The sequence below is a fragment of the Lontra canadensis genome, unplaced genomic scaffold (genome assembly GCF_010015895.1).
Source record: "Lontra canadensis isolate GAN:19392208 unplaced genomic scaffold, GSC_riverotter_1.0 scaffold76, whole genome shotgun sequence".
In the NCBI taxonomy this organism is placed as follows: Eukaryota; Metazoa; Chordata; class Mammalia; order Carnivora; family Mustelidae; genus Lontra; species Lontra canadensis.
Window position 1 is genome coordinate 306,654 of NW_022631070.1, and position 70,757 is coordinate 377,410.

The 70,757-nt window shown below is 49.0% G+C and overlaps 1 protein-coding gene across 2 annotated transcripts; it reads left to right on the top strand.

Annotated features, from left to right (window-relative positions):
• Positions 1-10,061: 10,061 nt before the first annotated feature.
• JCAD (junctional cadherin 5 associated) lies at positions 10,062-48,911 on the top strand. 2 transcript variants are annotated; one of them, XM_032881601.1, is made up of 4 exons: positions 10,062-10,162; positions 21,852-22,190; positions 37,569-41,344; positions 46,378-48,911. In XM_032881601.1, exons 2-4 carry the CDS (start codon positions 21,910-21,912, stop codon positions 46,410-46,412), a joined length of 4,092 nt encoding a protein of 1,363 aa, XP_032737492.1. In that variant the 5' UTR covers positions 10,062-10,162; positions 21,852-21,909; the 3' UTR covers positions 46,413-48,911. The 2 variants fall into 2 exon arrangements, with proteins under 2 accessions (XP_032737492.1, XP_032737493.1); XM_032881602.1 differs by lacking the exon at positions 10,062-10,162 and adding an exon at positions 21,186-21,260.
• The last annotated feature ends 21,846 nt before the right edge of the window (positions 48,912-70,757 follow it).

Genomic DNA, 70,757 nt, shown 5'->3' on the forward strand with positions numbered 1-70,757 from the left:
TCAATGATTATGTGACAGTTACCCAGGGTCATGGGTCCTGACAGGATTGTTAAATCAATGAAGCCATTCTGGGGAACTGGGAGAAAGCTGTGTGAGATGACACCAGACTAACAGGTCTAATGAGAAGAGCATATTGTTCCTCGGGAATCCTACTAAAAATATTGAAAGCAACATGTCACAGAATCTCTTATATGGGCTTTTTCCTGGGAGCGGAGGGGAACTGTGCTTGCATTAGAGCCTTCATTTTCAAAGCACATTTCTTTCCTTCAGAGGTTAGGACAACCCCAACCCATTCCATTCTGGATTCCAAGACCTTTTTCCCCATGAAAGAATAAGATGCTTCTTAAGAGTCTATAAAGATTTCCTGTTTGTGTAACCAGAATTCAAATAAAATAATTAAAGCTTCTAAAAGCTAGTCTGAGGTGAGAAATGCAAAGGAAGGGGTCTGCCTTCTAAGAATAAGCAGGTTTTGTTTCATGTAGGAGAAGCATCCTTTGTTGGGATGTGATGGGTACGGGGAGGGGAAGGGTGGGCAAGCCATGGGTGATGTACGCTCCGTGACACTCCGTGTCCTTCCTCTCCCACAACCCGGCTCAGAGCCTTTTAGGATTCCTCCTCCAGAGGGGGATCCCTGGCAGCTGGGGGTAAGCACACAGCTGCAGATCTTGCCTTTCTCCGAAAACCATTGCTGAGTTGTATGCATCAACGCTACCCCTGCCATGACCCAGTGATACATGAGGTGAGATGCTGCCCGCCTGGGAATGTTTGGAAGCCAGGCTCAGATAGCCAGGCTGACTCTTCTGGATGTTTAAGCCAGAGAATTTGGCTCAAGATACATTAGAGTACTTAATCTTGAAATCACTGAAACTTTCAGTAGGTTTATAATCTGGTTGCGTTCCTTTCGCCTTGACCAGCTGCCTACTTGGCGTCCTTCCATTACATTTGGAAGGAAGGGGTGAAAGGTAGTGCAGTAATGGGCTAGCCACAGGTACAGTAGGTGTTAATATCTAGAAGAAGAGTCATGTAAATTTATCCTGCTCATATATGCTTCAAAGTATATGCTTGGCTTGGTATCAGATGGCTATTTTGTCCACAGTATTTTTGTCAAGATTTCTAACACATTTATTCATCCTCTCGTCACTGGGCCAAAACTGGTCTTCTAAATCCTAAAAGCTAGTTCTTTTACTGCCCTCCACGCATACACACACAGAGCCATATGCTCCGATTAAGCTCTGAGAATTCACATTTCACATTAAATAAGAGTCCTTTTATTTATTTTTATTTTTTTATGGAGCCCAATATGGGGCTTGAACTCACAACCCTGTAATCAAGACCTGAGCTGAGATCAAGAGTTGAACACTCAACCAACTGAGCCACCCAGGCGCCCCAACGAGAGTCCTCTTATTAAAATGTTCTCCTGGAATCTTGTGATACCTGGGCTCCCTGGAAAAATGAAGCTATTTCTAAATATCCTGCTTCACATAGTATCTGGACTAAACTCTTTATTTCAGTACCTTTAAGGAGTTCTAACACTTTGTTTTAACCTGAGAATGCACATGCTCTCTGCAATACAGTACCCTTGTCTGGAAGGAAGGAAGGAGGGAAGGAAATGCCAATCTTGCTTTCCATCTAAAAGGCTAAGTGGAACAGTCTTTCTTAAAATTTGTTAATCATCTAGTATCTCTGTAACATTTTTTCCTATAAAAAGCAAATGAATATAGAAATAGTTTCCTCCCTTGGTTCTCAACAAATGAAGGCACTGTGCTCATAAGTTATATTTAGTTGCTCAAAACTGAAGATACTAATAGCTCGTGTTTGCAGAGGGCTATGACGTGCCAGGTGCCCTGCATTTCCCTCATTCATTCTCACATGAACCCGATGAACAGGGCAGCGAAAGAACAGCCTACATTTATGGAATGCTGACTCCGTGCTCAAGACGTCCACAAAATATCTCATTTAATCCTCAAAACCGGATTGTGGTTTGTCATCGTATAAACTGAGGCTCAGAGAACTCAAGACGCCCAATTCTTAAACAGCACCACGAGCTCTGAGCCAAATCTGCCTGACCCAGGAGCCTAAGTATTTCTTCCTTCAGGTTATGTCACCTCCTGACAAGCAGAGGAACTGGGAGGCACGTTACTGTCAAAGCACTGAGCTACCCCAGCGGGGCAGCTGGTTGCTTGGTGGCTGGTTGCCTGGCGGTTAACGAGACCTGCGGAGCCAGAGGAGAGGGGGGACAAGGACAACCTGCCGGTAGGGGCAAGTTAATATTAGGATAGGTCACGAGCTGCCCCTCTCAACCTTCGGGGCTTATTAGAATCCGAGAACTTGCTTAAAAGGCAGGTTCCCGGGCCCCACCCCTAGGTTCCTGGCCAATGACAGCGCACCACTCATCCTTGTGCAAACGGCCCGCAGCTCTGTGGGTTCATACTGCAATAGATTCAGACGGTGACGTTTCTCGTCTTCATGGTTTCTGTTGTGAACGGCAGCTGTCCTCAGCTCTCCTGACCCGAAGGAACTCCCAATCTAGTGGGATGAAGGAGGCCTTTGGGCACATAGCCATGCAGCAGGAAGGCAGGCGCTTATTTTGAGATATTAGTAGACTAATAAGTGGGAATGTTCAATAAATAGACTTACCTGAGCAGTGAGAGTTATGTGGGAACTAAAGATGGTTCATGGCATCTGCCTTTATGAAGGAGGGGAGAGGATTTGGTCTTCCTCAAGCGTTGGTGTCTGTGGGGGTCCTTCTTGCTATCTTTATATTGGCATTTCAAATACACCTCAGAGAAAATCTTTTAGCTTTTAAAGATTTTATTTATTTATTTATTTATTTATAGAGCATGAGTGGGGGGAAGGGCAGAGGGAGAGGGAGAGAGAGAGTCTCAAGCAGACTCTGTGCAGAGCCTGACCCTCGGCTAGATCTGATCTCAGGACCCTGAGATCTTAACCTGAGCCGAAATCAAGAGTCAGTTGCTTAACTGACTGAGCCACCCAGGTTCCCCTGCCTTTTTAACTTTTAAATATATTCCTTTAAACATAGTTATTAAGACCTTAAAATTTTACATCAAATGGCTGAAAATCAGATTTGCCATCCTGCAAATGGTCCCCACATTCCTAACTTTGGTCTCCATGTTCCTAACTCTGTCAGGATTTCCCTTCCCCATGTGCTGGTGCCCTATTCACACTACTGTTTATTAGGAAATCTGGGAAAAGTTAATAATAATAATAATAATGGAACGATTTGTTATGAGGTAGCAGCAAAGAATTTATAACTATGAAACACTTTAAAAAAATTTGAGAATGTGCGTGTGTGTGCACATACACAGACATTCATGTGTGTGTATGTGTGTGCACGTGAGCACCAGCAGGGAGGAGGGGCAGAAGAAGAGAGAGAAGCTGGCTCCCTGCAGAGCAGGGAGCCCCATGCAGGCGGGACTCAATCCCAGGACCCCAGGATCATGACCTGAGTCAAAAGCAGATGCTTAACCAACTGAGCCACCCAGGCTCCCCTAGGAAATATTCTTCTACATTTTAAATTAATCCTTCAACATATAAAATCCACTATTACCTAATATAAAGGTTTACCTACTGATAAACAGGTGGCCCTTGACCACGAATAAGGCAGGTTCTCTGGAAAGGATATTAGATGTGTTCATGAGTATCATCTGTTCCAAGAATGTATAATATCATAGCGCCAGTGTATGCCGTAGAGAGAGGGGGAAGCAGAGTGGGTTTCGTACTCCTTCTGTGACTAGTTAGTCATGGTAACCTTCAGGTATTTGGTGGTTTGAGCAAAAGGTCTGATGCACATTCCCGGCATCCAGAACTATAGGGAAGACGGTAAAAATGTTTAGACAAAGAATGAATACATTCACTAGTTTGACAAAACCTGAAAGTTCGTGCAGTTCCAGCTGACTCTGCCAGAACTGTGCTCCATATAGCCTCGGACGGCGGAAAATCACTCTAGGTTCCCAGGCAGGACCGAGGCTCTAGTGATGGCACTTGCTGGAATGCGGAGTCTTGCTGGGTCTTATCGGCAAAGCCTGGGGACGAATGAACCAAGTTATCAGGGGAGGGTCGGTGACAAAAGAAACATTGCAGCTGCTATCGAACTTACTCACCAACTTTTAGCTGAATGAGACACTGGGTTCAGACTTTTATTGTTACTTTTTAACCATTGCTGATGAAAAGCTGACTTTCACTAATGATTTGTTTTCTTTTCTCTGAATTATGTTTCGTGTCCATTGGTTGCCTTCCTGCAAACTACTAATTACTCCCTTTGTCCTCTCTTTTTTGCATGTTTCATACAGATTGCTTTTAGAAAATTTAATTTCTGGTGGATTAAACCAAAGAGACAACTAGCATGCTTTCTGGTTGGTATATCACCCAGGTACTTAAGAGGTCAATAAACAGAGTTTGAGGACAGTAAACTTTTTTAAGGCAGAACGCGGAAAAAACAAAAGTAACACTCAAAACACAGATTCACAACAAGCACATAAATAATTCAAGGAAACTAGTCATTTTCTTAGAAGTGCTGGCCAGTTTTCCTTTGGTAAACTCTGACCCTCAGCTGAATGTTTTGGCCCCATTCGCATGGTGAGGATTTATTGCTCGGGACTTGTACGGTGTGAGTTTCCTGATCATTTTCCGCTTCAGAGATAGTCACCAATTCAGTTCAATGGACAGCTGTTTCATCCAGCTGCCAAGGATATGGGGCTAGGTTGCGGCAAACAGAGGGACTGATTTGTACCTGGGTCTTGATTTAACAAAGGTGATTGAGTGACAGTGTGGAGAGGTCGGTGCCACTGAAAGCCGAGTGTAAAGTAACTCACAGTTCCCCTAGAAACACGAGGCATGGCATGCCATGCAGGGGCCACAGGCGGGGTGGGGGCCACCAGTGTCCACCAGGAGATAGAAAGGAGCACGGGGAAGGCACAGACCACGGCCTTTATTGGGGTCTCTGTGTAAAAGGCAAGGCAGGGTTAGGGGAAAAGCTGAGGATCGGCTGGTCTGAAGAATTCTAGTAGGCTTTGGGGTAGTAGGGGCGGTCCCAAGCCAGGGCACATACTGGCTTGGAGTGTGACAGTTTGGTACCAAGGTGGTCTAGAGAATGGGCTCTGCATCACAGGGGGGCTGGAAACAGCTGTGGCTGGTAGGTGGGCCCTGCACTGTAATTCACGGATGCCAAACAGACAAATGCAGAACAGAGGAAAACACGTTTGGGAAGGGGGTGACCGAGCCTTTCCCCTGGGAACTCAGAATCTAGGAGCTGAGATGCAGGATAGGCCATGATCTATCCTCGCAGCTTAAGCAGAATGCTGTAGGGGTCTCACAGAGGCAAACATGCCAAGTCATAGAAAGCTTTCTTGTGTGGGAGATTTCCATTCTCTTCAACGCTCAGCTGGCCTCACTTCTTCAAAGTCATCCCACTCCGGTAATGGATGTTGCCCTTATAGACATGGAAAGATGCAGATCAAGGCCTAGTCAGCCTTCTGGCATAGAAGAAACATTAGATAAAAGGTAGTTCCCACCTGTCTGGCACAACGTGGTGTCATTTCTGTGTGGCTAGCCATCACCGTCTTACTAAAAGGCCAATATGTCATTCTCGCCCCAAGTGGAAGCTTTCTTTTCTTTCTTTTTTTCTTGCAATTAATGTTGGTAAACAACTTGTTTTGTTGTTGTTCACATAGTTCCCATTTTTTTAAATGAGAAGTCACACGGGGTTAAAGAAAATGCTAGAGTTCTTTTTGTTGGTTCCTGATGAGCCTGTGTGTGATGAAAAGAGGCAACTCAGGGGTGCCCGTGTCTGGACCACTCTGTTGCCAGCCACACCATTGTCTTCTTGAGGCCACATGTGTGTCTCCCTTGTACCAGTGGGATCCCAGCCAGCCACTGTCATTCCCGGGAGGATAGGAAAACAGGATTTTCCTAATGAATCTGGCCAAGAATCGCAGCCTACAAGCAGGGGGATGCTTGGAATGTTTGTCAACCACTAGTAAATAGCCACCCTTCGCTAGGGTGGTGACAGGGCTTGGGAGAGAGGCAGAAAGACTGTTTCCCATTAATGCGTGGCCTCAGAGAGGAAAAAGCTGACGAAGAGGTAGCAAATAATCAAAAATGATTTTTCTCATGCAATAACTCTGCAGATTCACTTTCCTTAGAATGAAAGTACCGGGTTAAAAAATATTTGTTATTCTTCTCTTAATTCCCAGGATTAGAAGCTTTCTGTCTGGGCTGGTGCCCTGACAGCCCTAACCATTGCTGTCTAAGTCAATGGTTAACAGACACCTCCTGAATTTTATTCCCAAGGACACTGCTCTGGTCTTTCTTGAATGTTTATCGTGGGCTAATCATTCTGTTAGGCTTTTGACACGCGATTTCTATTTCTTGTGCTCTATCCCTGCTTCTCAAACTTTCCTGTGTGTAAGAATCATCTGGACACTTACTGGACATTTATGTAAAGTGTAGATTGCTGGGTCTCAACTGTAGTAATTAGAAATTCTGATTGTGCCCGATATGGATTAGGCCCAGGCACCTGGCTATCCATCAAACCCCCAGTTAAAAAAAGGAGGTGGTCCATGGAACGCACTTTGAGAAACAGAGTTCTAGTTCGTGGTTAAAAGTAATTATGCAGACTACTCTCTGAATTAATATATAGCATGGCACTACCTAAAATATTAGGTTTATTGGCACCTGTTCCAGTGTTTGTATAATTATTATTGTCTGACTGTTAGAACGAGTCAACAAGAAGGACTTCAAGGTTTTATCAAGGACATTAATCTTTTAAAAAAATGAGGACTGGTAGTGTTTTTCAGACAAAGAAAAACATCAAAGACTATCTAAGTCAACTAAAGGAAACCTTATAGTAGGTCATCACAAAACAGCCCCAAAGCAAGGAGGGAGGAGGGTTATTTAAGGTCCTTGAAAAGGCAGGGAATTAAAGAAACAATGGTTTTGTCTTTTTTTTTTTTTTTTCCTTTTTTCTTAAGCGGCCGTTAAGCATTCTTCTCTGGTCATCGCACATCTGCCCTGATGACTCAATAATCCGAGTTCCTTCCTGAGTCTGTGAAATCCCTTCTCTCGGACTCAGAGGAAGGAGGGGACATTCGGGCACCCTGGGCTGGTCCTGACACATGTTCCTTAGACCAGTGCTGGGTTTCTAAGGGGTCATGCTCAATGTTGGTTTAAATCATAATTTAGATCACATATCACAGAAGCAGCAGATAGATATTCTCCCCTGTGTTTAAACCTCCCCAAATCAAGTAGGTAGGAGGAAGGGACTCAAGTTGCAGGAAAGTGGGGTGGGCGGTGAGGAGGACTGTGATTCTTCCTACGGTCAAAATGAAACTGACGCAGGTGGTTTCTGAGTTACAGAGTCCTGACTTATGAAAGAAAAACCCTTTTTTTTCCTAAAAACATAACAACCAACAAACGCATATGTGCATGTATAGACGACCTGAGACTACACGCGGCTGTGGAGCTGGTTTCTCATGTGCCACGTCCATGATCTCGTAGCTGTGTACCGCTCACCAGTGGGGCAAATTGGCCCAGTGGACTGACCTTACCAACTTTTATCCTCCTCTGGGGAAGCACCGCCCTCCCCTGCGCCTCTGTCTTCTTACATTGTAATTCAGACAACCCAACCCTCAGATACTCAGGTATCTTTTCAACCTTAAGCTCCTTCATCATTATTCTATTCTCAAATCTTCAGAAAAAAATCTCCCACCTTCCTCCTTACTCCCCAGCTCCTCTACCACGTTCTGTCCTGTTTTCATTTTGCTTGTTCATCTCAAGTGGCCTTAGTCATGGCTGGGAATCAGCAGAGCACGGCTAGGGCTGTATCAGTGCTGGAAAAAGGGGGAAACCAGACGGTTTGAACCGAGGTTGTCGTGATAAAGAACCAGGGCTCAGCGACCACAGAAATCTTCAAAACCGCAGAGTCATCTTCAGAACCCACAGCGGCTCAATCTCATTAGCTTCTTCTAATTAAATCTGCCCTTACCAAACTTGCTGCTGAAACACAGTTTCTCATTAAATTTTATTTGGGTGGGCTTAGCTTAGTTTCTAGCATCGCTTCAATTTTTTTTTTTTTCCCTACTGCAACCATACAGCATTTCAGTTAGAGTGTACAACTTCAGCAGGGTTGACCCAGAAAACCCAACAATATCATATTGTTCTAATCAGTTTGCTGGCTGATAAATGATCTCGCAGGAACATGTGGCTCCATATGGGTCTGCAGAGGGCTAGACATGTATAGGTGTTCCACAAGGAGGAAAAGTTATTTCATTGAGTTGACAAATTGAGGACAAATGGGAATTGTATGTCATTGAAACACTCTGTCCCTGAAAGACATGTTTATGGCAAGAAGTAATAGCACCACCACCTAGGACTATGATTCCACAAAAGCCTCTGTGATTCATTTTCTCTTTTTCTCATCTTACTCCCTCAGTCTGGAGATGATACCCTTTGCCTCTGCCTAGACCCAATGCAGCTGTCCTTCCGGGCCCCCCACAAAGCCTTCCCCGGTGGCTCCAGCCCACAGAACACTGTTAGTACAAGCACCCATGGCAGGAGCTGTCAGTTTCTGCACGTTCACTCTGTGACAGTACTACGGCTTTCCTAGGACGTGAGCACTATATCCTTATCCCCATTTTGTCTGAGAGGAGACCGAGAAGGATCGAAGTCAAGTAACACGTCTAGAAAGTGACAGAAGCACTCCAAATTGGGATTTACTCAGAAGCCCTGTAGATAACGCCACACACAGCACTGGATCATAGTGTTTTTCTTCTCCGGCACTAGTGTTTTTGGCTTTTTTTTCTTTGCTCTCTTAGCTTATATGCTTCTTGTGGCTAGTGTTCAGAGCAAAGGTCTTTGGCCAGATTCTGCAACTTCTATCTGTGTGCCTCCCGGAGCCCCAGTGTCCCATGCACCCTCCCCCCCTCCCACAATAGGACTGTGGTGAGGATTACCAGAAAATAATGCATATGAAGGGCTCAGACTGGGGTTGTCCACAGTGAGAGGCCAAACAACTTTATGTATTACTGGTGGTGTTACAGTGAGCACAACCCCAGCTCTGAGAGGCTTTCTAAAACTTCCTTCTGCAGGGATTCCTATCTGCTCTGCCATCCGTGTTCAGCCCTGGGGACCCGACTTAGCCGACACCCTCTCCCTCTCCCCAACTCATCAGCAAAATTGAACACTTTATGTCTTTTCTCCACCCTCTGGAGTACAAGGCTTTTGCCCTTGAACGGACCTGGCAGTCTAATCACTGCCGGGGAAACATAGGGAAACATAGAGTGGGCTAGGAGGTAACTGTTCATTCCAGCCTGAACTCTCCCACTGACCTCCTCCTACTCTTGCCTTTAGGCAGATCCCACTCCCAGCCGTAGTTTCCTCATCTGTCCCAGGAGAGGACAGACTGACCTCTCAAGTCTCCTGGAGCCCTATAGCTAAGACTCTTAGAGGTCTTTTTTTAAACAAGGAAATCCCAAGCACTAAGCTGTTGTCCCCGGCACTGTTTTCTGCTCTTCAAGACTTCCGTGGTTGTGTTTTTGTGAAACGGTGTGTTTCTGTGTTTTATGCGAGTGTCTTTTGTCTCCGTGTGTGTATGTCTATGCGTGTGCGAGTTTGTATGTGACTGCATATGGGTGTGTTGGTGCGCAAGTGTGTGATTATACATGAATGTGGGTGCCTCTGTATGTGAATATTTTTGTTGTGTGTGTGTGCGTGTGTGTGTGTACATTAGCACAGGGTCGAAGCCGTCTGAACCCAAGTGACAGGAAGAGAGAAAGCTGTCCAGCTCACCTGTGCCTTTGGGACGACCCACCCAGGCAGGGCCCGCACGAGGCGGGGGAGCTAGGATCCCCACCCAGGTGCCGCCCCCCCACGGAGAGAGTCGGAGCCTGGAGACCGCCTAGCGGGCGGGGCGGGGCGGAGGGCGGGGCGGGGCGGGCGGTGGGCGGGGATCAGGGCGGGCGGTGGGCGGGGATCAGGGCGGGCGGTGGGCGGGGATCAGGGCGGGGCGAGGCCCAGGGTGGGTGGGGCGGGCGGCGGCGGCTCCGGGCATGCTCGGCGGTGGCGGCAGCGAGCGGGGCGGGTCGCGCTGGTCCCCGGCCGGCCGGAGCGGCGGCGGCGGCGCGGGGCAGCATGAGGGAGCCGCTCGGTAAGTCCCGGCGTCTCTCGCCCCTCCCGACTCCCGCCGTCCATTTGGCCCGCAGTCACGGCGCGACGCGGGCCTCGCCCCCAGCCTCCCGCGCTCTCCCCCAACTTCTCCAGCCCGGACGTTGCTCGGGTCTGATCCTCCCCCAGCTTTAGGGGATGTCCGCACCCCCGCCCCGGGCGTCCCTCACGGTGCCCGGCCCGGCCGCCGCGAGCCCCCTGCCCAAAGCCTGGGGGTGAGGGAGCGCCCCCTTTGCGGGGAGGGGGCGGCCCCGTCTCTCAGGTGCCCAGCCGGCGTGAGGGACTCCAGGGTCCGGCGCCCAGGGCCGCGGCCGGCGTTAGCGCTCGCTTGGCCCCTTGCGCAGGGAGGGCCCGGGACGGCGGGGGTCGCGGGCTTCCCTCTCGGCGTCCTCTCCGCCAGCCCGGCTCCAACCAGTCCCCTTTTTCGCTTGCGCGCCCCGACTTCGCGGACATCACCCCAGGAACTGACAGCCACTGTTCAGAGTCCCAGCGGTCCCCGGTTCCCACAGTGGCCACCTCCCCCCTTCCCCCCTCCACCCAGCGCGCAGTCCGGACCGGCCGGCGGGACGTTGAGAGCTCGCCGCCGCGCCCCGCGCTCCCTGCTTGGGTCTCTGCCGGGCCTTGCGCGCCCGGCTCTGCGGGGTCAGGACCGGGGATTAGGGCGCTAATCGCCGCTGCTTCCTAGGAAGTGCCTGGGGCGGCGCGGCACCGAGCAGCTGGTGGTTAAGACAAAAAAAAAAAAAAAAAAAAAAAAAAAAAAGAAGAAGAAGAAGAAAAAGAAAGAGAGAGAGAGAGAGAGAAAGGGGTGGGAGAAAGGAAAGAGCCCCGCCTGAGAGTGCTGTAAATCTCCTTAATCAGCTCCTTTATGGGATCTGGAGCCTGCCTGCCTGTCTGCCTGCCCGACTGCCCGGCTGCCCGCCTGCCCGCCCAGGTCTCCGCACTCCGATTTCCTGAGCACCCTCGTCACCCCCACCCCCGCCTCCCGCCACCTCCCAATAGCCGTCAGATCACCCTAGAATGCCAGGGTTTGCCTAGATGCCCTGGCCACAGTGGGGTTCAGCACCTACAGCTGAAAGCTCCCTTCTTGCTCCCTGTCACTGGAGGTAGTGCCCAGAGCCTCGGAGTCTTCTGGGGGTTTGAAAAAGAAGCTGTGATTTCACTACTGGAGAAAAAAAAATTTAAAAAAACGAGAACTCTACGCCAGCGCAGCCTGGTCCTGCCCTGTTCCTTGCTCATCCGTACTCTGTAGGAGCAGAGGACTTTGGGCAATTCGCTTAGGCAAAACACCCTCCCCTCCACCCCCATCCTCTGCCTCTCCTCCCCCTACCCTCATGCTGGCCTGTCCCTCCCTCAGTTTATTTGCCTGGTCTGTCTTGGGGAGAGGGATGAAATCCTGTGGACCATACAGATTCGAGGTTTTCCCTATATCTTCATGTCTTCAGTCTCTTGCTTGTTTTTTCAGGTCTGCAAAAAAATTTGATTTGAGATGAAGGTTGGAAGACGGGTGTGTGGAGGGAGGGGAGCAGAGGATTCCTGGGAGTAGAGGGACATAGGATTCAGACAGCCAGAAATACTTAGACAAAAATGGCAGACTCAGTATTCAAACCTGAGTGGTCACAGGCTAAACTTTAGGAAAACAGTGCCTGATGCCAGGCATTTTTAGAATTTAAGATGACTGGATTAAGAGCATGTAGCAAGGCAAGTGTGTATCGTTGTTTTAGAAATCCCATGCAAATTCTAGTTCAGGGGAGTTGTGATGGTTTGCACGTGAAATTGAAAATTCAGTAAATTCATTTGGTTTCTCATACTGTTGTGTGGCTTTGAACATAATGTATTTATTTACCTTGATATTAAGTGCCTTAATCTTGGCTACCAGCTGAACAGCGGTCCTGAAGGCCCCTAACTATTACTCTGGGCAGACAGCATGTAGCAGTTTCACTTCCCCAAGAGTGGGTGAGCAAATATTTGTTGAAGGAGGCCTTAATCTGCGGGGCCTTCCTCCTGGCAAACTTTACTCCTGTGCTACAGAGAATGGAAGGTCAGGCCCTTGGCAGGCCCAAGAGATTTAAGGGGATTGGGTGGATGGAGAAAGTCCGTGCCAGAAAAAAAAGAGAGAGAGAATTTTGTCTTTCTACCTCCTTGGAATATAACTTAAAAGTGCTCTGGAGGCTTGACAATCTAATCAGAGTTATCTAATGAGCCATCTGAGTAGTCACAGACTCTAGAAGCTTATGGCCTATCGATCAATAGCTATAAAATGCAACTAGAGATTGGAGGTACATAAGGAGAATAAATAAGGACCAGTTTTTCAGTTAAAAAAAAAAATCTGAAAAGATCCTTGGAGTATAATTTTTTTTTAAGTGCAGTTTAAAAATAAACTAGAAATGCTATCAGTAAAGAAAGCCCAGAAGTCTGTGGTTCCGCCAAGTTCTCATTGTCCTTGCTGGAGAGTTCTCTAGTCTGGGAGGACAGTAAACACCAACCCTGCTGCAGGAGTTTAGAGTTTCTCTTTTAATGAGCTTGGCGGGACTTCACGCTAATTAATCTAGGGAGAGTTTAGAACACAGAGCGTTGTATTTGAAACAATTGTTCTGTTGTGGTTTTGATTTTGATAAGGGAAGACTATCTCCCTGAAATCCTATTTCAGGCCTATGCTGAACCCATTACTGTCCTTTATTTGGTTTTTTAACAGATGTTGTTTTTCACCTTTTGGATGGCAGGGGTTATCTCACTCATTAAAACCTTGCTATTGTACTTTGTTTCAAGAGCCTTTGGAGTTAAGGAATGCTGAGAGACAATCACTTGCTGGGGCCCCAGCGCAGGGGAGGCGAGGTCAGTCTCCAATACTTTGATATAGCCTTTAAAATGTAAAAGTCATTGAAAAACTATAGGAACCACCCTGATACTAAAATCTCAATTATCTTGATTTAAGATATCTTGTTTAAAATTTGGATTGTAGCGTGCCTGGGTGGCTCAGTGGGTTAAGCCTCTGCCTTCCGCTCAGGTCATGATCTCAGGGTCCTGGGATCAAGCCCTGCATCAGGCTCTATGCTCAGCAGGGAGCCTGCTCCCCACCCACCCCTCCCCCACCACCCCTCTGTCTGCCTCTCTGTCTGCTTATGATCTTGTCTGTCAAATAAAATTTGGATTGTTACCTTTGCTTTCTTTAAATATATTTTTCCAAAAACTTTCTTAGGTAATATAATTGGGAACAGTCAGGCCAAGCTGGTAAAGATGAATTATCAGGCTCCAAAATATCCTTGTAATTTGCTGCTTCTTAGTGATCTTTCTATAGCTTACCTCTAAGCTTGTTTCTTTTGTACATAAATGAAATAATTTATTATGAAGAGACACCAAGATATATTTCAAAGGAGGGAAAAAAAGCGGGGGAAGAGGCAGAAAGCAACTGTAGGTATATAGAAAGAGTAGTAGGAGAAATGGAAATCAGACTGTTGCTTGGCAGAGTGGGGTTACTGGGAACTTTTACTTTTTATTGAAACACTGAATTTTTCAGTGTTTACTGCTAGTATAACTTTATACGTGTACATGACTTTTGCAATTAGAAAATAATGTACAAGTTATATGAAATCATTTAAACTTTAACATTATAATAAGACCTTGGTTCTTTTATCCAAAAGATATTTTAAAAGAAAACTAGTGTGTTTTAAGTTAAATAGACCATATCAGGAATTTTAACACATGGAGTTTGATTTACATGATGGTAGTGGGATTACATTCTAATCTAAGTTTTACAGTTATTTTTACAAATAGCCAAAAGTTCCAGAAGATTTAAAAAATCTTATCCAATTTCATTCCTTTTCTTAATGACTGCTAATCTTCCAGAAATGTTACTGAGGTACTTAGGGTCTCATTAGAAGAGGGTGAGGTCGCCAAAGCAATAATGGCAGAATTTAGAGGTGAAAAAGATGATAGGAGTGCATGGGTGTATGTGCACTTCTGGGTGTGTTCACACAAGTCTTGGGAGAAAAGGCAAGAAATCAGAAGAGATAATATTTATGAAAAAAATAAAGTGCATAACATTTGGTACTTTCCTTCTCTTTCTCTGTGTTTTGGAATCAATGCCTTAATACTGACCCAACCCAGCAAGACTAGCATTCCAGAATCCTTTTGATCTCAGACCCAAGTTTTCCACCTCCTTTTTTTTTTTGGTCACCTTAAAGAAACTTAACTGAGTGATGTTTGCTCTACTAAAATTATTACTTCACAGATTAAATACGCTTTTTATGTTTAGGAGACTTTAACAACTTGAGGGCTCTGGCAAGAGCTGGCCATCACACTGTTGTGCGATGGTAACAGTGGTGTGTGAGCACTTACTGGCCCAGCACTTTAGCTGGGACTCTGGAGTTCTCGACTGAGTTATTAAGACTGGGAGAGAAATGGCAATCCTGTTGCTCATAATAAAATACATAGTTCTACGATTAAAAAAAGAAACCCACAGAAAGCAGTAATGTCCATTTGTCAGTTAGCAATGAGTCCCATTCTGCTTTGTTTTAGGTCTTAGCAATTTACCTCTTGTTTAAAGAAAGTACTTTGTTATATATTAATCATAACATTAGGCTGCGAAGTTGTCAGTTGAAGAAGTATTTACAGTGAACTGCCAACAATTTGAGGGACTAATTACATCTTAAGTATGGAATGTCAGTGAATATAACTGAGAAGTTTTAGGTTTTCAAGGAGAGTAACAATGTCTAATCAAGACCCTTGGAAGGCTGTTTGTAATCTTGTATTAGATTTTGTTAGCAGAACATGTAACTTTTGGCTCACTGGAAACAGGTTAAGAATCTCTGTAGCAGATACGACACATGTACCATATACTAAACACGTAGAACCTTACATAATTCACTGTTCATTTATTCTTCAGTGTTTCTTTTATTTTCATGAAGTCTTCCAATGTTCAAACATACATTTTCTTAATCCTACTTAAGAAACTGTTCTTAAATTTTTTTTTTAATATTTATTTTTAAAGTAAACCCATCCCCCAATGTAGGGCTCGAACTCACAACCCCCAGATCAAGACTTGCCTGTCCTACTGACTGAGCCAGCCGGGTGCCCCTAAATTTTCTTCTGATGGTGAAATCATATCAGGCTAAAGTACATGAAAGTGCCAATATCTGACCATTTTTCTCCTGCAACATGGCAACTTCCTATGGTTCTACCAAATATATTTCATGACAGGACATCATAAAGTATAGTGAAGTATAAATAAGGACATTAAAAAAAAAAAACAACCAGAATGCAGTACCACCTTTGAAAATTAATTTGATATGTTTTCTTTGGTGTTTTTTTCCTCCCGTGTGTGTGTGTGTGTGTGTGTGTGTGTGTGTGTGAAATTACTATTGTACTTAACATAAGGTTATGTATCCTGTCTTTACCATTTAATATGGTACTGTAAGCATTTCCCTGTGCCATTGTATATCCAGAAACATAATTTTATACATACATATACATATCCAACTCTACCATATAGATGTATTAGGATTTTTAAATCATATCTTAAATGGACATTTATTTGGTCTAATTTTGTATTTATCATAATTAAGACTTGAGTAAGTATGTTTATAGATGACTTTGTGGGTATTTCTGATTATTTCTGTAGGATGGATTCCAAGATAAAAAGATTATTAGCCCGCAGAGTCTCAGATTTTTAAAGATTTTATAACATATCAATCACTTTTAAGAAAGGAAATACCCATTTACAACAGACGCCCCCCCACCAACACAGTCATACACCCACAAATAGGAGAGCCCATCATGCCCTCACCTACAACAAATACTGCCTTCTAAACTTCAGTAATATGATCAGTGAATAATAGCATTTTGGTTTAATTTACATATCTTTGATTACTAGTGAGAGTAAACATCTGTTTTACATATTTAATCGGGTATTTGTCTCTTTCCTTTATTAATTTTCAGTTCATGTTTTAGGCAATTTTTAACAAGGAAGGAAAGTTTTGGTTGATCTAACGCGCTCTTTAATAGTTTTATTTCACTGCCTTGGGGAGCCTTATGACTGTAAATATGAGAATAAAAACTATTTTTATTTTTATAAATGTAAAGGGAGGAGGAAACGGTACATGTTACGAAGTAACGTTCATTTGCCCATCTCCACCTCTGATGAGGAGCGTGCGCTAATGGACACACCACGACGTAGACCACAGCGTCTGCAGGGGGGCTTGTGGATGGGGCTTGTCTTTCTGATCTCCAGCCCAGAGCCTCGCACGGTCAGTGTAAAGCAAGTGTCCTGAGTAACGTAAGTTGGAAGACGTGTCCAATACTGTGCTCTGGGACCTCTGGATGGAGAGTTGCTAGCTGCTGTACCCTGAGGCCTCTGCACCCACCCCCGCTGCTACCTCTTCCCCCCGTGTGGCCATATAGCTTAGCTCTCTTGGTTAGCCTTTCTGGGTGGTAATGGGGCCAAGGTCAGAGGTTCTTTCTTCACATGACCTCCTTAGCTTTGTTCCTTGTCATGGCCACAAGCTGTATCCTTGTTACTGTGACCAGCTGACTTAGAAAGGCAAGCTGCTCGTCACAAGGGTGAACAGGCCCGGGAGAGGGACAGATGGCTAGCGCTAGAAGGACCCCGAAGAACCTCTGGTTCAACTTTATTTTACTTCTCCTGGGGAAGACTGAAGCCCAAGGAGCTTCCCTCTTTGGCGCAGTGTCTCAGGCTCAGTTCACTAGAACAGATCGTACCGAGCCATGAGGAGCGGCAGAATCTCCCCAACAGTGTAGGGGCAGGCAACCCTGTGTCTACACACTCCAGGCTGATGTTTAAAGAACGTAGAAATCCTCCACAAAATAAGATTACTGGAAGTGATTTCATTCTCATTTTTTGGATGAGACAAATAATCAGATGAAAATCTACTTGAAAGTGATTTGGGAAAAAAAATTTTATGGGACTGGGTTCGTTAAATTAAAAGCAAATTACCTGTCATCTCCTCCAACCAATAGCTTTCGGTTATTTGTGATTTATTTCTCCTCAATGAAATGACCATTAGCTTAGTCACCAAAGACTAGAATCCATGTACTTCAACTCCTTTTCCCCATCCCCTGTTACCACCTGTGCACGTTCAGTAAAGAGACTTGTAACTACTTGTCCCCACGTCTGTCCTTGCTCTAACCACTTCATCCTCCACCTCCCCACCATACTGACTGTCAGGCAGTCTTTCCCGTTTGCCCACTCCTGTGGTTTCCCAGTGCCTGCTCTCACGAGGTGCAAATTCTATCCGTGTTGTACGTAGAGTGACTGTTTCTATACAGATCATTTTTTTTTAGAATTTAGTTTGTTTTTTTTTTTTCCTAAAAGTTACTCGCTCCTTTCCCATTTATCATGGATGTAGTTTGTCTGCTTCTCAGAGTCACCTAACAAGTTTTACAATAGCTCTGTAGGAGCCTGAAACCAAAAATGATCTGAGGTCCGCTGAAGGTCATGAAGCGAGGACACGGTCTATTTGTGAATGAATCCTCTTCCTGAGCATTTAAAATTAATACAAGCCCTGCCTTCAAAATACCACAGTCAAGTGAGGCAACGGGCCCTGTGCATGTGTACACATATGTGCGTACAGGTGTGCATGTATGTATGTACATGTGTGTGCATGGCCTGTGTGTGCCTGGTGTGCATAAGGAAGGAATCCTGTAGAAGAGCCATCCTAATCCAGTGCAACAAAGGAGATTTTTTTTCCTTTTAAATACAGTTTCCATTTTAATGCTGCCATGACTTCATCTTTTCTTGTTTATTTTTATGCATTATTTAGTAAATTAAGAAACTTCTATTGTTTGATAGGAAGGAACTTTAGATGGGTGAGCCTAAAATAGTAGCAAGTAACAAGGGCTTTGAAGCTAAACAGACCTTGGTTTGAACCTCAGATTTGTGCTTACAAGCTCAGGCCCTCAGCCTCAATTTTCTTGTTTGTAAAATGGAGACATTCATGGCTACCTTAGAAGTTTGCTGAGGGCATATAATGAAATAAAGTTGTTTGTTCTTACGTTAAATGTTTCCTCTGTATGAATGGTATTTAGATATTCATGGAATGAAAAAGATATTTAAAGTGGATTCATTCGTCTCTTGTTGTGTTTGGGTCCAGCCCATGCTGTAAGCACCCCACCCCCCGTAGCTGAGATTGTATGTGGACACCTGCATTGTTGTTACCACTCTTCCGAGATGTTCCACTATGAGTATTTGCTACAAGGAAACAGAAGTAGCAAAGGAAAAGTTTTCTTAAATGAACCACCTGGAAAACCATACTTACGGTGTGGGTCTACCTTGATGTGGAGAATTAGTTTGGCTTAGAAGCAATCTTCCAGAAGCTTCCCTGACCCCTTGAGATCAGGTTAGGGTCCCTTCTGCCTATTTTCCTGCAGTCTGTACAGCAAGACAGTAAGATTCTTAAGGACAAAGAATATGTCTTATTCATTACTATCGTTGCAGGGCCTCGTGCATTATAGGTGCTCAGGAACTGTGTCTTAGTGTTTCAGACTGTGTAAGATAACACTGTTCTAAGTGACTTGGAAGGAGGTCGAAGTGTCCATTCGCAAAAGACAGGACATATGGGTGATATAAAGAAGGTATGACCTTGGAAATCAAAAGTTACATCCTAAGTGATGTAAGAGGAATTGGGAAATGGTCTGAATTTCAAAGTGAAGATTAATAACGAACGTGAAGTCTTTTCATAAGGCAAGTAACTCTTTAGAGACAAACTAAGGCCACTGTTGCATGCTAAATCCACTGTCTTATGTCTGCGTGGTGACTTACACTGTCACAAGATCTTATTTGGTCCTCAGAACAGCCTGGTGGGGTGGAAGAGAGTAGCAATGCTATTCTGCACATCAGAAAACTGCGGTCTGGTGCAGTTAGCCACTGCCTGCAGGGGTCCCAGCTGGGGCGGGTGTCAGCATCACACGTGATACTGCGCACTTTAACTGTACGTATACATTTCCAAGTTGTTAAATCTTTTGTTATAATAACTGACATTTATGTCGGGTTTTGCTTTGTGTTTTTCTTTACAGCAATGCCTTGAGTTGGTGGGTGGGCGATCGATCAGATTAAATACTGTTCATTTAGAATGCTGGTATCTCAGGGTCAGAGAGAAGCTCTAAAAGGGACAGCGTTTTGCCCAGCAGTTCACTGGAGGCCCGTCTCCTCAGCACGTCACTGTCTTCTCCTGGTGGCTGCTGGGACCGATGTGTCCGTAATGGGGCGCTTGCTACCTCTCGAGGCAGCCCGTTAAGTGTTCAGTAGATCAAGATGCTGAAGAGAGTAAGCCGAATCCGATCGGGATCAGGAAGAACCATGTAACTGTTCAGAAATCAGCTCCAGGGGAGTGGCGATGCTGAGCAGGGGTGTGGAAAAGAGGAGAAACCCCCGCTCTGAGTTGGGATCAGAAAGTGCAGAGAGTCAGCTGAAGGGAGAGAAGTCCTTGTGGACAGGATGGCGGCTGGGAACACTCGTTTGGGTCGTGGGGCTCGCGGGTCATCCCCTCTCGTCTCGGCCCACCCGCACGGCTCCGGGCGCGCTCACGCTGTTGTGCTTCGTACTCCTGCTCCCCACGGGCTGCTGGCCTCTGTGAGACAGAACAAGTTACACATTTCCAGTAATCGATACGCTTTTGACCTCAGACCTGTAAGGTCAAGTTATGGCTCTTCGACTTTGAATATTTTTCGGAAGATGGCTTGGCTGGATTGTCATGCCCCTCGAGGGCTTGCGAAGCAGAGTAAGCATGCTGACGTGGCCAGACTAGACCGACTAGACCAACTCCTGCCTCAGGAGGGCGATGCACACATGCATGCTTTGTGCGGCCTTTGCTCCTTCCCCCCCTGCAGTGGACTGCAGCCCCGTGGGCTCTGCGGTGGACGCTGTCCACTCCTCCGAGCGCAGTGCGGCCTCTTGGAGGACAGCACGACTGGCTTTGAAAGAGCCTGACCTAGTATGAGAGAGAGAAGCTGAGTGTAGTGAGGCCCAGCTTCCCCTGTTAACTCTGGTGCCCCCTGGACGTGTGACATTGAGCCAGTCAGTGTGGGGACCCTCCCTGGTATAGGCCACCAGGATTTTGCTGGCATGTCATTTCTTTACTTCTGAGATAATCATTCCCCAAGTCTGTATTCCCTCTCATACACCCAAGCATGCAGTTGATAGAGTGAGCTCCTTGTCACTCTCCCAAACCTAGCTGGGATGTCCCTTTCTCGTATCTGTGCGTTCTCTTATCTGAGAGAGCCTACGTGTGCTGGATGCTGGGGATGGGGGTAGGGGTAGCCCTGAACCAAACGAGGACCCTGGCCTCACGGCCTGGCCTCGGTGCTCCCCTAGCCCCGTGTTCGTCGTGGGATCACGTTCTCCTGCAGACTCTAGTCCAGTGACGTGCTCGGTTGAATCAGAGAGCAAGTGCTCGCCTCTCTGGTCCGTCCATTTCTGTGTGAACGACCCACGTGGTCCAGCCCTATGAGGCCTGTAACAGGAGCGTCAGGAGGGCAGGACTGTGCAGTAACCGCCCAGGCTCGTCAGCCTTCCATGAAATGGGGCGACCTAACGCGAAATCGACCACTTCCAAAGTCCGATGCTCCCCGTGCTGACGGCCGGGCTTTTGGGCCCCCGTCATCCAGCATGTGATGAGGAGCGAGGACGTGCCTGGTCAGCAGAATGGCGGTGGGCCCCCGTCAGAACGTGCAGCGACAGGAAGCACATGTGTCTGCCGTTCACCTGCACCCAGGCCAGCAGGCGTTTCCTGGCCATTGTTCGCAGGGCCCCTGCGCGCTTTCCGCCCACCGGCGGCCTGGGGCTGGCGCGGGGCCCGCTCGGGCCGCCCTTCCAGGCCGGGCCTCTGCGTGCTCCCCGCCCGGCCCCGCAGCCCATCCCCAGAACCACCAGAAGACACAGGAAAGAAGATTCCCTCATGTAAAAAAAAACATGGCAGCCCCACCGGTTTTTACACTGGGCTCCCAAGTTCCTTGTTCCTTTTGTTCTCAGCAGCGCTGGGGCCTTCAGACGGTGGCCCCAGGGGAGGCGGTGCAGTGGAATTCCTGTACCCTGCGGGGAGCTGGGATGTGGCCACCCCGGGCTCAGAGAGGCCGGAAAGCTGCCCCAAGACCTCTTGGGGGAGAAAATGTGATTCTTGCAGATTTCCCGGGTGAAGGGAGACATGTGGGGTCCCCGCTGAGGTGCCATCCAGAGGCTTCCCCAGCCGCCCCTCCTGGCTCGGGGCCCGCCCCGGGAAGCCAGAGGTAGGGCTCGGGATGGCAGCGTGACGTGTCAGGAGGTAAAGCCAGCACTGGTCCCCGCTCTTTTTAGAAACTCCCGGGCGAAACTGCAGCTTCCGAACCGTGTTTATTTTGTCTTGGCTGCTTATGCCCGGTGTTTTCAGAGAACGCGGGCGAGGGAGTGGTGGACACTGTTAATCATCTCGTTGCTTAAACACTGGTCCAGACTCTGCTCCAGCAGGCCCTGGCGGCAGGTGGGGCCTCCAGGTCTCCGGCTCCGGCTCCGTGGGATGGAGACCGACATGAGGTGGAGCCTCTGCGCTTCCCGGCCAGGGCGGCCACTGTGCCGTGTGCATAACCGGGCTCTGGTTTTGGTGGGAGTAAAGGGAGCGGGAGGTGTCAGGCGCGTTCCGGGGACCCTCGGTGACTCCTCACAAACCCTTTCTCTGTCGTCCCTCCAGTGCGGGTCCTGCCAGCGCGACGGTCCCAGGGGCTGGGCTTTGATGAAGCGGGTGCATTATGTACAGCGTAGAAGACCTCCTGATTTCTCACGGGTACAAGGTGTCACGGAACGTCCCTGCGCCCCCCGGGGATGAGCGCGAGGGCCGCCGGCCAGCCAGGAGCCGCGCCAAAGCTGGCCAGGACCTGCCCAACGGGTGCGACGACGGCCGGGCCGCCCTCCCACGCAGCAAGCCATCCCAGGGGAAGGGCCACGCGAGCACCTCAGAGAACAGCCACCGCACTCCCAGAGCCCATGGAGAGCCCCAGAGCGCTTCGGCTCCCAGAGCTCCTGAGCTGGGGTAAGAGTCAGCGCGAACCCACCATGTCCTTTTGTCTCGGGGATCTGGCAGTGGGTGCAGAAGTCAGGTCCCTGAATGCCGTGTGTTTGGCAGGAGCCAGGGAGGGAGAGGGTGAGAGACAAAAACACCTCCTTCCACTGGAGTGTGTGGGGTGTTCCAGCAGCACGGAGCGCGGGGCCTGGCCAAAGGCCTTCGGTAAATAGTGGTGAGTAAATGAATTCTATCACACGAGACACACAGCATTCTAATCCCCCCCCGTTTGCCCTTAGAAGCCCCTCGGATTGCCTAAGCTACGAATCATGTCAAAACTCCGTAAAAGCTAGTTCCTGTCGGGCACACATTCCCAATCCATTAGGCTTCCTTATAAATAGGTTTCAATCCTGTGTACGTCGCAGAGTTTAAAGAGTTGTGTCTTCCCCTCTGTGTGTGAAGAAGAAAACCTTTCTTCTTGTATATTCATATAATTCCACTGGCTTCTGACCCATCTTTCCCTCGCGTACACTGGCCCCACTGTGGGTGTCCCGTCTGAACACAGCTGTATCTGTGGGTGTTTCTTATGACCAAAAAGAAGGCGGGTTGGCTGGGAAAGCGGGGCTAAAAGAGAGGGACTCCGGGCAGCTGGCCACAGAGCCAGCATGGGAGAGGAGCCCTGCGACCCCCACGCACACAGTTTCAACCGAGAGGAAACCCGTGTCATCACTTCATAAAAGTGTGTTTGTCTTCAGTGCTGTGTTGGGACCAGGCTCAGCCTGGGGGAGGAGGGCTCTGTGGGGGCGGAGCGTGTCATGTAATTGTGCATAACCGATGACACAAATGGAAGCAGAGGCTGGACTTCAAGGGAAACAAACAAAACACCAAGCAAACAAAAAGTGGAGTGAATTCAGTCTCAAGACAATGAACCTGCCTTCCATGGTTCAAAGTCACTTTTTCACAGAAGGGATCGTGAAAACGGGAGGGATTTTATTCTTAAAATATAGAGCATTTCAGGGGTGTCTGGGTGGCTCAGTGGGTTGAGCCTTTGCCTTCGGCTCAGGTCATGATCTCAGGGTCCTGGGATCGAGCCCCACATTGGGCTGTCTGCTCAGCAAGGACCCTCCTTCCCCGTCTCCCTCTCTGCCTGCCTCTCTGCCTACTTGTGATCTCTCTCTCTCTGTGTCAAGTAAATAAATAAAATCTTAAAAAAAAATGTGGAGCATTCAGCACCTTGGTTCTCGAGTGAAAGCAGAGGTGATCAGTTGCCCTCCTAGTGCCCAGGCTGGTCCGAGTGGCTGATGCTGCCACGTGAGCGCCATGTCTCCGACCGCTGATGTGGCCGGTTCAGGAGGAAACCGGGATGGAAAGGGACCTGAAGGTGTTCTTTTTAACCTTGCCCTTCAGACTCACACTTGTGTCCACTACTGTCTTGGGCTTCAGTCTCCTTTCAGCCCCGTGCCCGGAGAAACCTGCCCGCCCTGGATTTGGGGAGAGGCTGCTTACGGATGAGTTGGCGGAGACAGGGCAACCTTAGTTACCACTACGCAGACTTGTGCCAGATTCTGTCCTGCCTTCTGTCTTCTAGCTTTGTGCTGAATGTGTCTGTACCTTCTACCTGGGATTTCAGGGCACTGAGGCTCTCCACCTTGTCTGCCCCTTCCTGTGTATCTGCCAGAGAGCTTGTCGCAGTCCTGCACACGTGGTGTGTGTAATGTGTGCCCAGGGATTCAGTTCTTCCTGCCACCATTGTAACAACTGTAACAATTCGAGGCGGTGGAATCCGTGCAGAGGGGCTTGGTTGGCTGTGTGGGTCTCCATCCGACTCGGAGATCGGAGTACGGGTCAGTAAAATCCCCTCTAGAATTCTGGGTGGGCTGTGTGTCTCTCAGCCTCGTCCACAACCTCCTCAGGACTTTCTCGTCCCTCTGTGCTGACAGGCTGTTGAGGACCACCAGCACTCACAGCCCAGCCTCCAGGCCGGTAGGCATAATGGGACCCATAGGCAGCCTTTCCTTCTGTCCTGAGTAAAGTGCTCAGACGGGTAGCTTTTGGTAGCACTGGATGTCTTGACATCCAGTTCTCAACAGATCTGGCCATTTCCACCCATTTCTGAGGTTGGCTGATTAACTTATGAGATGCAGGGTAGCTTTCAGATGGAAGCTTGCCTTATCCGGTAAAAAGAGAATATGCTTACATGTTTGCAAAACTCCATGCCAGTGCCCAGAGCTCGGAGACCAGCTGCAAGGCTTCCTGGGTTGAATTGAAAAGGTGTTTTCTTTCTTTAGTAGCTTATACAGAGCTGGAAACAGGAGGCAAACAGAAAAGTGAACAGAAAGGTAGGCAGGAGAATTCCTTTTCAGGAAACAACAACAACAAAAAAAATAGTGCCTCGAGAGGAAATAAATAGGTGCTAGCAGTTAAAGCCTGGAAGTTGAAGAAAAAGAAAACCCAACAATACTTTGGCTTATGTGAATTCTGACTCTGGATGAATGAGTGGTACTCTGCCAAGTCCTAGCCTTCAGTCTGGACCAGTGCAGCTGAGGTCTTGCTGCGCGCCTGTCCCACACAGGGATGCTGCAGGGCTGGTCTCTGGGCCTGGAGGGGCCAGTGGGGCCCCCAACCCCAAGCCAGCAGACAAGGGCCTCCTCTTCTGGCGGTGCCTCTCTCGGGTGAGGTGAGGTTTGCCCTTGAGTGTATCCCCACACCACAGGCCAGTCCTCCGTACCCTAGGGCCTCCCTGGAGAAGACAGTAGTCAGAGTGGTTGGAAAGGCCACAGGGGCCAGAAGAAGGCGCGTTTGTTTTATTCTGGTGGGATGGCAGGTTAGCAGTGTCCTTATTTTATAGCCAAAGGACACGAAGGCCAGCACATGTTGGTGACTCCGTAAGGGCCACTCGGTGCCACAGCGGTTGATGCCTGGCTCAGTCCCCAGGCTCTGGGCTGCCAGGCAGGCTGGAGGCGGTCGCATGGTTAGCAGCATCGGGCCGGGACAGGTGCTGCCCACGTGAGGCCTGCCCCCATCCAGGAGGGGCGCGGGATTCTGTGAGCCCCTCTCAAAGCTGCCCCAGGGGAGCTGTCCTCACTCGCTTCCTCATCCTCTGCCCTCCCCCCCGGCATGTGAGGATGTGCAGTGGCTCTCGGAGCACAGCCGCGTCCCTTTCCTGTCCGGGCAGCTGCCCAAGGAGCACATGCGGTGGCACCCGGAGGAGATGTGCATGCGCAGGGCTGCCGCCCTGTGTGCCTGGTAAGGACGCTGTTGTCCGGCGTCGGGGGCGCGCCGGGAAGATCAAGATTGGTGGTGGGCGTGCTGGCACTTTGGTCTTTCTTCAGGAATTAACCTGTCTTCCAGCAGAGTTCCTTAGGTAAGGGCTGCTTAGATCCAGTTCAATTAAGGAAAAAAACAAAACAAAACAAAACAAACACAGCCCTCACATCTGGAGTCTTGACTCGATTTTCCAACATGCGGTGTGCGTGTTTCCCAGCGCGCCAAAGGGGCTGCTCTCCCGGCTGGCACTGTTCCCAGATCAGGTGACACCGCGCTCCCGGGATGAGAGGAGACTGGCAACTGTGTTGTGTGGGGAGGGAAGGGACCCGCTGGTTCCCCCAGAAACTCTTGTGCTGGGGGTGGAGACAGGACCGAGTCGCTTCTTGTACACAGGTATCCGGATCAGTGAGAAGACAGCAACCGCTTTCCAGAGCTCCACTGGGTGTGTTCTGTGCGTGTCAGGGCTGGTGCGAGCTTTGAAGTCCCTTCGTTGGTCCCTTTTGTCTGCGACATCATCCCCCAGCTCTGGAGCGGCCCACAGGCCTCCTCCTCCAAGCCCCAGACCCTTGTCCTCTTCTGGGCACACTGCCGTGTGCTCCCAGGGCACCAAGCCCTGCCTGGGTGCACCCAGAGCTCCCCTCCCTAGCTCCCACCGGCAGCCCCTCCTATCAGTTTGAGGACTTCTGCAGCTCCCCGTGGGGTGTTCTGCCAGCGCTGTCCTCTGGTCCCCAGGACTGTCTGCTTCCCAAAAGCTGACACTATTGCGAATTCATCTCTGGTTTTGCTGACTGCTATTAAGGAATTTTGTATTTATTAACACTCAAGAAAAATGTTTAAATAAATCCGATGAAACCTAGTACTTCCGTGCCAAGGTGGTTGTGGAAATGCTGAGTGTTTCGGAACATTGGGATAAGACGGGATGGGAAGTGGAGAAGGTTTTTCCTAGCGAGAGGATCTGGGCGGGGCTGGCTTGGGAAGGTTCCGTTGTGGAAAGAAGCGGCACTGGCTTTCCAGGCTGAGCAGCCGAGATGGCAGTTTCTATGGCTTTGTCCACACAACTACCTCCCGGGGGACGGAAAGGGAGGAAGGGAAAGGAAGGAACAGACACGGACGTAGCACAACTCCCAAGAGGCTGAATAGCCTTGATGGGGAAAGTTTCCTTCCTTTGTAGATTCTGCGGGTGCAAGACCCCAGCCCACTCCGGTGGTGAGGGACGAGCTGCTGTAAGGCTATCACGGGGGAGTCTCGGGAGCACCGGCGGGGGGAACGACGACGAGCGGGGCCTCACTGATGTGGGCATGAGAAACCTGGGACCCAAGGTTGGTCGTCAGTCCACCTCCCTCGGGGTTGTGAGTTGTTTCCCTGGGGGACTCTCTGTCGCCCGTTGTCGCCAGGCTTGCATCTCCCCGTGCTTCTGCTCCCTCCTCTGCAGAGGAGCCGATTCCTGTCACCGGCAGCCCCTACTCGCCAGGAACTTTAACTCACGGTGACTTACTTCTGCTGTTGCTTCTACATGGTGCTTTAGCTCCAGACACCGCTCATGACTCCTGCCTGAGCCTCTTCAGTTTTTGAGAGAAGGACTCAGTGGTCGGGCTTGAGCTTTGGTTAGCACGTCTCAGCCCTATCCCATCAGCGGGATGGGGAGCAGGGGCTGGGTAGGGAAGGGAAGGTGGACAGGGAGGAGGGATGACCGGATGTGGCTATGTGATCTTTACCCACCCTCCATAAAGGGGCTGTGGATGAGGGAGAGGGGTGCCGAGCATGCATCCCAAAACCTGCTCTTTTCACAGGTCGTTCGTTTAGTAATTCCATATACTTGGCATTTCCCCCTTAAGTCAGATACTCCGAGCGCTTACCTCGAGGCTAACCACTCCTGAGTGGTCTCGCTTAGCAGGCTTAGCAGATGGTGCTACGGAGCCAGCTGCAGGCTTTGCACCAAAGCCACTCACATGGTACAGGGAAAGCCTCATGGGTCCCTTCAGATGTCGCTACAGGATTGACACGTTCATAGCTGGAAGACCGTGGCTGTCGTAAAACTCCAGATAGCATTCTGTATACCAGATGAGTTGGTGCTAGATTTTTAGCATATCCCCATTTTTGCCGTATAACCGACAACAGATAACTTCTCAAGTGCATCGTGTGTGGCGCCTGTGTCCTCCCCCCGGCAGTATGGAAGCGTTGCTACTGAAGCTCACGGTTGCATCTGTGTTCAAAGATTATAACGAGAAGCATCATTTATTTAGTTCATCAGTTTGCACGAAGTTGAGCTACTGGTGCACGTCCTGTGTTGTTCCAAGGCTGGCTTGTCAGCACGTGCACGCAGCGAGATTAAGGAGAGAACAGAGGAAGTGGGCACAGGGCGAGAGCGAGCTGTTATCTATCTATACGTGGAGGAAACTGTGTGCTTAAGATGTAAGTAGCCATTACTGAATAATACTTAGCTACCTTTAAAATATGTAAAAGGCCGTTATCAGGCATTCCCGGTTTCCTTACTATGTTTCCACTGAAAGACCATAATCAGAGGAAGCTGTAAAATAACATAGCAGGAGTTTGGATCTGAAAGTCATACCATAGTAGGTTCTTCTCTGCGTGGCCCCAGGAATTCTGGTAAAGCTGTTTGTTAGCTAACCACGAGAATAACTAGCAATTACGTCTGGTCATCAGCGGCAGGCGTCACTCAGGAGAGGCACACCATCTAGACGGGGCTCTGATGTGGTCGGGCCTCATCTGAGGAGGTTTCCATTTGATCAGCCAACATCCGTTCTCGATAGGGCTAATGGGTGTGGTAAACAGTCACTTCTCAGAGGCCTTTCAAGCTTCTCTCAAGACATCGCCTGCTCATAATGGTTTTCCAAAAAGGAAGGCCTCAAGTTTAACATCTGTTTCCATGTATCTCTTTTTCTTCACAAAATTGTATTTCCACAGACATTATTTGTCTTTGAGTTGCTTGCTTCATTTCCTAATTGTTGGGTGGCGGTATCCTGACCTCTTCACAGAGGAAAGTCCGAATTGTTTGAGCCGAGGAGCTCATGGGCACACACGGAAGATTCTGACCCCCTGTGTTTCCCATTTTCTTTCTGGTAAACCCTTCTCACGAGGTGCCTTGTTCTGGCTGTTAAGCGCTGCCACCATCCAGACACACCTGCAGCCACTCCCCCACCACACACCTTCTCACGTGGCTTTCCTGCTACCAGGGCTTCCCGACAAGAAGCAGGTTAGATCCTTTAAACGTGAGACTTCTGGAATATCAGCCATGAGGATGAGGAGGTGCCCCTAGAGCTAATGGGGAGATTCCAACAGCACAGCCTAGAGCTTGACCGACCTGGGTAGCCAGGCCCTCGTCAGGAGAATTGAGTTGAGTTCCTTATTCCACCAAAGAACTGGGTCCGTGAGGGAAGCCAGCAGATACCCAGGTGAGAGGCACTGGGTGGTGAGGAGATGAAACATGGGTCCAAAACAGAGCCTTGAGCGTGTCTGCAGTTCTGGCTCACTTTGTTTTGGAGATGATGATACCTCTGAGCTCTTGAGGAGGGTCAAAGAGCCTGAGACCAGAGTGGAGTGGATGCACTGACGTGTACTTGTTGTATTTGACGGAGGGCAGTGTCCTCGTCTGTCTACGCAGAGAGCAGACTCGTTCCTTCGAGCCCCTTCTGGCTCAGGTTGACCTTTCTCAGGGGCTGGCTCTCCCACTTGGCACTGCTCTAAGCTTAGCCTCTGAGGTATGGAGAGTGCTCCTTGCATGTCATTGTGCGTGGTGACAGGATCGTGGGGGAGAAGCCAGAGACTAGGGGTGGTTTTCCTCATTGTTGATGGTGACATTGTGTAGACTGCGCCGGTGAAGACGTTTTCATGGTAGAGCTATGTCTTTATTAAAGAGAAAACATGAGGGGTGCCTGGATGGCTCAGTGGGTTAAAGCCTCTGCCTTCGGCTCGGGTCATGATCCCAGAGTCCTGGGATCGAGCCCCGCATCGGGCTCTCTGCTCAGCGGGGAGCCTGCTTCCTCCTCTCTCTCTGCCTGCCTCTCTGCCTGCTTGTGATCTGTCTGTCAAATAAATAAATAAAATCTTTAAAAAAGAAAACATGAAAATTCAGTATCTGCCTCACCTGTTGGTGTTACATGCAAAAAAATGGATCAGAGATTGCTGTTCCTGCTTTGTTTTAATAAACTAAATATTGGTTTGTTCTCCACGATCATTGTGGAAGCGGGTGTAGCTTCTTCCTTAGAGACCAGCCGTCCCCGGAGGGGCGGAGTCTTGTTATGACAGTCAGCTTTATCATCATTTCCTGTTATTGTGAAGGCCCATTGATTAGGACTCAAAAAAGACAATACCGATCTAAAATAATCATCACATAAGACAAACACTCAGTTCTCTCTTTCCTTTGTGCCACTTACCTCCTTCCTCGGACGACGGGAGGAAAAGAATTTTCAAAATGATCGTCGCTGCGGAGAATTTATTTTAATTGGGTTAATAATAGTGATACTTGCTTTTAAAAAACTGAGGGCTTATTGTGTGAGACGCTTCACCAAACAGTTTAAATGTATTTTCTCATTAAGCCCTCCCAGGAAACTTAGGAAGGAAGTGTTCCCATCCCTTGAGTAGAAATGAAGAATCAGAGACAAAGCGAAGGGAAGTGATGTCGCGGAAGGCACAGGCGGGGAAGCCCGGCGTCCTGACCAGGTGCTCGGGCTCCACTCAGGGCATTGGAACACCCTCCCTGCTGGGGCACGGAGAAGCCCAAAGCCAGCCATGCTCCCTGTAGCCGGGTGTGGGCGCCGCGGCCCTGACCCTCCCTGGGGGCGGACCCGGGTTCGCTGGGTTCCTTCTGGCCTGACCGCAGCTGCCAGCTCCTCTCTGCCCTCTGCTCTGTCGTCTTCCCAAAGCTAGGAAATTGATCAGATGGCGACGAGTAACCGGTAGTAAGTACAGGTAACAATTCTTGTTCAGATTGAATTTTTGCCGGACAGTGATATTGATCCATAATGTGTCCAGAGCCGCCTTATCTTCTCCGATTTTTAGGCTGTCCTCCCTATGTGAGTCTTAATCTTCTCTTGCCCTCATGTTTCCCCATTTCCAAAATCCCCTCCTTATTGCCCTGGGTCGGCGGGTGGTTTCCACAGTATAGCGCATTGAGTATACCGAGGCACGCTGAGAAATGAAACTGCAGGCGTCCAGGCCCGGAGGGCATCGAGAGCAAATTCCACAGCAGTAGATGGCTGACCGATCACAGAAACATGTCAGACATCTCGCACGGGGACGGGTGAGTCTGAGTCACTCTGAAGGGATGGCCCGACGCCTCTGCCAGTCTGGATGGAGAGAGCTTTCCCTCCGAGGAGTCGGGGGCTCTTTAAGTGGCCTTTACGCTCAGACTGTGCGTCTGGGTCAGGTGGGCCCAGCTGGAATAGGGAGTGGCTTCTGAAGGAATAGTGTTGGCCGAGTGCCACGACTGTCCCCCATGTCCTGTAGGACGTGACCAGTAGGGTGGCAGGGCCATCAGCAGCGCCTGTGTCTGCGAGACTGGCAGGCTTGCCGACTGGAAGAGCTCGCGGGACCCGGAGCCTGCGTTGGTGGAACCTGCCACCCTCCACCTGGACCTCCGGCAGGAAGCACAGTTGGCCAGACCCCGGGGGCTGCCCCCCAGGGAACCAGGTTCAGGATCTTGTTCACGGAGGAGTATCGACAGTATTGACACAGAGCTCGGCTCTCGTGTGCCTGGATGATAAGTGGGTTCAGCTCCTGAGGACCTGAGTTCACAGAGAAGATGGTCCCGGAGCGTGTGAAACCGTGGTTCCAAGTCACGTCCCATACTGCCGTTCTGAGGAGGCTTTTTTTTTTTCAAAGGAGGACAGTATTGTCTGTTGTGGTTGAAAATGAGTCATGAGTGTACTAATAGAAATGTCTCCTAACTTTTTTCATCGTTAGCTTTTTTTTTTTAAAGGTATTAGTAGACTTATTTTTTTTAAATATTTTATTTATTTAACAGAGAGATCACAAGTAGGGAGACAGACAGGCAGAGAGAGGGGGAAGCAGGCTCCCCGCTGAGCAGAGAGCCTGATGCGGGGCTCGATCCCAGGACCCTGAGATCATGATCTGAGCCGAAGGCAGAGGTTTAACCCACTGAGCCCCCCAGGTGCCCCTCATTGTTAGCTTTTATATATGAAGTGAATGCGCTTGCCTCTTTTCCTTTGGACATGTTATTTCTCACGTGTTCACCTTTCAGATACTTTCCAAACAGTTTTTATCCGTTGTTTGGCTGACATCAGGTCTCTTCTCTGTGATAAGGTGTGGGGCTGTTAGCAAGTGTAATGTCTGTCTCACCTCTGTCCTGCTTTCCCAGGGGCTCTGTAGAAAGACCCTGCTTCTCTCTTTGAACTTGGCCACACAATTTGAGTTCTCACATTCCACTTTGTTTTTCTTATCTTTTTTCCCACCCTGTATTAATGTGTTCAGCTTGTTTTTGTAAAACGTCCCATTGTTAACTTCTTTAAGATGTAAATTATTAGCTCTCATTTTTTTAAAAAGAAAAATTTGATCTCATCTCATTTCCTCAAAGGTATGAGAAAATCTGTTCTTGGCCCTGAAGCCATGCAGAGAATGGACACCAGATATCAAAGCCCGTAGATACCCATGCTTGATAAGTTGTCTGAGGGAGAAACGGACCAGAACTGCCCCTGGGTGGGTGCACTTGAACCGCCAGAGTCAGGCTCATCTTGGGTATAGGGTAGATGTTTGTTAAATAGGCTCTTTAGCATTTTCTATTATCATATTATTAATATTTCCCAGATGACCTGTATTTACCTTAAATTGGGATTTGGGTGTCTTGTACAAATAGAAAGAAGTTGAATCCAGAATGCTTAGCCATTTTGATTGGTTAGATAGGGCAGTTTTGACAAAGTTAGGGTGATACAACATCACCTTTTTAGGTGGGGTAGAAAAGGGACTACATAACTCGTGGAGGTAATCATGATTTGTGTTCTTGCCCCTTTATTTGTCTTCTGGTCGTGCTCATGGTACGTCCTTAGGCAAATAGCACCTTGGGGTCCCGGCCACCTCTTGGCACTTAAGCACCCCACACTTTTACTGAGAAGCCAGATTATCCATTGAGAAAATGAGCGAAAGCCACACAATGTGGTTTTTTCATAAAGTCAGGTACCCCAGGAAAATGGCCACAGGACTGGAAGGAGTAAGCGCGGTGCTTATTAAAGCCATGTGGTTACAAAGCCCACTCACCAGCTGCTGAAGAACGGGGGCATGAGAGATTCTTCGCTCTCTCTTAATTGGGTCCGTGACAATTGTCACTTCTTATTGAGCTTAAGTCTTGCCCTTGGGCTGTGCATAGAGTCTGAGACCCCAGAGTCTGTTTCTCAGGACATCCGTGATGGACGGGCAGTCACAGAGGACTTCCTGAGGGAAGGGCCCACGCCTCCAGAGCTCATGGTGGTGACTTGCGGCCCAACACCACCACCACCACCACCACCCCCACCCCCCCAACCCCCACCCCCCGGTCAGGGCTACGAAAGGAGGGCGGAGGCGATGGCTTCCACCCTGCCAGGTCCCTGTGGAACCTGCGCCAAGAAGGTTCTGCTAAGCATTCAGATCCTAAGGGCTCAGAATAAGATTTCAGTAGCAACAAAAGCAGACAAAGAAGCCGGCCTTCAGCCAGGCGCAGTGTCAGGACAGCCGCCGCTGTATGATGAGTCCGCGCGGAAGCTCTCGGGCCGCTCCGTGCAAATGCTTTACCTTGAATTGATTTTGCGTATTTTCTACTTCTTCAGCCCATAGCTCAGTTTTGCTTTAAGTGGCTGCTGGAGAAGTTATCTGGAGCAGGGGTAGGAGCAGGACTTGAGGCAAAAGAAGTAATTCCAAAGTACCGTTCCTGCTCCCGCACTGCTGATGGCGTGCCTGGGGACAGCGCGGGTTGCATCAGGGGTCTTAGGGTTTCCCAACACATATTAAAGTCACACGCATGCCACACCATGGTCTCTTACATGCGCAATAGTGTTCCGTCTAAACAAGCAGAGCATGTAACTTAATTTAAAATATTGCTAAATGGGGGCACCTGGCTGGCTCCCTTGGCGGAACATGCGACTTTTGCTCTCGGGGTCGTGAGTTCGAGCCCCATGTGGGGTGTAGAGATTACTTAACGAAATAAAAAATTAAAAAATTAAAATATTCCTAAAAAACACTAACCACCATCTGAGGTTTCAGCGAAATCATCCTTTTGCTGGAGGAGGATCTTGCCTGGAGGTTGGTACCTGCTGAAGTGGGGTGGCTGTGGCCATTTCTTAAAATAAGAGACAGCAGTGACGTTGGCCACAGCGGTCGCCTCTCCCTTTCGTGAACACTTTCTCTGTGAGAGGTGATGCTCTCTGACAGCATGGGATCCCCCGCAGGCCTTCTTCCACTCTTGGACTGAACCCTCTCAAGGCCTGTGCCTCTCAGCTCAGCGTCTGTAGTGTTCTAAGTCCTCTGTTGTCCTTGCACCAGTCTCCACGGCGTCTTCACCGGGAGTGGGTTCCACCTCCAGAAACCACTTTCTTTGTTCGTCCATAAAAAGCGACGCCTCACCCGTTCCTGTGTTCTCACAAGACGGCAATGATTCAGTCCTATCTCCAGGCTCCGCCCCTACTTCTTGTTCTCTTGCTGTTGCCGCCCCATCTGCCCGACTTCTTCCCCCGAAATCTTGAACGCTCAGTTTGTAAACAAGTCTGCAAAGCACAGTAAAGCGAGGTATGCCTGTGTTAACGATGATGATGCTCGTAGATGCGTATTAGTCATTCACCACCCGGGCCCCCGCCCAACAGCAGCCTCTGCCCGCGCGTTGGGAATGGTCCCCCTTCAGCCCGTCCCTGGCAGCTGCTCCCCCACAGCCCCTGCCCAGGCCTTCACCTGCTGTTGCCCAGAACCAGTGGCTCCAGAGCTCCCCATGTTCCCACCATCCTCACGCCACTGTCTGTCAGCCGAAAAGTGGGCTGTGTTGTAGGAGGCCTTGGAAACCACAAATGATACCTGAGCATGTGGGGGGGAATAAACCGCTAAGCTCACTAGTAACCAAAGAAATGCAAATTAAAACCAATCAGAAGTTACTTCCACTTACCGAATAAGGAAACAATTTAATTGTAATGACCAGAGATGGGAAAGGTTCAGCAGGATAGGCTCTCCTGGCACCACAGAGGGGAGAGTCAGTTGGAACCGTGGATGTAAGGGCAGATTTGATAATATAGATAACATAATGCCCCCAGTCTACTAATTCCTTTTCTCAGGATTTATTCTTTTTTTTTTAATTAATTTATTATTTTTTTAATAAACATATAATGTATTTTTAGCCCCAGGGGTATAGGTCTGTGAATCGCCAGGTTTACACACTTCACAGCACTCACCATAGCACATACCCTCCCCAATGTCCATAACCCCACCCCCCTCTCCCAACCCCCCTCCCCCCAGCAACCCTCAGTTTGTTTTGTGAGATTAAGAGTCACTTACGGTTTGTCTCCCTCCCGATCCCATCTTGTTTCATTTATTCTTCTCCTACCCCCTTAACCCCCCACATTGCATCTCCACTTCCTCATATCAGGGAGATCACGTGATAGTTGTCTTTCTCCAATCGACTTATTTCGCTAAGCATGATGCCCTCTAGTTCCATCCACGTCGTTGCAAATGGCAAGATTTCATTTCTTTTGATGGCTGCATAGTATTCCATTGTGTATATATACCACATCTTCTTTATCCATTCATCTGTTTGATGGACATGTAGGTTCTTTCCATAGTTTGGCTATTTTTGTGGACATTGCTGCTATAAACATTAGGGTGCACGTGTCCTTTCGGATCACTACATTTGTATCTTTAGGGTAAATACCCAGTAGTGCAATTGTTGGGTCATAGGGTAGTTCTATTTTCAACATTTTCAGGAACCTCCATGCTGTTTTCCAGAGTGGTCGCACCAGCTTGCATTCCCACCAACAGTGTAGGAGGGTTCCCCTTTCTCCGCATCCTCACCAGCATCTGTCATTTTCTCAGGATTTATTCTAAGCTGAGACCTGATTAGTGTTTGCGAACAACAGCATTCCTCAGAGCATTTCAGAATGTCCTCTAGAGAGGCCCAACAGTGGTTAAAGGGATCTGATACAATACTTCATCTGCTAAAATTATGCACTTGAGGAATTTTGCATTACGTTGGAAGAACTGAAACGGAGTGGCTACCTGAATGGGCTTTATTTGGGTCACACTTAATGTCTTTGAAGCTGTCCCTACTCCTTACAAGCTGTGGAACTTGGGAGAGATGTCCAACCTCTCTGTGCCTCAGTTTCCTTACCTGTAAAAGGGAGAGAGATCAGCGGAAATATAGTTCGGCATCTTTCGCACAGTGCCTGACACAGCATAAGTGCCCGAGTGCATGTTAGTGTTAAGTTACTTACTTTCTGTGCCTCTGTTTCCTCCTCTGTCCGGTGGGAAGGACAGCAGTTCCTGTCTCAGGGGTGCTGGTGCATTAATGGACAGAAGGCCCTTGGCGTGGACTGAGCACATGGTGACAGCCACGTAGGTGTCCACGGCTGTCTGCACTGTGCGTGCAGGGAAGTGTCTGCACAAACCAGATCCCTAGCAGGAACCAGGGCTCCTCGAAAATCCACATTCTCACCCACAGCAAGACTCGATGGTATATATCAAAATAACTTGCTGGGTGGAAGGATGGACAAGCAATTTTTGCCTTTTGTACTTTCCTCTATTTTTCCAAATTTTTGACAACACATGCATATTGCTTTTATAATTTCAAAAACCAACGGTGGTTTTGGAGTCGGATCATTGTCTGTTAATCAGAGCAGTTGCGCGGGCCACACTGCCTTCAGGCTGATGGTTTCTCCACAGTTCCGAGAAGCGAGCCTCGCAGCCCCCGGTCACTCGTAGCAGCCGGCGACCATCTCTGCGCCGGGCCATGGTGCTGCGCAGATCTCTTCTTCGGCTGCGTTAGAGCAGTGATTCCGAACTCCAGTGCGTGCTGGAATCACGTGAGGGGATGCTGCAATGTCATCCCTCTGGCCAGACGGGGGCGCTCCCAAGGAAACTCTGCCGTATGGCCAGGTGACGGGGGCCGAGCTGGTAGCAGCAGGCTGGCACCGGCTGCTACCATCTCCTACCTGCCCAGGGCTCCTGCCCCACAGACAGAGCCCCCCTCCTCCTGGTGCATCTCCAAGTCGCACGAGCAGTGTTTCCCACATCACCTGTGGGCACTAGACCCTGAACAGACCTCCCGAATGGGAACTTTTTACCCGAGAGACTTGGTAACGTATGTGTTTGAGACCTGGGGGCTTCCTGCTACCAAGGAAGTTACGGGAACTCTGTTGAAGCCGTGGTTCTCTCTCAAACTGCACACTGGGAGTGTGGGGTGCCTGGAGAGACCCCACTGCCAGGTCTGCCTCCTGCCTCTCAGACTCTGACGTGATGGAGCGGGGCTATGTGTGGGCCTCAGGACTTGGGAAGTCCCTCTGGATTCTAACGTGCAGTCATGGTTCACAGCGACTGGCTGTGATGGTTCTCAGAGTGGGGTGCCTGGGACACCATCGCTTGGCAAGGTGTTAGAATTACAGTTCTGCGGAGTCCCGCCCGGAACTGCTGAATCGGAAACTGGGAATGGGACCCGGCAGTATGGGCCTGAGCAACCCTTTCTCATGATTCCTGCCCACACTGCAGTTAAGAACCCCTGCCCTAGGGTAGGGTTCTGAGAAGCAGGTTCCCAGATGGACTCCCAGGAGAGCTCAGTGGTCAGGATGCAGCAGGGAGGGGACTCCCGGTGGCCCGTGAGCACACTTGGAGGAATACCGCTCTCCAGCCGACCCTTGTTCCCTTAGGCACTTAAGAGTTCCAAGAGCCTTGACCTCTCAAGTACCACCAACGTCCTGATGTTCTTGTGGGCAGCCTGTTGCTGCCACTCCTAGGCCTCTGGTGGCAAAACTCATGGCTGCCTTCCGGCCATAATTAGTGGGCCATGTTCTCCTTAAAGTCCGTAAGTACTCTGCTTGGGAAGATATTTTGCAGAAGTACTGGCCTGAGTTTGACTTGGAACACCAGTCACAGAAGCAGAGAAGGACTTGTTTCTTCTGTGTGGTTCCTCCCCAGGTATAACTTCCTTGCCTCTTTGTTTCGTAGGTTTTATCATCAGCCCGTGCTAAGGTGGTCCTCTCAGCCCCAGCCTGCTCCCGACCACACCCATCGGAGAAGAAGAGGAGAGGAGGTCAGTGGCGTGCTGGGGCCAAGGGACCGAGAAGATCTGGAGGACAGAGGAATGGCCCAGGCGCACAGTCTGCCTGTCCACATGAGGGAGAGTCCATGGGAAGTTGGAGGAAGGACAGAGAATGTGATGAAGAAGGCAGTTTGGGAAGAAGAGCTAAGAATGGCGGGACCTGCCAAGTGGCAGAATATCAGCCTTGAGAGCTGGAATCAGCCAAGGAAATTAGGGCGGCAGATGTCTGATGGTGATGGGGAGAAATTGTTTCAAGATCTGTACCCATTCATGCAAGGAGAGCGAGCACTGAATTCCCAAAGCAAAGGGAAATCCCAGTCCTTGCCCAGGGTTCTTTCGCCCGAGAGCCTGAGTTGCATGGACATTCCCATTCCGTTAAACGATGGACATTTTCCAGGTGTTCCTAAAATGCCATTTTATCCCCCAAATTGTGTACCAAATTTGGAATCCACAAGGAACCCCGAGAAGAGCGCCTCCTCGGCCCCTTTACCCCGGCCTAAGTTCGGGCGACCCCTCAAGCCCCCATCTTACGACGCTCAGCAGCACACCCGGGTGGCAGTGGAGAAGAGCCACTCTCCGGACAGTCAGCAGGCAGACCTGTGCATCTCCTACTTGAGCAGGACTCACGAGCCCCGGCTGGAGCCGTGTGTGTCCGACTCTGGCTTGGAGCCGCCCGTGTACGTGCCTCCGCCGTCATACCGGTCACCGCCCCAGCACATCTCCAACCCTTACGGGGACGATCCAGCCCCCCGGCCCGTGTGTGGTGGTCCCCGTCAGCAGCTGGCCCCGATGGAGCTGGCCGGCTCTGGTTGTCGGGTTCCTCCCAGCCCCCCGCGAGCCGGGAGCACGTATGGGGTGAGCCCACGCTCGCCTCGCAGCTCCCCTCGGCAGCCCCGGCCCACCACCGCTTACGACAGCTCTGTTCTATATATTCCCTTCGACGACCCGCGGATCCGACATTTTAAACTCGCCCACCCCCAGGGTTTCTGTCAGGAAACAAAGGTTGAGGAGAAGTCCTACAACTGCGGTCCCAGCGCGGTCCCCACACCTGCGCCCGGACGCAGTCAGCACGATGGTGCCACCCTGAGCTCACAGATGGTGACGACCCTGCCGGGCAGTGTCGGCAGCTCCATCACCGCCGAGCCCAGTCCCCAGCGGGCGTGGGGCCGGCTCCCCAGGGATGTGGAGAACGGTGGCTTTCCTGACCACAGAGACCACGGCGCCACAAGAGGACGGTGGCCTGCTGTGGGCCGCCGCCAGCATGGACACACAGAAGGCCCAGCCTCCTCCCCAAGCCCACAGGGCGAGAGCACCTGGGAAACTCGGACCAAGCTCAAGAAGTTTGAAACTGGGATTCAGACCAAGAAAAGTTCAAAGAAAAAAATGAATGAGACGATATTTTGTTTGGTTTCCATCCCAGTTAAATCCCAATCACATCTGCCAGATACAGATACGAACAACAATGACTTAAAACAGAGCACCGAGAGAACGAATGGGCTTGATAAGAGCACGGCTTTGCAAGAGCAGAGTCTGCTGAGCCTCTCTTCCACCGACCTGGAGCTGCAGGCTCTCACAGGAAGCATGGCTGGGAGAACAGAGTTCCAGAAACAAGATCTGGGGGAACCAGAAGAAGGCAAACAAACAGATGACCTCAGATTCATTCCCCCTGCAAAACACAGAGAGCTCAAGTATTCTGGCTCGTGGCCAGGGCACCAGTACCGAGATCAGCAAACACAAACCACTTTCACTGAGGACTCCAAGAGCCCACGGCACCCCCCCACCGAGAAGCCGGGAGGGTCCCCCAAAGCCGTACTGACTCCCAGATTTTCAGACCCCATGGCCTCTGACTCTCACGTGCCCGTGGCATCAGCTTCCAGGGACCAGAACCAGGGGCCAAAGGCCCCTCCCCTCAAAGGTCAGATGTCCCTGAGCCCCTCCAGCAACAGCGCTTTCTCGAGAACTATGTCCTGCACACACCAGGCACCTGCTCTGAAAGCAGTGCCGGGTCAGGCCGACGTGGACGGCCGCGTCCGCGGGACCAGCCCCAGGCCCCAGGGCGAGGTGGTGAAGGGGGAGACCACCGGCCCCTGCAACAGCAAGCAGCCGTTCGGGCAGTTTCTCCTGAAGCCGGTTAGCCGGCGGCCCTGGGACTTGATCAGCCAGCTAGAAAGTTTTAACAAGGAGCTTCAGGAGGAGGAGGACAGTGGTCAGAGCAGCAGTGACAGTCGCAGTGAGGACAGTGACACAGAGTGGCCGTGTGAAGTCCACGCTGATGTCCTGGGCAAGACCTGGGGCTTCGGTGAAGACAGCCGGGCCTGGAGAGCTGAGGAGCCCCGAAGGAGGCCGGTGCTGGACGAGCCCGGGGCCTGGCCGGGGAGAGTGAAGAGTAAGTCTGAGAGCTGGAGTGACGAGCAGAAGCCCAGCTGGTCCCCGGCCCCGCCTCTGTCCCCGGGCCCCGCGACAGTGGGCGGCGGCAGGGGTGCAGCCTCGTTATGGGTGCACAGAAGCCTGGGCGCAGAGGAGGGACACCAGGAGGCTGAGCCCAGAGCGAACAAGCTGGCGGACAGCTCGGGTCCGCTGCACCGAGGGACATCTTCTAGGTCAGGTGACACAAAACCAGTGCCCTCATCAGATCCGGCTGAAGTGCCGCCGCCCCAGGGAGGTGAGGAGCTGCAGGCCGTTTTTATCTCCGCGGAGCCGAGCGCAGCAGCCCCTCGGAAGGCGGGGGCCGGAGGGGAGAGGAGCCCGCCGCCGCAGCTCTCTCTTGCCAGCAAACCCCGAGGACTCTCGGCGCCGGACTTGAGGTCCGTGGGGCTGCCGCCCGCACGAGAGCGTAGTGCCCAGAAATTAGATGGGTTTTTAGGGCAAGCGAGTGCAATAGAAATCCCCCCGAATGAGTCCCTTCAAGCGAGGGCTGCAAGGATCCTGGGCATTGAGGTGGCCGTGGAGTCCCTGCTGCCAGGCACCAGGAGAATGGGACAGAACCAGCACCCCGAGCCTGACGGGAGTGCCCTCGGGCCGGAGGCCCCCAGGGGGGAGTCTGTGTCCAGCTCAGTCCCACCGGATGATCCCCCGCTGTCCACTGATGCCTTTTATGGCAGGAGAAAGTGCGGCTGGACCAAAAGCCCTCTATTTGTCGGGGAGAGGGACAGTGCCCGTTGGGCTCCCCTGGCCGCTGAGCACTCCGGTGTGGACGGGACCATTCCCAGTGAGGCCCCCAGCCCGGAGCCTCAGCCCAGCCCCCAGGAGTCCCAGCCCTTCAATCACAAGGATGTGGGGACAAAACCACCCTTCAGGTCCACGCTGTTCCATTTTATAGAAAGGACCCCAAGTGTGCCAGGCTCCGAAAAGCGGCTCAGAAGCACTTCCAAAGTGATTGAAAGTTTACAAGAGAAACTGGCCTCCCCCCCGAGGAGGGCAGACCCTGACCGCTTGATGAGGATGAAGGAGGTGAACTCCGTGTCTCGGATGAGACTCCTGAGCTCGCGGAGCGCGGACTCCGTGGACGAGGCCGAGGACCTGACGGCCGAGAGGGGCCCCAGGGTGCCGCCCGGAGGCCCGGTGTCTCTGAAGGCCGGGAACAGCCCCCCTGTGTCTAGTGGCGGCTCCCCGCTGGAAGAAGACCGGCATCCGTCGGCACAGAGGGAGGAGAAGGACGTCCTGCAGGACTTCTGGTGCCCAGGTGAGGGGTCAGGCGAGCCGGCGGGTGTGCAGAAAACTGGAGGTTGGTGGGTGATGAAAATCCCGAGATTGTCAGTTATTACTGTACCAAAAGAGTCTTCCTTTTATTTTACAAAGAATTATCCAGAAGCTTTGCTTAAGAATCAAGATCCTGTGCATATTGTGAAGGATTATATCTATGTGGAAATGACCTATGCAAACAAGTATAGACAGCTACCTACAGAAACAAATTTTGGGCCCCTTACTGTGGAGAGGGAAATCAGTAGAGCGTTCCCACTTTGGTCGGACCTTGACGAACCTTGTAGGAGGCCGTCCTGTGGGTAGTCTGCGCTCTCGCCCCAAACAAGACTTCACCCAGGCCACCAGCACTCTCTTTATTCACCTGATTGATTAAGAAAGACGTACCGAGATAACAACGTGAACTACGCGGCCTGTGATGCCGGGTCTTACCGCGCACCTTCCCAAACCCTTTGTCCCACACTTTTATCTGTTTTTGCTACCGTACGTTTTTTGAAACGTGAAAAAGGTTTAGTAGATAAAAGGAGAAGTTTGCACTTTCTCAACACTCTACCCTAAAAGATTCACCCACCAGCTCTGTCCTAGGAGGCCCCCTAAGGTCTGAGTGCTAAAGCCCAGGACAGAGGGTTTTGGCCTTTGGGCCTCTCCCTCCTATCACCTTAATGCCTTCAGAGCTGCTCCAGGTCAAAGCACAAGGCGGGTTCCTGGTGACAGCAACAGGGATTTCCCCCAAACGCAGTCTCACCCTCTCAGCGCTGCCACAAACAGGCATCTCTGTTTCTAGCATTTTCTTCAGGGGCCGGGGAATCAGCAATGATGTACTCTAGAACTAATTCTAGAACTCTAGAAGAGCAGAGGGACATGTCAAAAGGCCTGATTGTAAACTGCAGACAGGAAGGGACCTTGACTCATTCATTCAGACCTTTTTACAGTAAGGGGAGACTGTACCCTTGTGTGTGTGACCTCGCTGACCCAGAGCCCCGGGCCCCTGTCCTGAGCCAGGCCCTCTGGTCTCTCACTGTGGGGTTGGGCCCCACCCCTTCCCTTCTCTCTTTTCTACTTTGAAATCCAAGGATTTAAACAGGATTCCTTGTTTCAGCTAGTAATGTCCAGAATTTTTGTTCCACAGAACTTGCCTATGGCACTTTCTACATTTTCCCACAAATACAGTATGATTGTTAGGAGCGTTAGTGAGTGCTGTTCAGTTGCTTCCACAAAATACATGTTGGAAATAACCCATTTGTCGGGGCCCTCTTGGGTCATCCGACTGGACCAGTTTGGTCTTTGCCAAGAAAGACAACAGTAAGGATGTACAGCTCTTGCCCCAGTGATGGAAGAAGGTGTTACATGGCCCATTTTTTTAGTTGTTGGGATTTATCGGGTTTCTGCCCATTTCCTCTCCTGCTCCCTCCTTCCCCACCCGAAGTATGCTCACGTGCTTTTAAGCATGAGTTAAATGATCAGGCTCTCTGCTCCGCGGGGAGCCTGCTTCCTCCTCTCTCTCTCTGCCTGCCTCTCTGCCTACTTGTGATCTCTGTCTGTCAGATAAATAAATAAAATCTTTGACAAAAAAAAAAAAAAAAAGGGGGTGCCTGGGTGGCTCGGTGGGTTAAGCATGAGTTAAATGAGTTTCTCCCTCAGTCCTGCCTCATCCTAAGAACTGTAAGGATTTTAAAACAAGACAAATCCTGTTACAATAATAAACGCCAGTTTGTCCAGGTTTCTGTGTCTTGTACACGGCCCACATATTTCAGGGAGGATTTTATAACACAAAACTGCTAGTTCAGTGAGGCACTCCCTCCCATTTCAGCTTGATCATTTGGCATGCGAATGCAGGTGGGACAGGTATCTGAAAACACGTAGATAATGCCAGTTTTTATGTTGGCCAGCCCTTAGAAACAGCTCTGCGAGAACTTTTATTTTTTAAACAATAGTTACTGACAATCACTAGAATTTTTTTCCCCTCTCCATTTGATGCATTTCTTAGTACATAATAAAATGACCCCAGATCTAAAGGCAGAGAGCTCCTGGGATGCCACACAGCTCGCTCTGGCATGATTAAATAATTATATAGCAGGACCCCATGAGGTTTCGTCCATGCGCTGGGGCTCAGATGAACCTCCATGGCCCCTCACATGACAGTCACCAGGCCTGTTCAAACTCATTCTGAGAGGAATGCAGATCATATAATCGAGATGGTCAAACTTGGAGACACGTTACCTTTTTCCCTCATTGTTGCTTCGCAAGTTAATATAAAGTCTCATTGCTTTTTTTGCTGATAAATTCTTGGGTTTTGTTTTCCTCTTGGTATATTTTATCGTTCTACACACAGGAATCGTCATCTCAGTGCCCGTCCCACCCCTGTTCCCACCATCCCAGTGGGTAGGAGCCCTTTCACCGTGCCCGAATTCACAGCCCACTCAGATTCAGAGTTTGTTCTAGAACTTTAAAGATTTTTTGTATTTATGTATTTGACAGACAGAGATAACAGTAGGCAGAGAGGCAGGCAGAGAGAGAGGAGGAAGCAGTCTCCCTGCTGAGCAGAGAGCCCGACGTGGGACTCAATCCCAGGACCCTGGAATCATGGCCCAAGCCAAAGGCAGAGGCTTTAACCCACTGAGCCACCCAGGCGCCCCTGTTCTGGAATTTTAAAATAAGTTTATGTCACGGATATCTGTGATGTTCCCGTGCCCAGCATACACGCATGGGCCCTTCTAGAACTTCAGGATCTGTGTGGTGTCGTAGTACCCATTGTATCATAAAATACCTTTATTGCAATTTAAAGGTGGTCCTTTCAGGGCACCTGGATGGCTCAGTGGGTTAAAGCTCTGCCTTCTGCTCAGGTCATGATCCCAGGGTCCTGGGATTGAGCCCCACATCAGGCTCTCTGCTCAGCGAGGCTGAGGCTACAGCAGGCTACAAGTGTAAACTACACACTAGGGTTCAAAGACTTAGTCTAAACATTTTTGGGGGGTTTCTCAATTTTTATATTGGTTACCTGTTTAAATGATAATAATTTGGGTCTCTTTGGCAAAATAAGATATATTATTGAAGTTAATTGTACCTGTTCCCTTTTATTTGCTTTAACACAACTTCTAGAAAAATTTAACATGGGGTTATGAGCCCGCATCCTCCCGGATCCGCAGAAGGAGTCTGTCGTCCTCCAGAGGTCTTCCCCGGCCGCCTGGCTCTGGGCTGCAGGCCTGTTGTGTGGCGGTGTCTCCCTCTGCCCGGTGGAAGTGGGTGGCCCCGTGCCCTATATACGGACCCAGACGTTCCCCTGATGCTCAACCCCTTCCCTGCCTCTGGCCTCTGAAAATGCGCCCCACCCACCGCGTCCTCCGTTAGGGCCGCCCACCCCGTTTTCCAGGAGATAAAAAGAGGTTTTTGCTCCAAGTGGGTCACCCTCGGAATCTGCACCCGGGAGGCTGACGGAGCACAGAGATGCGGGCCCAGCTGTGCGAAGCCTCTGTCGTCACATGCCACGCGGCCAAGTGTCGGAGATGTGAAGGAGCACACCCGCCCGCACCCCGCCGCACCCCGCCCGCACCCCGCCGCACCCCGCCCGCACCCCGCCGCACCCCGCCCGCACCCCGCCGCACCCCGCGGGCTTGTGGCTGCGCGGGCCCCTGGGGCAGCACGCGGTGCTGGAGGCCGAGCGGGCGGCTTCCCGCACCGCGTCCGTCTGGGTTCTCCCGCCGGACTCCGCGCTGTCCGCACGGCCTTCGTTGTCACGGTCGCAGAGGGATCGTAGCCCGGTTGTGGCGGAGTTGAGACGGTGTGAGGAGGCGCGGCAGAGTGTCTGGCTGCTGGAGAAACTGGAAAGGATCTCGATGGCTTTCTTCAGGGCCAGTGGCCCAGACAGATCAGAGCAGAGACTTTGCAGTAGCGTTTGTAACTGCCAAGTTCGGCCAGTCCTAGGTTTTGTTACGCGGCTTCTCTTAAACAGTCAGGACGCCTTTGATCTGCTGTGGTGGGAAATTTTGGCTGTAGGAGGCCCACAGGTGAGCTGGAGGCTGACCCGGGTCCCCGAGATCTGTGAGTCGGGAGGGAGTCGGATGAGGAGGCCGCAGCCCTCCGACCGCATGACCTTGTGTATGGGGTCCCGTTTTGGAAACCCCACTCACGTGGGCCCAGGTTGGGATTTTCCAGTGTGGGCTGTGGCATGATTCGGGGTGGTGGCCCAGGCTCTTACACCTGGGTATGTGGGAAGGCCTAGAAGAGGCTGTTACCAGTCATGAGTCCATCCGAGGCCTGTCTGCTGGCTGGTGGTAGTCGGGGATTGGAGGCTTCTCGCTGTCGCCCAGGCAGTCAGGATTTCAGGGTCCCCAAGCTTGCATTTGATTAGAAAGATGTTTTTTTGTTTTTTAGATTTTATTTACTTATTTGAGAGAGAGAGAGAGCACAAGCAGTGGGGGGAGGGTTAGATGGAAAGGAAGAAGCAGACTCCCAGCTGAGCAGGGAACCCAATGTGGGTCTCCCTCCAGCAACCCTGGGATCATGACCTGAGCCGAAGGCAGACGCTTTACCAACTGAGCCACCCTTGCGCCCCACAAGGATGCATTTTTTTAAAGCAAGATTTCATTAGAGTTGTAATTTACAAAAAGAGAGAGAGAAAGAAAGAGAAGAAAGAAAAGAAAGAAAAACAACTCCTGAGTGTCAGCCAGACGTAGCCCTGCAGGTTTACCAGTGTTGTGTTTCAAGTTCCCGATGTCCTCCTGTTCCACTGTGGACAACAGGAAAGGACTTTCAAAAATTAAGCAACTCCCATGTTTCCATCTGTAATTAGGTGATGATCACACGTGTCCTTTTAAAATAGTCTTTTAATGATAGTTTCTTACTCCTCAGTGAAATCAATGTTGTTTAAATATCTAAGCATTCACTTTACACTTGTGGATTTTTTGTTCCCTCAACATACTTACTTGTGGTCTGAGGATTAAACAGAAAACACACTAATTGAATATACCACTAATATTTTTTTTTTGCCTTTTTATTTTTTTGCTTTTGCTTTTTCAGATTCCTATGACCCTAGCAGAGTGGAGAGGGTGTAAGGAGATGCCAGTGAAGCCCGAGATTGCTAGAGTTTCCTCATGGGGTGTCGTCTGGCCTGCTGGCCCGGCTCGCCCCCGTGTCGGCTGGAGCCCGCTGGCCTATAGTATGCGGTCACAGCCTCTCCCACTGCCACCAAGAAATTCCTCATCCCTCCAGAGTCACTTTGTGGAAATAAAGCAGTAGTCCGTTGAAACCATCTGTTTTCATAATATGAAGAGTTAATACCTATATTTAGAAAGGAGCCACACAAACTCTCCATAATGATGGACTTAGCCAAGCTGGTAAATAGTTTGGTGTTAATCTGGTTCTATGTGAAAATTCAGACGTGAATGATTTTGAAAGGACTGTGAATGTCATGAATTCCCCTCTGCATCTCTACGGCCTGTCATCCCTGCTCGCGCTAAGGAGTTTGGGACTTGGGCCAGCTGCCTGGCGTTCCAGCACTTTCAGTTGAGGGGAAATGGATGAATATATACGACCCATTTCTAATCAGTCTGGCCTTCTGCTGCTGCAAGTAACTCTATTTATAAGTAACTTGCCATCAGAGAATAAAAGCAATATCTTTTTAAGTTCCTAAAAGATTAAAACGTGTACCATAATGTACTCAGAGTATTATTTATCTGGCGATGAAATACTTTGATCATTTGCAAACATGCCATCGTCTGCTTTGCCCTCAGTATTATCTATTTTTATGTTCTGTATGGATGTTTAGAAATTCTTTATATGAAAAATAATTGCTGGTTTAAAAAAGACCATTTTAACAAAGTAACTATATTTCTTTTTACAAAAAAATGCTATTTTTCTATGATGTAAACAATTGTGAGGTGGCAGATTTTTAAGGAAGTATTATTTTATTTAAGAATCTGTATTCCTTTGTGTGAGAGGAGCCCAGAAGGGGTTCGTGTCTGTTTTAAAGCACACATCCCTTACCCCTTCACAGCCCAGCTCCTTTTCTTTTGTCTTAGAAAGAGATATCCATATAGACATTTTACAGGGTTAACAAAATGAACAAAGATGCTTTTGCAAATGTAGCTGTAAGGTGATATTTGAAAATAACTTGCTCAAAACCAGCCAACACCCTTACAACTATTTTTGCTGCCATATCCACTAGAATTACCAAAAAACATAGCTTCATCTTGGAATGTCTGTGGGGCTCTCGCCTGAGACCAGACTTTCCTCCTCCCCCCACCCCCTGCCCCGTTACCATGTATTGTATTTTTGTCTAGAATGATCCTTAATTATTAGTCTCTGCATATTTTTTAAAAGCGCCAGAGACATTATATATATGCCAATACAAAATTACTACGAGGCCTATGTTTTCAACTGTGTTTACTGTTGCCGTAGCCTGCACAAATGACGCATTTTTATGCGTTTGCCCCTTCTTTCCAAGTAAGGTGTCTTGTTAGCTAACACTTCTGGAATGGTTTCTTATTGCTTTCCTTCCTCCTTCCCTCGCTTTTCTTTCCTTCCCTCTTATTCTCTCTCCCTGTTTCTTTCTCTCTCTTTTTCTTTGAGAAACCACCTTATCTATTTTTAGACGTTTCAAATTCCTAAAATGTGAACTGTTGGGTGGTCCACAGTTTGGCCCGCAAAACAACTCTGACTGGCCTGTTTTTATCTGTACCATATGACTTTATTTCATAAGAACTTCATGTCTTTGGACTGTAATAAACTACACAGAATCGAAGTCATACTGAACAGTCATTTCAAATACACTTATCTGCACTCTTGGTTCTTACTCTTACTTCTTTCCAGATTTTGGCTCTGGTGAAAAGCTGTAGTAGGCTCTTGCTTTCCCAGCAAATGAGATGGGCCAAGTCTCAGCATTTTGGAATGGCGGGAACTTTTACCCGAGAAACATTTAATGGGGTAGAGGTCGGTCTGTTATAGGTGGTGAATCACTCAAGTCATCTGTAGAATCAAACGAGGGTGGCGACCTGGAGGTCTTCATGAGGCATGCCTCCCTCCTTCAGCTGCAAATGGAGAAGGTATTTATAGACGGACCTACACACAGAGACACATGCACATATACATATCTGTGAACTCTGTCCTGACTTCCTCTATAATTTGTTGATTGCATCTAAGAAGTTCTTTTAATGAAAATAACTAAATTTTAGCTTATTCCTTAGGAGAAAGAAAAGGATCCTGAAGAGAAAAAATAGGGTAACCTACATATATCACAAAGGAAAATAGGATACCCTTTCAGTTTCTATCCTAAATTGTACCATCTTTCTGAGACCATTCTGAATTCAGTTGAAATTATCAATATTTATACTTTGAACCTTAATTTCTGGATTCCAGCCTGTATATACATCTTGTGTGTGTGTTGGGGGGTATAACTTTGACAATTTGACTTTTAAGCCTGCACACTCTGAGGTAAATAATACATTCTCTAATCCAAAATAGCTTTCCCAAGAAGTTTTGAACTTAATGCGAATTATTCTTTTATTATTACTACTTCTCATGGCTTATATAACTCTCCATTATTATTTGTGGCCAGGAAAAAAAAAGTTCTCATATTTTGTGTTTGTCATGGTTTTTCTCCTACGTATGCTAACTGTTGGTGTTTCCTAATTCGGGGCTCACTGTAATTAAAAATTCTACCTTTGGCCATTCGGACTCGACGTTAAATGAGGAACTGCACATGAAATGTATTTGTACTTTTTGATTTACAAGAGAAGGGAAAACAGGTTGGTAATAGAGCTCTAAGTGGCTTGCTTTGAAGGAAATTTTGAAATTCCCAAAAACCAAGTATCTTCATTATACCATTTTCAACCTTAGGTCTCTGCGGGCCGCAGCAAACTGCCTGTGCAAGGGGCACTGCTCCTGCGTGCATCTGCAGGACGCTTGTCCGTGTCGCTTGTCACGTGGAATTCTTTAAAAGTCCCTGAAAACGTATCTGCTCTCTGAGATACTGGTTTCCTTACTAGAATCATAGGTGAAGCTCTTGATCTGAGTGCAGTTTCTAAGTCGAGCCTTTTCTATTTGACTGTTGGTTCAAGTGTGGTGGTTAATGGAAGTTCTAGTGTGTGAACCCAGATGACTCTGGAACTCGACCCTGACCGCATTTTGCAGCAGCAGGATGACAGACCCCGCTGGCGGCTTAGCTTCGGGATTCTGAGGAGGAAGGGTACAGCCGACCTGCTGCTGACACGGCTACTTCCCAGCTCTCAGCAGAAAGGACCGATGGAGAATAGGATGAAGCCCCCATTTCATCTGTGACCCTCGCCGCAAAGACTGTGTTTGTGTGTCTTGGCTGTTTTGCTTTGTTTGTTTTGTTTGGTGAAGTAGGACACAATGAAGTGTCAGGTTAGCAGCTCTTGGAAAGTGACCAGTACAGCCGAGCTCCCCCTCTCTAAAGAGCTGGGCTCAGAGCAGCCCTCCTGGCTTCCTGAGTTCTCACAACCAGTTACCGCCATGTCCAGGCCACTTTCTACTAGATCTGTCCGTGCTCGAGGGACGGGCTGAGTCTCCGGCTGCGGCCTTACAGGCCTGGGGGATTTTCGCATTGGTTTTTTTCTTTTGTTTATGACTGCAGATTCTGTACATCTGTTTGTGGGAGGAGAGTTGCTACTCAGGACAGGATTTAAGAGACAGATTCCAAGTGACCTTTAAGAGTCTGCATGGTGGGAGGTCCTGTTCCAGGAGCGTGGGCTGGCCCACTCTGGGACCCACCAAGTGAAGAAGGAGGGGGATGCTGAAAGAAGGTTAAAGAGAGAATAGGTCTCCACCTTCACACTTTATTAAAAAAAAAAAAAAATCAGGGAAGGCTATAGTCCCGATTGAGGCCTCTTCAAAAGGTCAATATGGTCTAGCCAGCTGCCCGTTGAAACAGTCCTTGGGTTCATCAGCAGTGCGGAGAGGCGGGCAGAGTGTCTGCAGATTCCTGGCTTTGACTTTCGAGAGCCCGTGTCGCAGTTGTGTTTATTACAGAAGACAGGGAGGTCCTTGTTCTCTGGCCTCAGCTCAGTGACTGAAACTTGAACCCAAAGGCAAGTCCAGACTGTCCAACCGTTCATCCCATTGCCTTGATGGGGGCAGGGGGTGTGAGGAGGAAGAACACCCCATAAGGTGATCCGTCCCCTTCTCCGTACAGAAGCCCAGCCTGCGGGGGCTGCAGCTCCACCAGTGGGGCGAGACTTGTCTCCTTCACCCCACCCTGTGGCAGGGCCCACATGTGTGACACTCACTGTCATGGAGCAAGAGAGAGACAAAAGCAAGTTCAAGTTGAGAAGCATATGGCAGAAATTAGAAATGAAAACCATATGTCCTAGCCAGGGAGAAAAATGGGAACCTACAGATTATAAAAATCAATGAGTTACTCTCCACTTGGGTCAGCTGAAATTTGAGCCCTCATGCTCCGCTCTGTCAGGAAAGCTAAACAGAGGCATCTCGAAGAAAAAAACAAAACAGAACAGAACCAAAAATACCTTTCCAAGTGTGGTGACCACAAAGGCCTGGAACCCCACAGAAGCTCTGTATGTGCCCATCATTTCTTTGGGCACCACGAAGGCAGAAGGAGGCAGGTAGAGAGGATCCCAGGAAAAGACACAACGATGGGTCACATCCAGTCACCAGCTGTGGCTCGCCGCCCCCAGATCAGGCAGCACCAGCGGCCTTAAGGTGACGAGAGGTGGAGAGGGGTAAGGAGAAGTCATGATGCCGGCAGAGCCCAGATGAATGTCCCCGGGGAGCTCTCGTTTCTCTGCACAATGTAAAGACTTGCTGGTTCTGGGTGGCTGGCCTGCTCAGTAGCACACGTATTCCAAATAAACATTTTGCATGAAAGTGCCTCTGTCCATTGTCCTTGGCTGTGGGTGCAGGAGCTGCCCCATGAGCCTTCAGGGCTGGGCCCTGCGCCGGTGGCCGCTCGATGGTTCCCCAACACAGGGATGGGCGGGCCACAGACTTCCACTGCCTCTTGGTCTCCTGAGCTTTTCCTGGGTGTTTAAGCTCCCCTCACATCTCCCGCAAAAGACTAACCACAGGGTGGAAAGAGACCTACGGTCAGTTTGGGGACAGGATTTGAATTTGGGCTCCATTGTTAGCCAAGTGGCCCTGCCTGTGTCCCTTCCCTGGCCTCTGTTTTCCCCATCTGCCTCTCCTACTCCATGAATATAAGAACCAAACATCTAGAAAAGCCCACACTTTGGATCATCAATGGATGGAGCATGGAGTTAGACCTGTATCTTACAGGGTACGGGGGAAATGCTTGACTGCGAGCTTGTAGGTTTGCAAATCCAGGACTTAGTGCTCTTATGGGGGTCCTCGTTTCTAGTATCCTAGTTCTGGAAGCAGATGCAAATTCCGTACCCCATCATGCTCTCGATTTGTTTCCAGTAGCCTAGGAAACCTAGAAGCTGTTGTCTCTGAGTTTTAAAAAATGACTTGGTCCTTCTCTCCAGCTTCAGCTCTTTCTCCTCCCCACTGGCTTCTGTAGACCTCTCATTCCTTCTTCAGCCCCACGTGTATGGGTCTCCACGCTCGAGGGTTCCAAGGCCCTCTCAGGAGTCTGAAATTTCAGATCCTGTTCAAATGCAGGTTTTAAAGTAAGAGCTGTTCCCAGCTGGTTGGTAATTGAATCCACGTAAGAAAATAAAACTGAGAAAGAAGTCCCTTGACCAGATTAATGCTATAAGATGGAACACACAACCTAGGGATCGGGGGGGCGGGGCACTCGTCCCGGGCCTGGCTCTGCATTAACTAGCCGGGACTCTGGCTGCCTCCCCCGCTCTCTCTGGAACACTTCGCAAGTGGAAAAGCGGGACTGAACACAATTAACTGGTCTCTTCCAACTCTAAGATTATATAGTTATTTTTTTGGGCAAAGTTGGAAGTCCCTACAGTCTCTGCCCCGCCAGAAGGGTCCAAGAGGAAACTGATGTGAAAACCGCCACTGCAGAGGCCTGCGGACTGGGTCCCTGCAGGGACAGGGAGCCCCGCCATGATTTCGCTCACCAGGGTGGTCCGTTTCCCCATGCCAGTAACTTATCTTACTTCTCTCCCCCTTGCACTTCGGAACCAGCCAAGAGACAGACAATGTTGAATTCTCCCAAGCCTATTTTTCTTATGTTAGAGCAGGGCACAGGGCGTTTACGACGCTGGCTGGCAGCCCAAAGCATTCATCTGCAGTGTCTGTGGAGAGCGCTTTGCACACACTCTGCCTGCTCGGGGTCCTTTAAATGGAGTTTTCAACGCAGATGTCGGTGCCCCACCCGATCACTCGGCCTTCCTGCTTCTACCCCACACACAGATCTTCCCCCACTGGTCAGCTTGTGTCCCACCAACTGGAAATGCTGTCGCTCACCCCAGTGCTGAGCCTTTAGGGGACAACCGCTCCGTGGGGTATGGGGGGCACTCGCCCTCCCAGGTCCCGTGGGCCTCTGGTTTGGTTTCAGGTGGAGAGTCCAGCTCTGCTCTGAGTGAGAGGAGGTTCCAGATCACAAGGAGACTCCATTCGCTTCTCCTTCTGGCAACTTCCCTCCAGCCTGTGCTCCCGCTGCCTTCTCTGAGGCTGTTTTTAACCTCACCTAACCCCACCCGTGTTTCCCCACAGATGACGACAGGGTCAGCATGTCGAGAAATGAACTCCAGTGTGCATTTACCAAGAGTTTCTTTTGAGTATTTAAAATAAAGTGCTCAACACGGGGATGAGTGCTGAGTCATGGTGGACTCATTGTTGGGTCCCTGTGGTGCGACAGGTATGTTGAATACACAAATTTAATGCATGCCACCTTTCGAAAGACACACAGGTACAGAGAAGAGGAGATACAACGCAGCATGTGGCTAGCAGCACAGCAGGGTTCCAACCTGAAGTCCACGCTATGCGGCTTAGCCTGCTGCCTCCCAGGAGGATGACACAATGACCCTCCAGCTAGGAAACCCGAAGGCAACAGCCTACAGTCCCAAATGGATTTGTTAAGATCAGATTCAGCGGCTTAACACCAGAAAGTTAGAAACAGCGGAGGCCTAAATGAGATGAAAGCTGATTTCTCTCACATTTCAAAGGAGTCCAGAGGCAGACGGTCCAAGGCTAGCGTGTAGGTAATGAGGGTAGCTGGAATAAAGGCAGGCAAGGGACAAGCCCCACCCCGCCTTATGCCCTGAAAGGAAACCACCCTTGGGGTGCCTGGCTGGCTCAGTGGGTTAAAGCCTCTGCCTTGGGCTCAGGTCATGATCCCAGGGTCCTGGGATCAAGCCCCCAGTCTGGCTCTCTGCTCAGCAGGGAGCCTGCTTCCTCCTCAGTCCGCCTGCCTCTCTGCCTGCTTGTGATCTCTGTCAAATAAATAAATAAAATCTTTTAAAAAGTAATAAATAAATAAACAAATAAATAAATAAATAAAAGGAAACAACCCTTAAAAGCATTTTATATCGCCCTGGAAGGAGCCCTCCACCCTTTTCTTTCCCACGTGATAGGTAGATGACAAAAATCTGATTGGGTGACAGGCTCCTAGAGGGTGTATCAGATTAAAACAGCCCACCAACAAGGCCATCAAAACCACTAGACTTAAAAACTGACAACCCCTTTCAGCCCCCTCCCTCTCCCGGAGCTTTGTACTATCGCTCAATAAACTTTGCTTTGCTGCCCAACACCCTTTGCCTGATTTACCTCTTCATTCCTGAGATTTGGGTAGAAATCTTATGAGAATTGCCCAAGTTCTCGGGAGATTGGGACTGAGATCTCTCGAGATTTGGAATAATTTCTCAGGAGATTGGGACTGCGATCTCTCGAGATTTGGACTGAAATCTCACGAGATTTCCCTGACCTCTCACAATATTTGGAATGAGTTCTCACAGTATTTGGGTAAAAATCTCGTGAGAAGTGACCTTTGTGAGGGGGAGAAATGGAGGAGGAGTGTAGGTTGTTCAGGAGCCTGGGGAGTGCCTCAGTATGCTCCCCATGGAACACAAGGCCCTGTGAGCCTTCCCTGGTGGCGGCGGGGTCTGGGGCGGGTGCTGCTCACCTGGTGACCCATCCTGGGCTCTGAAACCTGATCCAGTGAATCACTTGCGACTTAAACTGGGGAATTCATGAAGAAAACAGAATCGACCCTAGAGGGTGCCTGCATCCTTTGCACTCGGACAACTCCAGGGAGCAAAGGAACCCATCACCCGTGAGGCGTGTCAGGATCCCTGAGGGTGTGGGCTTTGCTTCGTGGGAAGAGATTGTGTCTTCATCCTTGTCTGAACCAGAGCCGTGTTGTCTGGTTATGGACACCCCGACCTTTACGTGACCACGTCATCATTATTCATGTTATTTTAAGAAAGCCATCTAGACATTGACTTGGAGATACAAATATCTAAAGGAAAAACACAAGGTCAGATACATCTATGAGGACTGAACTTATGGCGCCTCTCATGAGTATGGGCAACGTAGGGCTGCCCGGATGAGAAAGAACACGGAGTTCTATGTGGATAGAAGAGTGCTGTGCCCATGGAGTGCTTTATTTTCTCCTTTTCCTCACTTCTCCAAAGGGAAAACAGGGTGGTGCCTGGAGCTTGGCTTCTGATCTGAAGGAACGGGAGACAAGATATCTGAAAGAGCCGGGTTCATGCTGATGTGGCGCTCTGTGCCCAGTGAGTGAGGGTTTGAAGCCTGGACTTGGAAGCTTGGTGTTCAGGGAGGATGTGGTCTGAGTTTCCCACACACAGAGTCACCGGCTGGTCTGCCTAAAAGGACCTGTTCCTGGCTTTTGAAGGGCAGCTTGAAGGTGGCTTGAAACCCTAGGGCACCTGGGGAATGATCTGGAAGGGACCCTACACTGGGTGGGCTAGTGTAGACAAGCCCAGGGAATTCCAGAGTTGACGATGAACACTTTCGAGGCTGGAGATGGCTTCTCTGTGAGCAGCTTTGCGCTGGGGAGGAAAGCCGTCTCTGGGTGTTAGGAGTGACCGTGTCAGCAGGTGTGGGCCTGGCAGGGGAGTCAGATCGTAGCTGGGAGGTTGTGAGCCGTGGCGGCGGCCTTCGCTCTGGATGCATAGGCCAGCTTGCTCCAGGGACAGGGCTCTGCTCTCCTGCTGCAGATGTGATAGGAAACTTGCTTCCTGTTGGGTTCTCCAGCCCTCGTCTCAGCAGCTTGGTGGGAAGCAGCCCACAAGCAGCGTTCTGGATTCTTGCCCAGCTTGCCCCTCTCGGACGAGGCGCCACAGGTGTCCTCTCCTGGAGTCTGTGAATTCCACCGGCAGAAGCTCTTCTTCCAGAGCCACACCCCTGAGAAATCCTCCCCTTTCCTGTGCCGTGCGGAAGAGGCTAGTTTTCATTAGGAACTGAAATCTCAACCCCTGCCATTAGGTTCCAAGGCCACACGGCACACCAGTCTCCTCGGAGCTCTCATTCCACATGGGGCCTCACGTGTGCGACTGAGACTGAACCTGGGCGGCGGCTGCTGCTGCAGGTTCCTTCCTGAAAACTGTGCGGCAAAGCCCGGTTTGAGATGACGTCCCAGGAAAGAGGACAGGTGCACATTCTGCCCCAGCACAGGAGGACGCCGGACGTCTGTCGCAGGTGGCTGGTGCAGGGAGGACAGATGTCAGTTTCCCAGGACCTTGACCAGAGGGAGATTTGGACCCTGGGATGCTTCTCTGCTCAGCTTTCTCAGGTGAGCACATCAGGCAAGGGGAGGACGTGTGTGTGCTCTCCTGGAATGGAAGAAGGTGTCTGGTTTCAGGTTTCATCTGCAAGTGGATTCCTCTTATGGCTCATTTTCCTGATGGTCTTCATAGTGCCATAGGGAGACCCATTGTCTGGTTGTGCAAGAGCTCTGGTCACCCTTTCCCCCAGGGCACTGGACTAGGAAATCAGAGGGAGTCAGTGGTGAAACCAGCCAAGTAGGGCTCTGTTTCCCCCTTGTGAGATGGTCTGGTGACTGTGATAACTGCTCTGGAAATAGAAAGCAGGAGACAGGGCTGGGGTGCTGAAGGGGAGGTGGTAGTGGTGTTTGCTATTCACAGAGGGGCCAGATGGGACTTCACTAGGAAGGTGATGCTTGAGTCAAGTTCAAAAGAAGGTGAGTGATATTACATCTAGAGCCTTCTGAATGGAAGGGAAAGCATATGTAAAGGCCCTGGGGCAGGAGCATACCAGGTATGTCCAGAAGCAGCAAGAAGGCCCTGTGGCCACAGGAGACAGCTTAGGATGTGACCTCAGGGAGGTGACAGTAGGGTGACAGAAAGCCATTGCACGGCCGTGACCCCATGGGACCCTGTTTCTCTGGGCCATCCTGGCTACCGTGTTGAGAACAGAGGACACAAGGTTGAGGATGGGCAAGGGAGGTCAATGATGAAGCTTTTCCAGGAACTCAGGCAAGAGATGAGCTCCAGTGTGGATCAGACAGGAGGCCTTGGAAGGAGGGGTTAGTGCTATTCCGGGTACCTACTGAAGATGGAACTCACAGGATTTGGTTCGATGTTGCGAATGGGAGACAGGAGGAACTGAGGTAACTCCCAGCTCTTGTGGGTTGTCCCGAGCGAGGCAAAGGAGGTTTCTGGGGAAAGGAGGTAGTCCGTGTTCCACCCACTGAAAAGGTGCCTTTCATAGCGGACCTGCTTATGTTTGTGTCCAGGAGAACTCTGAACTTCTACCCTCTCAGCAACTTTCACATACAAGTCTCCCCCACTTTTTCTCAGAGTTCATGGTAGGACACTTGGCTTTTTGGAAAGATCTATGTTATTACGCAGCCGCGGTAGCAGGAAGAAACCTGAAGAGGATTTCCCTCTTATGAAAAAAGTCAAAAAGTGGGCATCGTGTTCAGCATCTGTTTTGCAGGGAACCACCACAGAGGCAGCGTGCACCCCAACCGGCTCCTTCCAGGGCGCTGCTCTCCACATCTGGCCACCAGTGCTTTCTGTTGGGTGTGTGAGCATCTGCTGTGCTTTCTCTCCATCCCCTCTGGGCTTCCGTGAGGAAGTTGTGTCCTGAGGCCCAAGAAGAGCCAGAGAGAAGAACTTTTGGTGTCTGAGCACGCTCACTCATTTTTCTGTAGAAATGAATGGTCGTTCCCTTTTCAGTTCACACCATTTCTGCTGTGAAAGGTTTCCTAGGAACACTGTACTTTCAAGTAGCGGGAGAGCCTGGACCCCATCCTGCAGGGTTAGCTTTCATCTCCATGCTGCACAGAACATTCCATGACATGTGGATTGTATCACTCAAACCTGGCACCTTGGACCACCTTCTCCCCTTTCCCTCCACCATCCCAGAATCAGCCACACCCATCTGTTCTCTGTATTTTTTTGATTCCATGTGGAATGTCCATGAGAGCCTCTGGTGTTTGTCTTGCTGTGTCTGAGTTACTTAGCATAATGCTCCCAAGGCCGATATTTCCATGTCTGGTTATTGTGAATACTGCTGCCATGAACATGGGAGTGCATCTCTCTTTTGGAGGGAGTGTTTCTGTGTTCTCTAAAGAAGTACTCAGTAGAGCAGCTACTGGGTCATGTGGCAGTTGTATTCATTTTTTTCCCAGAACCTCCATAGCGTTTCCGGCAGTGGCTGCACCCATTTTCATTCCCACCAACAGTGCACAGGGTCCCCTTGTCTACACACCCTTGACCACACCGGGTGTCTGTGTCTGGGATGATTGCCATTCCCACTGTTGTGAGGTGACAGCTGATTGTCGTTTTGACTTCCGTTTCCCTGACAAGGATTCATTATGTTGAACAACTTTCTTGGTGTCTGTTGCCCACCTAGATGCCATCTTTGGAAAGTGTCTCTTCACGTATTCTCCCCAGTTTTTATTCAGTTTGTGTTTGGATTTGAAGGACTGTTTTGTGTACTTTGGATATTAGCCTCTTCTCACACATAGGATTTGCAGATATTTTTTCTCATTGGGGAGCTTGTCTTTTAAGGGTTTGATGGCTTCTTTTGTCATGCAGAAATTTCAGCTTGATGTCTTTCTACTTGCTTATTTCTGCTTTTGTTGCCTTTGCTTTTGGTGTCTGATGGAAGAGACTCTTCCCCAAAACCAATATCGAGAAATTTACTACCTGTGTTTTCTTCTTGGAGGTTTAGGGACTCAGTTCATATGTTCAAATCATTTATCCATTCATGAATTGCATGTGCGGTGTAAGATGTGACCCCGCCACATTCTTCTGCATTTAGTGTCCAGTTTTCCCAGGACCATTCCCTGAAGAGACAGTCCTTTCCCCATTGTGTATTTTCTGCTGCTGTGTCATAAGTTAAGACTATACATGTATGGGTTAGTTTCTGAGCTTGCTTGCTTGCTTTTTTTCTCTCTTTCTCCCTCTTTCTTTCTTTCTTTCTTTCTTTTCTCTTCTTTCTTTCTTTCTTTCTCTCTTCCTTTCTTTCTTGTCTTACAGTTAATTTGTTGGGAAAATAGTTTTTCTTTCGGAATATATGCAGTGTGGGCTTCATTGGCAACATCTTCATACTCTTTGTTAGGACTTTTCTCTGACTTCTGTGTTTCTGTAAATAACTAGCTGGATTGAGCATTTGGGCAGAACTACGTGAGTAGTATTCTGTTCTTCCATCAGACACCAGACTTGTGTCTCAAGTCTTCTTTTGTGATGTTCTCAGCTGTGATGATGGATACCTACATTTCCTTTTCTATGGTAGGTTTATTAAGTGAATTTAATTTCTCTTAAAAGTCTGGATTCTAAGTCATCCTTATTTTATAATATGTATTTATATAAAACTGCATGTTTAAAAAATGCATTTATTGGAAACAAACTTTGGAGCAGGACATCCATATTATTAATTCCCATTCAGAGTTAACAATTCTATCAGAGCTAAGTTTAAATATACCTTTAATATGCTAATGAATAAACTTTGCCAAAAGTACTGTGATTATCAGTTTCCGAGCTTTCTTTCATGTTCCATTGACATGTGTGTTTGTTTTTATGTCAGTCCCATACTGTTTTGAAGATAACAGCTTTGTAATCTAGCTTGAAATTGGAGTGTGGTGACTCCAGCTTGCTTAATTGCTGGCTTGCCTGCTTTCTTTCTTTCTTATCAGTGAGATTATGTATTTATTTTTACTTATTTTACATTTGTATTCTAAATGTTTTTGTATTTTTGTGGTATTCATTGTAATAGACCATCTTTTTTTTTAAGGTTTTCACACTTTTTTTTTTTCAAATAAGAAGTAGACCTATAATCTAATAGAAAATTTTTTAATTTAAATTCAGTTAGCCAAGGTATAGTTTTTGATGTAATGGTCAATGATTCATTAGTTGCATATAACACCCAGGGCTCATCACCACATGTCCCCTCCTTAATATCCATCACCCAGTTACCCTACACCCCAACCTACCTCTCCTCCAGTTTGTTTCCTATGATTAAGAATCTCTCATGGTTTGTCTCCCTTTCTGATTTCTTCCCATTCAGTTTTCCCTCCCTTCCCCAGTGGTACTCCACACTATTTCTTGTGTTCCACATATGAGTGAAACCATATGATAATTGTCTTTCTCTGCTTGGCTTATTTCATTTAGCATAATCCCCTCCGGTTCCATCCATGTCAATGCAAATGGTGGGTATTCGACCCTTCTAATGGCTGAGGAATATTCTATGGTATGTATGTGCCACATCTTCTTTATCCATTCGTCTGTTGAAGGACATCTCAGCTCCTTCCACAGTTTGGCTCTTGTGGCCATTGCTGCTATGACTATTGGGGTGCATGTGCCCCTTCTTTTCACTGTTTCTATATCTTTGGGGGTAAATACCCAGTAGTGCAATTGCCGGTCATAAGTAGCTCTATTTTTAACATATTTGAGGAATCTCCACGCTGTTTTCCAGAGGGGCTGCACCAGCTTACATTCCCACCAACAGTGTAGGAGGGTTCCCCTTTCTCTGCATCCTTGCCAACACCTTGTTTCCTGTCTTGTGAAGTTTAGCCATTCTAACTGTTGGAAGGTGGTATCTCATTGTGGTTTTGAATTCCCTGATGACAAGTGATGTGGAACATTTTTTCATGGTCTGTTGGCCATTTGCATGCCTTCTTTGGAGAGTGTCTCTTCCTGTCTTCTGCCCATCTCTTGAGTGGATTCTTTGTTTCTTGGGTGTTGAGTCTGAGAAATTCTTTATAGATCTTGGATACCAGACCTTTATCTATAATGCCATTTGCAAATATCTTCTCCCATTCTGTAGGGTGCATTTTAGCTTTGTTCATTGTTTCCTTTGCTGTGCAGAAGCTTTTTATCTGGATGAAGTCCTGGTAGTTCATTTTTGCTTTTGTTTCCCTGGTCTTTAGAGTCATGTCTTATAAGAGGTTGCTGTGCCCAAGGTCGAAGAGGTTGGTGTCTGTGTTCTCTTCCAAGATTTTGATGTAAGACAGGAATCAATTATCTTTCTTTCCTGATTGTATTTGAGCCCTCTCTCTTTCTTGGTGAGTCTAGCTAAAAGTCTGTCAGTTTTGTTTATCTTTCCAAAAAGGCAGTTCATATTTTCATTGATCTTTTGTCTTTTTAGTCTCCATTGGATTTCTACATTCCATTTTGTTATTTCCTTATATCTACTGATTTGGAGCTTTGCTTGTTTCCCCCCCACCCCCCTTCTTTCCCATGTAAAATTAGTTTGGTTGTTGGAGAGCTTTCAGGTGGATTGATGAGGACCTGAATTTCTATGAACTTCCCCCTTAGAGTTACTTTTCCCACATCCCATAACTTTTCATAGGTTTTCTTTTTCATTTGTCTCAAGGTAGTTTTTAAAATTTTTTTTGATTTCTTCTTTGATCATTGATTGTTTACTAGCATGTTCTTAAATTTCCACGTATTTTTGAGTGTCCCATTTTCTTCTTGTGACTGATTTCTACTTTCATACTCTTGTGATTGGACAAGATTTGAACCAGAGCGTGAAGAGAGCATTCAGTTTAAAGCTTAGTTTCCTGGGGTGTTTTCTGAGGACAGACCACAACTTCCATGGGGACAGAGGAAGGTTTTGTGAGACTGGTGGGGGTGGTCAACTCGTGTTAGATTACTGACTACTACCAGCAGGCTGTATACCACCATTCACACTGTAGCCCTGATGGACTTGTACTTCCTTAGAAATATTTTGTAGGAGGTGCAGAGTGGCCTTCTCAATAGAAAGGTGCCATGTGGGTTCGAGTGATTCCACATCAGGCTTGATGATGCAAGGTATAGTTTCATGGCAAACACGACAAAAAACCTTTAAATGACAGAAAGTATGTAGTTCAATGTACTGGGTACTATGGCAGTGACCGGGAAGGTGAGCAATGGGGTTGGAAAAGGAAATGGGCGTTCCAAGAAGCAGGCTGGAGTTGTCAGGTGGTAGGGGGTGTCTGGTGGAGGAAGGGACCAGGAGACTTGTCACGGGTTCCAAGAGTGCAGCGTGTGCGCTCTGCCTGACCCACGACCTCCAGGGTCATTGGAGGGCATTCTAGCTCCAGAGGATCTACAGAAATGCAAATTGGCCTGAGCAGAGCTTCCCTGGTCTGTCTTCTTGGTTCTTGGGTGTGGCTCTTTCTCTCCTTCTGGAGGCTGTGGATTCTCCTTTTGTTTTCCTCTGAGCTGCACTATCTTGTGTGGATTCAGAACTGTTAGTTGACACAAATTCCACCTGAAAAGAAGTGGACTAGACACCACCCTTGTTTCCTAAGTAGACCTGAATAGATTCCATAGTACTAGCTTTTTCCCAGGCCCCTGGGCCTTCATCGCGCGCCAGCTCTGAGATTTTTGAAAACGTCTTCTATTTTTAACAGGTTGAAAGAATTAGTTTTGTTTTTAAAAAATTCAACAAAGTCACACTTTTCATAATCTACAAAATGATCTGTAAACACTGAACAAGGCTTGACAGGATGAAGGAAGAATTGGCTTTGTAGTGGGGTTTGCGCCAATGTTTACTCGCTGTTGCTCCCGTGTGGCCACTCTCCAGATAGCACGAATGTGTTCCACCTTAGCAGATACAAGGGAGAGTAAGACAGAAGAAGGTTGGACCCTGAATTCTTTAGCTCCTACAAACCATCGTCTAATTTATGAGCGATATTCTAAATCAAGTATATCTTAACTAGCTATTAGGGTTAGGGTCAGGGTCAAGTTGCATACATTAACTAGGGACAGCTTTTTGTATGTCTATCTTACCTGCCTAAAGTGTTTTTTAAAAATAACATGGGGAGGATAGAGTCCCCAAAGCACTGAGCACACTCTCTGTCCCAGGAAATAGGTAACTAAACATAAGAATTGTTTCATCTTAGCTGAGGAGCTGGTCCTGCGTGTCCTCAGCAGGTAGCATCTGTAGCCATCTGGCCATCTCCCCAACGACACCCACACCCAGCCCAGCACATCCTCTGCTCTGCTCAGGGACAGCAAACAGACGGACCAGGCACAGGTATGACTCCCTCCTGTCAGGCACGGCTTGCTTCCGACGGGCAGAGAAGTGGGCCAGCTCACAGGCACATGACGTGTTCCTTCGGTTCCTTGCTATCTGCCTCCCCTTTCTGTCAGCCTGGTCCTGAACCTTTAGCTCCTGGGAGAATGTGGGTTTGCAGATTTCTGTTGCCCTTTCAAGTGTAGATCTGTGTTGCCTTTGTTCCCTGTGCTTAGGTCAGAGATGAAGGCAGGAAAAGTCATCCTACTCTGAAAGCAACAGAAAGAAATATCAAGTGTGTTTTCCCCCCGGCACCTCAGGCTTGAAAGCAATGGCCAGCTACGTCCTTGATGTTCTACACAATCAGCTTTAGGGACTCACAGATGTGTGTGACATGAAACCGTGCTGAAAGAAATCTCGTTACCAACCTTTTGCCTTGTAGAAAACAGTTTAGAAAACACTGCCCCTTGCCCGCCCTGTCATTTCTGGTCTGGCCAATTCCTGGTCACACTGACATATGTGGCCACACAAAGTCACAGCTGTGACATCCTCCTGGATCATTCCCAGACCCTTGCCCCCTGGTTTGGCCAACCCTAAACACCCCCAGTCCTCCAGAGCATTCCCTGTAGTAACACAGCCACGATCATCTTCCTGGAGCATTCCAGGGCACCCTGCCCCCAGGTTTGGCCAAACCTGCACACCCCCAGTCCTCCTGAGTATTCCATGCCTTGGCACTTGTCACATGAGACTGTCATTTATTGTCTCTCTGTCTGTCCTTTCTGCTTGGAGTAGATCTCTCTCCCAGATGCCTGGCTGGATGACAGGCCGATGAATGGTTTTGGGATCTTTTGTCCTGGAACAGCAGGCATCCTTCAAAACCCTGATGGGCAGGGGGAGTCTCTGTCCCTCTGTGTGCCACGAGCCTCGGTGGAGCCTAGTGTCCAGGACAAGGGATTTGGGAGTCTGCCCAGATGAGTTTGTTCTTGAAGGTGGCTTCCTTCTGAAATCATTCTGGAACACCTTGTGTGGCCGGCCATTCCTGTGGGACAGAAAGCATGCTACTGTATTGTATTCTCCTCACACACTGTGGCTAACAAAGAGGAAGCACACACTCACACTCACACTCACAAGTTCACACTTACCCCTCCGTTTCTGAGCATCACTACCATGTAAATGACAGGGAATCCCCGTTGGGCTGCGGACCTGTGGACGTGCCATTCCAGGTGTCAGTAGAGGAGGATGGAGATGGAGTTCTGGCTAAAAGGGTGGAAGTCCTTACCTCTGGGGGTGAAAAAATTAGATTTTACCCAGAAGGCACTATGTTCTACTCAAAGAAGGGACATGATCCTAGGATCTTTGAGACCAGGGATTGACACAGACTTTTCTGGAAAGTCTTCTGTAAAGATTTTCTGTCAGGTGTTACAGTCCATGTGGTGTCTCTGACAATGACTCCGCTCCTGCATTGTGGCTTGACAGCAGCCACAGACCATCTATAACTCATGTTCCAGCCACATTTGATTGAAAGAAGATGGCGGGGGGGGGGGGGCGGGGTCCCATTTGGCCCCCGGGTGATAGTTGCTCACACCCCAGATCTGCAGCATGATGGGTGATGGGAGAGAGAGCTCTTCTTTTCCAGGAGCAGAGTGGGAATACACTGGGATCTATCCTACCTGACTCTGGCCCCTATACTCGAGAGGGAAAAAAGCTGATTGTAAGATTGGCCAACACTTAAGGCCTCAGGAATTCCCCCACATTTCTCTGTAGGCCTCGAGCTTCCTACAAGATAGTTGTCTGTGGTTGAATTCCGTGTGGGTATTGTTTGGCTGAGTATGTCCCCATTGCCTGGTGGGTATATCTTGCAGGTTCTATACCACACAGACGGTCATCTTGTTCAGGCCAAGACCATGAGTGCATTTAGGGTTCTCCTGAGCTAGCGGAGTATCTAGCATGTGTGGGCTTCAGGACAAGTCCGATTCAGCCCTCAGCAATGTTATGGAGCTCCTGGCTTCCTGGGCCCTCTGTGGCACTGGTGCGGGCCTGGCCTAGGCCACTTCTGCAGTTGTGATGGAAAAGCCCCTGGCCTGGGTGGACCACCTCATCCTTGGCTCTGCAGGCTGAGACCCAAGGTTCCTCCCACCTCATTGACTGGGACCAGGTCACGTGCCCATGGATGAGCCAAATCCTGGAGCCAGGGAGTGAAGCCGTGGAGGTTGGCACAGGTTGTTAGGACCTCTGTTGTAATGACTTTTCTAATGGCCTTGGTGGCAAGATCTTCTGGGATGCATTTGTTAATAAAACGAATATTAATTTCTCATAGTAACTGGGTCCAAGGTGCTGGCTTAGCACCTAGCACCTCAGTCCCAGCACCTCGGTACTCCTGTACTACTCTGCAGAGACAATGGCTGAGAATGAGCAGAATGGATGGAAACTGGTCTGGAGTACACAAGGGAAGGGGGTGTGTGTAGGGGGTTGGGGATAATAGTTCTGGCCAAGTACCTCCAATTTACCTATGTTCAAGGAGGTGCAGGGAATCCATGGTGTTTCAACTTCCATCATTTTGCAGATGAAGAACATGCCTTTGCATGGAGTCTGGCAAGACTTGTTCCAAGTCTTCTCTAGTTGGTACGAAGTCGCGGAGAGCAGTGGCCTCCATCTGCTAGGATAGGTGTGAGAGGCTGAGTGCTCTCAAAAAGGTGTCCGTCTTTTGCAGGGTTCACTGTGAGCCTGAGCACAGGACTGACAAGGACGGTTCATGGTTTTGTTCTGAGGGTGGAGTCTTGGAAGAATGCGGTGCCCCATGTTATCCTGGGAAGGGGACAGATCTAGAGCTACTTCGTGGGAGTGGTGGTGATCTGCAGCCTCCGCTTCATGAGATGTCTGTCCTTTATTGAGTTCCGGGTGTGGTTTCTGTGACTTTGTCCTAATGGCTGGGATTTCCAATGGGTGGGATTTTTTGGCATCACTGTAAGAGTTGGTCCACCAGGAGTGGGCAAGTCCCCTTCTGCTGCTGAGAAGTGTGTCCCTAGTGGTTGGAGTGTGTGTTACAAGCCTAGAGGTCAATGGTGAGGTGGTTACAGTGGTCAGCAGGTTATTGTTATTGATGATTTTTATGGGTGAATTCCAGAGGATGAGAGGTTAGATCTTATGGTTAGGGATCCTCATTAAGTGCCCATAAAGGGTGCTTTTTCTGAGGTTCATATTCAATATCTTTTTATTGCTGCTAATAGCCCTCTTTGTACTTGGTATTCCAATGAGCAATGCATTATAACATTGCCTGCATTTTACCTGTGTGTTTATGAGGATTTGAGAAAAGAAAATGTTTTCAGTGCTTCCACAAATTAGACACTGGAACAGCCAAATGATAAAATTTTATTTTTGACACAAAGTAGGAAGTATCCTGCTGTGATTCTTAGTTTAAACCTGGGGAGGGGACCCTCTTTTGGTACTGGTAATGAGTACCATAGGCCTTCCTAGGGAACATTATCAGATTTTATTGGAAATTTGGTCTTTGTTATTGTGAAAGAATCAGGAGTTGTCCAGTTATTTGTCTCCTATTTCATTTTCCATGAACATTTACACGATATTTGGTTTTACACCTCTACCATTGTGAAATCATCACAACCTTGGCACCAGCTCGCCCTTCTCTGCCAAGGTTATGTTTGGGCCAAGAAAAAAGCTGCTTCTGGGTGACTGGGAGACTCTACGATCAGAATGCTGTCAGTAGGGAGTTACTGGGATCCTAAATTCCAAACCAGCTCCTAATGCCCAGACAAATACATTTCAGATTTAGAAACTTCAGATAGAAATTTTGTGTGCATGATGACAACTGAAGAAAATGTGTCATCCCTAAACCTAACCTTAACCCCTAACTTTAACACTGAAACTTAACCTAACCTTACAGCCCAAACTGGAACCCTGAATCCCAAACCTGAAACTGAACCCGAAGTCTGGAATCTGAACATGAGTGCTGGACCCAAGCCCTGAACCACAAACCCAAACCCTAAACCAGAACCCTGAGTCATGGACCCTGACCCAGCATGAACCCAAACCCCAAATTTGACCCTGAACTTTATCCCAGAAGCCCTGAGTCTTAAACCCTAAATCATAAACCTAAAGCCCTAAACTCTAACTTCCCTTTCCCTTCACTCTAAATCCTCACCCTGACCCTAAACCCAAAGCCTGATCTAGAACTCTGACTGAAACCTGAACCTGAACCCAAATTCAAACACTTCACCACACTTTGTTTATGCTTTCACCACTGATGGATATTTGCAGTTTCTACCTTTTGATTCTTGTTTGGGTTGGGGGCTAGGGTTAGGGTCTTGGATTGGAGTCAGGGCCTGGCTTGAGAGCAAATTGAGGTCAGAGTGTGGGTCTGTGTCAGGGCCAGGGTCATGTTTGGTGCCACTGTTTGGGTCAGGGACTGTTGTCATTCCATATTGTTTCCAATTCATTGTTCGTTAACTATTTTTTGAGAAGTCGGGGCATATTGGGCTCCATGCAGCTTGAATTTCCAGAATGAGCTGGCTTCAGCTGGACCCCAGGACAGAGCAGGTGCTTCCTTTGAAGGGGGAGCTCCCCTGGTCCTGCACTGCCCTCCACCGCCTGCAGAGGGCGCCGGGCCCCAACTCCTGCCCTGAGCCTGGCCTGCGCAGCCGCAGCTGAGACAGCCGCCAGGCCTCCTCCGGACCGCTGTGGAGACTTCTGGAGGATGTGGTGCCACTCCCACGTCAACAGGACAAGCTGGGGAGGAAGTGGGGCCGCTTGCACACTGACAGCAGTCCAGCCCCCTCCGGAGGGCCACTGGAGAAGGTGAGGAGAAGCCGCCTCAGTGGGAACTGGCGAGGGGGTGCGTGTTCTCAGGATGCCATTGGGGAAAGCTGCGCGGTGTAGACCGTGGAGTTTCAGTGGCTTTATGTGCCGGGATGTGGCCTCCTGCGGTGCTGTGTGCAGGGCTGCGGGGTCCCCCCTTTCTGGGCTCAGATGTTCCCCGTGTCCCATGACCATGTCTGCGCGCCTGTAGACTCGGTTCCTGGGGCTCCTCAGATGGTCTGCAGTCAGGGAGTGGCCGCCTGCCTCGGGTCTCGTACTCCCCCCGCCTCGGCCCTGCAGGGTCCTTCCCACGTCCACACCCGCTCCAGAGCTGGTCCGGGGTCTGGGAGTTCGGGAACGACAGCGTGGACTCTGTAGACGGCTGTGGGGAGAGTGTCCCGGTGTCGGTTCTTCCCTGAGCCCAGAGTCTGTCCCCGTCTCCGTGTGTCTCCCTCCATGTGTGTCCTCAGTGTCTCACGGCTGTCAGAGGACAGGCCTGTCACCTCCTGGGTTCAGGGGACTCCTAGGAGTCTTGTTCTTTTGGACACGGTAGTGCATGAAATTGTTCTCCGTAGTCTCTGATGGTTCCTCCCGAGCACGCAGAAGTGCCATTGATTTGCGTGTATTGATTTGTTCCTTGCAAGTTTCTTGAGTTAATTCGTTCCGTTCGCCTTGAACTCAAACTGCCAGTTATTTGAGCAGCCACACGCGTTTATCTGGGAAGAGCAGAGAGTAGCAAACTGGGAGGAGCGGGCTACAGCCCCACCACCCGCAAGTGCAAGCAACAGAGGAGAGGACCATCATTTCAGGGAGAAGGATTTTGAGGGTATGATTTTATCTATTTTGTTCCTTCCCTTCTTACTAAGGCTTTGGTGTCGGATCTAAAAGCATTGCTAAATCCAAGGTTATGAAGATTTATCCCCCTTTTTTTCTAGAGTTTATAATTTTGTTTCTTACCTTTAAGCCTTTAACTTATTTTGAGTGTGTATGCGGTGTGAGGTAAGGGTCCAGTTCCACTCCTCGGTGCATGGACAGCCGGTTGTCTGGCACCCTTTGTTGAAGAGACCTTTCTGTCTCCCCAGTGTAATGTTGTCCACCCTTGTCAAAATTCAGAGGACCATGGAGGAAGGGGTTTATTTCTGGGTTCTCGGTTAAATCTCCCTGATCTGTATGCATACTTTAAAAATATATATATTTTATTTATTTAAAAAAATTTTTAAATTTAAATTCGCTTAGTTAACATATAATGTATTATTTGTTTCAGGGTGCATGCCTACCTTTACAACAGTATCACAACATTTTACTTACTGTTGCTTTGTATTAAGATTTGAACTTTGGAAGTATGACCTTTCATCTTTGATTTTCTTTTTCAAGGTGGTTTTGGTTATCTTGTGGTTCCTTAAAATTCCATATGACTGTTATGATTCGCTTGTGCGTTTCTTCCCAAAGACCTTTGTGAAATTTCTTGGGAACACATTGAATTTCCACATTGCTTTGTGTCCCATTGCCATCTTGTCAATAGTATGTCTTCTCATCACCATGGGGTGTCCTCAGATTAATTTAGGTTTCCCTTACTTTCTTTCAGCAATGCTTTGTAATTTTCAGTATACAAGACTTACACCTTGATTACATCTATTCCTAAGTATTTTTTCAATGTTGATGTTCCCTAAAATGGAATTGTGTTCTTAAATTCCTTTTTATCTATTTTGCTAGTGTATACAAATAAGATTTTTAAAAAATTTATTTGAGAGAGAGAGAGTGAGAGAGAGCATGAGAGGGGAGAAGGTCAGAGGGAGAAGCAGACTCCCATTGGAGTTGGGAGCCAGATGCAGGACTCAATCCCAGGACTCCAGGATCATGACCTGAGCTGAAGGCAGTTGCTTAACCAACTGAGCCACCCAGGTGCCCTTAAAAGAGATTTTCATGTATTGATATTTTGTCCTGTAACTTTGCAGAATATTACAAAGGTCAGTGGGTTGTGCAGGGGGGCTATAAATTTCCGGTCAATCATTGTCTTAGGGTCCGTGTCACGGGGTCTTGCTGGCATCTGGGAGTAGCTATTGCTTGAGGGGTCGTTTTGGTGCCCACCAGGTCTTTGACTTGAGTTAACAGATGAGGCAGAAGGAGGGAGGTCATCAGTTAGGAAGTACAGACGAAGGTCACTCTGAGAGCAGGGGAGCTCTGAGCCTCTGCCACATAGCTTGCCTTGCTCATCGCTTCCAGCTGCCTGGTCCTGAGTTCTGTCCTTTTAATGAACTGGTCATCTAGTAAGTAACATGTTTCCCTGAGTTCCATGAGCCACTCGAGCAGACTATTTCAACCTGAGGAGGAGGTCGTGGGGACCTCTGATCTGTAGCCCATAGCTTGAAAACATGGTGACCTCTCTGCCCAGCCACTGGCTGACCACTAAGTTAACAGCACAGGATCCAGTGACCACACACAGCACAGAACACAGATGGACAAAGTCAGTTTAGGAACGTCACTAAGCCAGCGGTAGCAACCACCACAAATAGCCGTAACAAAGCCTGGCATGAGGAAGGTCTGATTTCAGGATGCCTCCATGATAATATTCATCATCACACCCTGGACTTGTCAGTGGGGCCAAGGCCCCAGGCTGGGGGTCAGGGAGCTTCCTACATGTTCCACCTGCCTCTCCCTGGCTCCCCCAGCCAAGCACAGTCCTGTGCTGCTACGCACAGAAGCAGTTTCAACCAAGGTCAGGAAGATGGGATGGGTTTTCCTGACTCCCTCTGCCACCACCCCTTGCCCAGGGCTGCAAGAGAGGAAAGTTTCCTTCAAGTCCTCTTAAGGTCCCTGGCTGGGTCTGGAAATTGACAAAGACAGATGAACTGGAGAAAAACAAGCAAAGTGTATTGATTTTCTTTTTTGGAGTCTCACATGAACATGGAGACCAGCAGAGGCTACTGGAACAGACAGCTCTTCTGTCTTTTAGACAAAGAAGCAATCAGTGTGTGAAGAAGAATTGAGAGACACAGGAGTTTGGACTCGGGCTGGTAAATGACAAAGAAGTAACTGGGAAGATAAAGGTTAGTTTAACCAGGTTTGTTCCTAACAGACTTTGTGGCCCTAAATTCCTTGGCTCTGGTGATCAGCAGGTCCTCCCTGCGGTCTGGGCAGAGAAAGTGCCACATGGGAGTATTCTGACCTGCTTCAAGGAAGAAGGGCTGATGGCTGGTGATCAGAGGGATCTTTCTGCTTCTGCTCTATGCACAATTCTTTCAGTTTCTATATTTAAT

Excerpts from the sequence above, each read along its gene's own strand:
- JCAD (XM_032881601.1), top strand. The coding sequence starts at position 21,910 with ATGTACAGCGTAGAAGACCTCCTGATTTCTCACGGGTACAAGGTGTCA. Across the intron at positions 22,191-37,568 it reads CCCAGAGCTCCTGAGCTGGG|GTTTTATCATCAGCCCGTGC; the intron begins GTAAGAGTCAGC and ends TTTGTTTCGTAG. Across the intron at positions 41,345-46,377 it reads GCAGGACTTCTGGTGCCCAG|ATTCCTATGACCCTAGCAGA; the intron begins GTGAGGGGTCAG and ends TTGCTTTTTCAG.